This window comes from Papaver somniferum, unplaced genomic scaffold (assembly GCF_003573695.1).
Source record: "Papaver somniferum cultivar HN1 unplaced genomic scaffold, ASM357369v1 unplaced-scaffold_81, whole genome shotgun sequence".
Taxonomy (NCBI): Eukaryota; Viridiplantae; Streptophyta; class Magnoliopsida; order Ranunculales; family Papaveraceae; genus Papaver; species Papaver somniferum.
Genome location: NW_020651082.1, coordinates 3,405,629 through 3,476,322, shown reverse-complemented (window position 1 = coordinate 3,476,322; position 70,694 = coordinate 3,405,629). Strand labels below are relative to the sequence as shown.

The 70,694-nt window shown below is 37.8% G+C and overlaps 8 protein-coding genes and 1 long non-coding RNA gene across 13 annotated transcripts; 5 read left to right on the top strand and 4 right to left on the bottom strand.

Moving 5' to 3' along the window:
- The first annotated feature begins 14,137 nt into the window (after window positions 1–14,137).
- Window positions 14,138–19,135, top strand: LOC113345195 (indole-3-acetic acid-amido synthetase GH3.6-like). Its single transcript, XM_026589007.1, has 3 exons — window positions 14,138–14,175; window positions 17,282–18,495; window positions 18,573–19,135. The coding sequence occupies exons 1-3, from the start codon at window positions 14,138–14,140 to the stop codon at window positions 19,133–19,135; spliced, it is 1,815 nt and encodes a 604-aa protein (XP_026444792.1).
- Window positions 19,136–19,563: 428 nt separating this feature from the next.
- On the top strand, window positions 19,564–20,913 carry LOC113345321 (purine permease 3-like). The gene has a single exon (XM_026589110.1). It carries the CDS (start codon window positions 19,635–19,637, stop codon window positions 20,634–20,636), a length of 1,002 nt encoding a protein of 333 aa, XP_026444895.1. The 5' UTR covers window positions 19,564–19,634; the 3' UTR covers window positions 20,637–20,913.
- Window positions 20,914–22,409: 1,496 nt separating this feature from the next.
- On the top strand, window positions 22,410–26,552 carry LOC113345573 (ubiquitin-activating enzyme E1 1-like). 3 transcript variants are annotated; one of them, XM_026589338.1, is made up of 8 exons: window positions 22,410–22,806; window positions 23,244–23,459; window positions 24,064–24,278; window positions 24,749–24,966; window positions 25,583–25,634; window positions 25,746–25,831; window positions 26,017–26,125; window positions 26,265–26,552. In XM_026589338.1, exons 3-8 carry the CDS (start codon window positions 24,134–24,136, stop codon window positions 26,276–26,278), a joined length of 624 nt encoding a protein of 207 aa, XP_026445123.1. In that variant the 5' UTR covers window positions 22,410–22,806; window positions 23,244–23,459; window positions 24,064–24,133; the 3' UTR covers window positions 26,279–26,552. The 3 variants fall into 3 exon arrangements, with proteins under 3 accessions (XP_026445123.1, XP_026445122.1, XP_026445121.1); XM_026589337.1 differs by having other exon boundaries at window positions 24,039–24,278; XM_026589336.1 differs by having other exon boundaries at window positions 23,950–24,278.
- Window positions 26,553–34,005: 7,453 nt separating this feature from the next.
- Window positions 34,006–35,157, bottom strand: LOC113345194. Its single transcript, XM_026589006.1, has 2 exons — window positions 34,565–35,157; window positions 34,006–34,111 (listed from the first exon to the last, which is right to left on the bottom strand). The coding sequence occupies exons 1-2, from the start codon at window positions 35,092–35,094 to the stop codon at window positions 34,006–34,008; spliced, it is 636 nt and encodes a 211-aa protein (XP_026444791.1). The 5' UTR covers window positions 35,095–35,157.
- Window positions 35,158–39,159: 4,002 nt separating this feature from the next.
- Window positions 39,160–44,366, bottom strand: LOC113345485. 3 transcript variants are annotated; one of them, XR_003358180.1, is made up of 7 exons: window positions 44,045–44,366; window positions 43,020–43,100; window positions 41,974–42,070; window positions 40,539–41,187; window positions 40,358–40,462; window positions 39,900–40,209; window positions 39,160–39,820 (listed from the first exon to the last, which is right to left on the bottom strand). It is a non-coding gene; the product is annotated as an uncharacterized LOC113345485 (long non-coding RNA). The 3 variants fall into 3 exon arrangements; XR_003358179.1 differs by having other exon boundaries at window positions 40,539–42,070; XR_003358181.1 differs by having other exon boundaries at window positions 40,539–42,070; window positions 43,071–43,100.
- A 4,345-nt stretch (window positions 44,367–48,711) lies between these two features.
- On the bottom strand, window positions 48,712–50,419 carry LOC113345323 (ABC transporter F family member 4-like). Its single transcript, XM_026589113.1, has one exon. The coding sequence runs from the start codon at window positions 50,274–50,276 to the stop codon at window positions 49,509–49,511; it is 768 nt and encodes a 255-aa protein (XP_026444898.1). The 5' UTR covers window positions 50,277–50,419; the 3' UTR covers window positions 48,712–49,508.
- Window positions 50,420–52,881: 2,462 nt separating this feature from the next.
- On the top strand, window positions 52,882–57,046 carry LOC113345147 (isoamylase 2, chloroplastic-like). Its single transcript, XM_026588974.1, has 2 exons — window positions 52,882–53,201; window positions 54,003–57,046. The coding sequence occupies exon 2, from the start codon at window positions 54,099–54,101 to the stop codon at window positions 56,769–56,771; it is 2,673 nt and encodes an 890-aa protein (XP_026444759.1). The 5' UTR covers window positions 52,882–53,201; window positions 54,003–54,098; the 3' UTR covers window positions 56,772–57,046.
- On the top strand, window positions 56,932–59,066 carry LOC113345193 (serine incorporator 1-like). Its single transcript, XM_026589005.1, has 5 exons — window positions 56,932–56,962; window positions 57,222–57,471; window positions 57,905–58,079; window positions 58,184–58,424; window positions 58,771–59,066. Exons 1-5 carry the CDS (start codon window positions 56,932–56,934, stop codon window positions 59,064–59,066), a joined length of 993 nt encoding a protein of 330 aa, XP_026444790.1.
- Window positions 59,067–60,704: 1,638 nt separating this feature from the next.
- LOC113345349 (F-box protein CPR1-like) lies at window positions 60,705–62,882 on the bottom strand. Its single transcript, XM_026589131.1, has 2 exons — window positions 62,672–62,882; window positions 60,705–62,078 (listed from the first exon to the last, which is right to left on the bottom strand). The coding sequence occupies exon 2, from the start codon at window positions 62,039–62,041 to the stop codon at window positions 60,926–60,928; it is 1,116 nt and encodes a 371-aa protein (XP_026444916.1). The 5' UTR covers window positions 62,042–62,078; window positions 62,672–62,882; the 3' UTR covers window positions 60,705–60,925.
- Window positions 62,883–70,694: the final 7,812 nt, after the last annotated feature.

Genomic DNA, 70,694 nt, shown 5'->3' with positions numbered 1-70,694 from the left:
GGAGTGTACTACCGGAATCAGCTAACGACGACCGAATTCTCCAAGAACTCTCCAAATTGATGACAATGCAAACTAGAGTATTCGTTCTACATTTGACCACGCCTCTTGGAGTCCGAGTTTTTGAGAAAGCGAAGAGCATTGGAATGATGACTAAAGGGTACGTATGGATCGTCACCGATGGCTTAGGCGATTATTTGAGTTCATTCGATTCCTCAGTCCTTGCTACACTGCAAGGAGTAATAGGTATAAGGCGTTACGTTCCAAAATCCTTAAAACTAAGATCATTTAAGTCTAGATGGAAAAAGAAGTTCCGGAAGGATAACCCAGATATTAAAAAAAGTTCGGATATTTATGGTATACGATACAGGCTGATAACTTACATCGGATTATATGGCCCGGAAATACTACAGCCATTCCTAAAGGTTGGATCAATCCGACAGGTGAGAAAAAGTTGAGAATAGGAGTTCCGCTAAGATCCAGTTATACTGAATTTGTGAAGGTAACAAGAAATCCTAGTTCCAACGACTCAGTTGATGTCACTGGATATTGCATTGACGTTTTTATTGCTGCAATTGGGATGTTACCATATGCTGTCCCTTACGAATTTATTCCTTTTCAAAATGCCAACCATACTGCTGCTGGAACTTACAACGATCTTATATATCAAGTCTATCTCCGGGTAATTAGTTCATTTATAATTTCGTCTAGCATATATATACTTGTCAAGTTAATTTACACCTACGTACGTGCATGTTAAGCAGAATTTCGATGCTGTAGTTGGCGATGTCACAATCACAGCCAATCGGTTACAGTATGTAGATTTTACACTACCTTACGTAGAAGCCGGGGCATCAATGATTGTATTGACAAGGAAGGATTTAAACAAAGGACCGTTGATATTTTTCCTTCCATTAGAGTGGAGACTTTGGATGACAATTCTTGCTTTCTTTGTTTATGTTGGCTCTGTCATTTGGATTCTAGAACATAGAGGAAATCGTGAGTTCAGAGGAGGGCCTCATCCTTTATATCAAATGGGCACAATGCTTTCCTTCTCATTCTCTATGCTTGTCTTCGCACATAGTAACGGTTTCCCAACCTCATGTTTTATATTTACATTTTGGTTTGTAGACTAACTGATCCTTCTTTTTAACAAGCTTTATTAAACGTTTTTTTCACTTGTTTCGGCAGAGGAAAAGGTGTTGAGCAGTCCGGGTAGATTTGTAATGATTTTATGGATCTTGGTTGTATTCATTCTCACTGCAAGTTATTGGCTAATAGATTTCAACCAACCTTTTCTGATGTTAATCATCTCATCAAGAATGGGTACAACGTTGGATACAGGAACGGTTCATTCATTCAAGGAATGTTGACGCAAATGGGTTTCGATGAGTTTAATTTGAAGGGATATGGCACTCCTGAAGAATGTGATGAAGCTTTCTCAAAAAAGAGACAAGACGGAGGTATTGTTGCTGCAATTGACGAGCTGCCTTACATTGAGCTCCTCCTCGCTCAGTATTACGATAAGTACACCAAGGTTGGAGATATCTACTCCACCGGTGGATTTGGTTTTGTAAGTAATCCCGGAATCATCTTGAGCTTTTATTTTGTATTGAGTTGTAGTATAGTATTTATGTTTATCTACGTTATGACTTTGCAGGTTTTCCCAAAAGGTTCTCCTTTGGGACTTTGACATTTCAAGGACAATATTGAGTGTAAGATGTTGGTTTAACTTCAACATAGAAGTCACTAACAAGCTGGTTAGGACAAGATTAGGAAATTTCGGTAAACCTAAGAGAATTAGAAGTCAACTAGTTCTAAGAAAAGGGAATACATGTAATAAGGAAATATGATTAGAAAAGGAAGTTCTAGTTCTATATATATGATCACCAAAGTTGTGGTTTGATCATATGAGCAAGATTAGAGCTTGTGTTTAGTTTTGAGAGATTTTCTAAACATCAATAAAGAGAGTTGTCTTTATATAAGATAAGTTTCATCTTGCAGTTGCCATTAATTGGTACCAGAGCTTGTTTCTGAGCCATGGAAAATGAAACCACCATTGTGGGTGCAAAACAGTTCACGCCACCATCAATACAAGTTCCAATCCTCAACGCCAAAAACTACACAGTATGGGCCATGAGAATGAAGGTACTGATGAAAATCTACAAAGTTTGGGAAACAATTGATTACATTGGACCTAGACAAAAACAATGTTGCCATTGGATTACTCTTTCAAGTAATACCAGAATGTCTTGTTCTACAAGTTGGTGAACAGGAAACTTCAAAGAAAATTTGGGATGCAATAAAGGCACGTAATCTCGGAGCTGATCGAGTTAAAGAAGCCCGTCTGCAAACCTTAATGTCTGAATTTGAAAGAGTGAAGATGAAAGACAGTGATACTATTGATAGCTTTGCAGGAAAGCTATCAGAGATAGCCTCAAAAGCTGCGTCACTTGGACAATCCATTGATGAATATAAACTGGTAAAGAAGTTTCTCAATAGTTTACCAAGATCCAAGTATATTCATATCATAGCTTCTATCGAACAAGTCTTAGATTTAAAGAAGACTAGATATGAAGATATAATTGGAAGATTGAAAGCATATTAAGAGAGAATCCTTGATGATGAAAACAATGGAGAAACTCAAGGAAAACTCTTGTACACAAACTCTTACCAACAAAACTCTGCGACAAGAGGAAGAGGTCGTGGAAGAGGTGGTAGAGTAAACAGAGGCCGAGGAAGGGGAGGAAGGTTTAACTCACAAGATAGAACAACGAGTCAGAATGATCAAAACCAAGGGAAAGAAAAGAAGGATAGATCAAACATTATTTGTTACAGATGTGATAAACATTATTTGTTACAGATGTGATAAACCAGAACACAAAAGATGGAAGAAGCAAATAAAAATGAAACAAGGGAAGCAGATACAGCTCTTTTCATGCACGAAGTTGTATTCTTAAACGAAGGGAACTAATACCAAAGAACTACGAATCAAAGGATGGAGAAGAAGGAATCTGGTATTTAGATAATGGAGCCAGCAATCACATGACTGGTAAGAGACACTACTTTTCTGAACTCAATGAGAAAATCAAAGGACAAGTGAAGTTTGGGGATGGATCTTCTGTAGAAATTGAAGGGAAATGATCAATTTTATTTCAGAGCAAGACCGGAGAACAGAATCTTGTCACAAACATCTACTTCATCCCAAACTTATAAAACAACATTCTAAGTTTAGGACAAGCTACAGAAGTTGGATGTGATGTTAGAATGCGACAAGATTATCTAACAGTTCATGACCCAAGTGGAAGACTTTTAGTTAGAGTCTCACGCTCACAGAATAGACTCTACAAGATAAGTCTCATGATTGGAAGGTCATTGTGTCTGAATATGAGAATGGAAGATCAGACATGGAAGTGGCACACAAGGTTAGGACACATAAGCTTTAGAACTTTAAAGGCAATGTCTCAGAACAAGATGGTTCGAGGACTACCACAGATAAATGATGAAGCAAAAATTTGTGAATCATGTTTAGTTGGGAAACAAACTCGTCAAGGTTTCCCAAAAGCAACAACATTCAGAGCCTCAAAGCCATTAGAACTTCTTCATGCTGATTTATGTGGTCCTATTACACCACAAACCCTTGCAAATAACAAATACATATTTGTTATTATAGATGACTTCTCAAGATATATGTGGTCTATTCTTATGAAAGAAAAGAGTGAAGCATTTGACAGATTCAAAGCTTTCAGAAATCTGATAGAAAAGAGTTAAAAGAGGAGGTCAAAATGCTTAGAACTGATAGAGGAGGAGAGTTCACTTCCTTAGAGTTCAACAAGTTCTGTGAGTCAAATGGAATCAAAAGGCAACTCACAGCACCATATACACCACAACAAAACGGAGTGGTGGAGAGGAGAAACAAGACTCTAATGGAGATGACAAGAAGTTCTTTAAAGGCTATGCAGGTACCTAATTATCTATGGGGAGAAGCTGTACGACACTCCACATACCTAATAAACAGGATACCTATGAAAGCTCTGAAAGACATGACTTCATATGAAAGTTTGCGAAAGAGAAAACCAAACATAGATCATTTAAGAGTGTTTGGTTACAAAGCATACGCAAAAGTTGATTCCGCAACTCTTAAGAAACTGGATGATCGATCTCAGACTCTTGTGAATCTAGGAATTGAGCCTGGATCCAAAGCTTACAGATTATTCAATCCAACAACGAAAAGAGTGATAGTGAGTCGAGATGTGGTATTCGATGAAAAAACAAACTGGAACTGGAAAGAAACTAATGATGGACCGAGTAGGGATCCAGGAATGTTTCACATGAGATGGGGTCAAGTAATTGATGAAGGCGAAGGACCCATAATCATAAATACCAATGGAAATAATGATGTTAATCAAGAAGAAGAAGAGAATAATGAAAACACTGAGAATAACGAAGAAGTAGAAGAAAAAGAAGAAGAAGAAGAAGAAGAGATCGATGAAATAACTCAACCCATTCCACTGCGAAAATCAACAAGACATATACAAAAGCCACAGTATCTGGAGGATTATGTTCTTCAAGCTGCAGAAGAATGTGAGATTATACTACTTTCTGTTAATGATGAACCAAGGAATTTTCAGGAAGCAAAGGTCTCGACTAAATGGACACAAGCATGTAGAGAAGAAATTATTTCAATCAACAGAAACAAGGCTTGGTTTCTAGTTGATACGCCAGGTGGGGTAAAAGTGATTGTCTTAAGTGGATCTTCAAAATAAAACGGAATGCCGATGGTACAGTCAATAAATACAAAGCAAGGCTTGTAGCTAAAGGATATGTACACGAATCAGGCATAGATTTTGATGAAGTTTTTGCACCAGTTGCTAGAATTGAAACAATACGTTTATTAATTGCAGGGGCAGCATCAAACTCATGGGAAATTCACCACTTAGACGTTAAGACAACATTCTTACATGGTGAATTGCGAGAAGATGTGTATGTTGAACAACCAGAAGGTTTTGAAGTAAAAGGACAAGAGCATAAGGTTTATAAGTTATCAAAAGCTCTATATGGTCTAAGACAAGCTCCTCGAGCCTAGAATACAAAGTTAGATCAAATCTTAAGAGAAATCAGATTTGTTAAGTGCTCTAAAGAAACATCAGTATACAGAAGAGAAGAAAAGGGAACGCTTCTTGTGATTGCAGTCTATGTAGATGATTTATTTTTGACTGGCAACTCCCTTAAGGTGATCAATGAGTTCAAGAGAGAAATGTCATCAAAGTTTGAGATGTCAGACCTCGGAAAACTCACTTATTACCTTGGCATAGAATTCCATCAAGGAGTAGATGGGATTCAGATTAAACAAGAAGCTTATGCAAGGAGGATTCTAAAAGAAGCAGGACTTGAAACTTGTAATCCAACTAAGATACCAATGTAGTTTGGACTTAAAGTTTCAAAGGCACAAGAAGAAGCTGAGATTAATCCAACGAGTTATAGAAGAAATGTTGGATGCCTTAGATACTTGTTACACACAAGACCAGACTTGGATTTCTCTGTGGGAGTAACAAGCCGTTATATGCAGAATCCACGCAAGTCTCATGGTGATGTAATAAAGCAGATATTGAGATATCTAAGAGGAACAATCAGCTGTGGATTGAAGTATGGTCGAGGAGGATCAAAAGGAATTATTGGGTATAGTGACAACAGTCATGATATTGACCAAGATGATGGAAAAGGTACAACTGGTCATATATTTTATCTAGGAGAAGCACCTATTACATGGTGTTCACAGAAGCAAGACACTGTAACCCTCTCATCCTGTGAAGCTGAGTTCATGGATGCAACAGAAGCAGCTAAACAATCAATATGGCTTCAAGAACTGTTGGTTGAAATCAAAGGAAGAGAACCTGAAAAAGTTCTCATCAAGATTGATAATAAGTCTGCAATTGCACTCACTAAAAATCCAGTGTTTCATGGGAAGACGAAACACATTCACAAAAGGTATCATTTCATACGAGAATGCATCGAGAAGAAGGTCATTAACGTAGAACACATACCTGGAACTGAGCAGAAAGCAGATATATTGACAAAGGCATTAGCTCGGATCAAGTTTGAATAAATGAGACAACTGATTGGAGTACAAGATATGTCACAGGTAAGGTTGAAGCTTAACGGGAAGAATGTTGGTTACACTTCAACATAGAAGTCACTAACAAGCTGGTTAGGACAAGATTAGGAAATTGCTGTAAACCTAAGAGAATTAGAAGTCAACTAGTTCTAAGAAAAGGGAATACATGTAATAAGGAAATATGATTAGAAAAGCAAGTTCTAGTTCTATATATATGATCACCAAAGTTGTGGTTTGATCATATGAGCAAGATTAGAACTTGTGTTTAGTTTTGAGAGATTTTCTAAACATCAATAAAGAGAGTTGTCTTTATATAAGCTAAGTTTCATCTTGAAGTTGCCATTATAAGAGAGGATAAAGAGAAAATGAAGAGGATTCGAAATGCTTGGATTGAGAGTAAACGAAGTTGTTCGGACCATGATTCCTTAGGATCTTCATATGGTCTTACTCTTCATAGCTTTCAATACCTTTTCGTCTTTGTTGGAGTTCTTTCACTGATTCCCTTACTTGCAGACTTGTTAAATTTTCTGTATAAAAACCGAATAATCTTGACATGTCCGAATACTTCAATCAGTCGAAAGATTGTAAGGTTGGTGGAAAAATTCAACGAGGAGGATGAAAAGCGCTTGAGATACTATGAGTACCATGCCGGAATTAGGGGTAGTCAAACGGTCACAGGTGAAGATACGGACGAGGCGAAGTGACCAATGTATTTCAACATATAGAGATTAATGCCTAAGTCACTGACAAATAAAGAATAAAGCAGGTGCTTCCCACAATTAAGGAGTTGGTTTGTTCCTCCAAGCTTAGATACCTGCTGGAGGTCTAGCAAGTTACTTGTCTTGATGTCCTCACAAACTACTCTTTTAAAAACAAAATTAGCCACAAAGTAACCTAATCAACTTTGGACTTGGTATTCCTTTTTCACCTTGCAAAGTTCTGTTCAGGTTTTGATTTGTTCCAAGCAGGTTGAATTTTCCGCACTTTAGGTGAGAAGCCAACTACAAAGCATCTTGATCTCCTTCCTCTTTCTTATGGGATTTGACTACCCTAGTTCTTCTACCAATAGTTTGTCCTGAGGGTCGTATAATAGAAACACCAATCCCTACTAGACTTGGGCAATTGTTGTAGTAGGAAGATATTCGAAAAGGTTTCATAATTTTTTTGCCTCTGCCTCAACAAGAAGAGCACCTTCACCTGTGCAATCAACTGTAAAGTTGTCGCTTTCATTCATTCTGATACGTCCAACAATAGGGTAGTATTGAAAAAGTACTTTTGCTAGACTATCTTTAATGACCTCAGCTGCATCCAATCTGCCAACATCTAATATTTTGTTAAAACAGTAAAAAGTGTTAACCATAATCACCATCTTGTCTAATTTAGACAAGAAATAAAAACTGTTAGGTGTCTCCTCTGCTGGAGGAATCGTTGTTTCTCCTTTCATATTGAAATAAGTTCACCGTTGAAAGTTGTTTCATTCCTTACTTCCTCCATTGGAACAACAATGATAATGCTGAGTATCCTAACTGTAACTTATGATGATACTCTTAATGCAGAAACAACAACATATAGAGAGGAAACTGATGCAAATCATGACGGTAATAAGTAACCAAATTGCTAAAGGAAAATTTTGATAACTTCAAGATGGGAAAGGATGGCTCCATCTGTTTTTATAAAGTCAACTTATGCCAGATCAGAACTATTTTACAGTGCGTTATGCACGGAAAGAAGATACAGTACACTGGAGTTGGAGGGTTACTGGAGTTCAATAGGAGATAATTCAAATTTAAATATGAGTGTTTGATTAGTTCAGGATTACCTTCGAATTTGTGGGGGGAGGCTATCCTCTCATCCAATTACATCCTGAACAGAGTACCCTTTAAAGGATTAGATAAAACTCCATATGAGTTATGGAAAGGTAAACAACCATCTTATGATTACTTCAAAGTGTGGGGGTGCTTGGAAAAGGTGGTCATCCCTCCTCCTAAGACAAATAAGATAGGACCCAAAAACATTGATTGTGTTTTTATAGGGTATCCTGAGCATTCTAGTGCTCATAGGTTTATGGTTGTGAGTTCTGAAATTTCTGACATAGGGTTGAATACTATCATGGAGTCTAGGGATGCTGAGTTCTTTGAGAATGTTTTTCCTATGAAACGTGATTCTCGAAAGAGATGTTTAGATGATCCCTTAGAATTTTCATCATCCAGTCAGTCATTACCTTTAGAGGAAAATGAACCAGAAATAGAACCTAGAAGAGGTAAAAGGGTTAAAACTAAGAAAACCTATCCTGGTTGCATTACATACCTAGCCGAGTCTGATCCTCAGACTTATAAAGAAGACATGACTTGTCCTGAAGCTCCGTGGTGGAAAGAAGCTTCAATTAGTGAAATGGATTCCGTTCGAGAAAACTGTACTTTTGAACTTGTAGATTTACCTCCAGGGTCTAAGGCCATAGGTTGTAAATGGATTTTCAAGAGAAAACGTAATATAAATGGAACTATTGAAAATTACAAGGCTACGTTGGTAGCGAAAGGCTATAAACAGATAGAAGGTATAGACTTCTTTGATACATATTCACCAGTAAGTAGAATTAGCTCCATTAGGATGTTAATTGCTATAGCTTCTGTCCATAACCTACAGATACATCAAATGGACGTAAAGACAACGTTTTTGAATGGTGAATTAGATGAAGAAATTTATATGCAACAACCCGAAGGCTTTGTAGTTAAAGGTTGTGAGAAGAAGGTTTGTAAACTGAAGAAATATTTGTATGGATTGAAACAAGCACCTAACCAGTGGCATGAGAAGTTTGATCATGTGATGATTTCTAGTGGTTTTAGAATTAATGAATCTGATAAGTGTGTTTATACTAAACTTGTCAAGGATGCCTGTATGCTTGTATGTTGATGATATGCTTATACTAGGTACAAACATGGATGTTATTAATACCACTAAGAAAATGTTGAATGAGAACTTTGACATGAAAGACTTAGGCCCCGCTGATGTCATATTAGGGATGAAGATTAGAAAAACTTCTAATGGATATAGTATGAGTCAGTCTCATTATGTTGAATCCGTACTTAAGAAATATAATCAGTTTGACTGTAAACCTGTTTGCACTCCATATGATTCTTCTTGCAAACTCATGAAGAATAAGGGTGTAGGTGTTAGCCAACTTGAATACTCGAGAGTCATAAGAAGTTTGATGTATTTGATGAATTGTACGAGACCAGACATTGCTTATGCTGTGAGTAGGTTAAGCAGGTATATTTGTAATCCAGGGCAGAAACATTGGTATGCACTTAATAGAGTTTTAAAGTACTTGAAGTACACAATGACCTTTTGTTTGAATTACGAAGGGTATCCGGCCGTCCTTGAGGGATTTTTCGATGCGAACTGGATAGAGACTCAGAGGAGTCTAAGTCTACGAGTAGATATGTATTCACTCTAGCAGGTGCGTCTGTATCTTGGAAGAGTTCCAAACAGACATGTATAGCTCGCTCAACTATGGAGTCGGAGTTTATTGCGTAAGATAAAACAGGAGAGGAGGCCGAATGGCTAAGAAACTTTTTAGAAGATATTCCTCTCTGGCATAGGCCTGTGCCAGCTATATCTTTACATTGTGACAGCAAATCTGCAATAGGTAGATCTAAGAAAAGCTTCTACAATGGAAAGTATATACATATGCGTAGAAGACATGATTCTTTTAAATTACTAATCTCCACATGCGTTATTTCCATAGATTGGACAAGGTCCAAGGAGAATATTAGTAAAGCATCGAAGGGGATGGGGCTTAGGCTCAAATAATTAAACTTGCCATGAAGGATACTCAACCTTTGCTGACTGGAGATTCCAATAACAAGGTTTCGAATGAGACAACTAATTTATGGTGGGTAAAGGTAAACACTATCAGAGAATTTCATTCTCTGTCCCTTCCCTATGGTGTTGATGTGATAGTGTGACTGCATGTGGAGGATGACTTTTAATTAAGTCTTAATGAGTTATATAGTTACAATTTAAGATTGAAGTGGGGTGTAGTAGTAAACACTCTTGATGGAACTCACCTATCTGAATGAGGAAGTGGGTCGCTTCCAATGAGAATGGAGCCGATTCTCTAAAGCATTTTGAGAAACGGGATATGTCCAAGGCCAAAATGGACAAAACGGCACAACTTAGCAACACTTGGAATATCATGCATGGATGTTATTAGAATTACACCAAACGCTAGCAGTTCAAGACATATTCACTGTCTAGCTAGTAGTTCCGGTAACTTCTCTCTAAGCAAGGTTCAAGACCTCATGGACACCTTTGCCTAAATGGTATTTTCCGTACTCTGATTTTTCGTTTTTTACCGAGATTTCATTCATGTGGGGGATTGTTGGAGAAAATGAGTTTTAATAAAAATTTTGGTCTTGGTGGTTTGATCTCATGACCTAAGGGTCTAAGGATACTCACTCATTTTTGTGAATGAAATGGAACCTTTAGTCCCACATTGTGGAAAACTAAAGAGGCTCCACTATATTACCATGTTCTCATGGATATGTTGTAAAACAATGTGGGTGGAGCGGGTGGGAAAAATACATGTTTCGACCCATGCCCATGCGCGTGTACCAAGCACCAAGTCCGTGTCTACTTGAAATTATTTTTTGCAAGTTTTTAACTTGATAAATAATTTATTTAAGAGTTTTATTTATGGAAATTCCTTTTTTTGTTTAATTGTTTTACAAGAAACAAAACTCGTTTTATAAGAAAAAACCTAAACCTAACTTGATTTGCAAGTTAATTTCCTATAAATACAACTCGAAATCTCTTTTCAAAACACACAAGCAGCGACCATCTCTAGGTCTACTTTTCTTCTTCTTGCTTTTATTTTCGTGCGGCGTTTTACTTCCATCCCCGTTGCTGAGTTTAAGAGTGGGTAACTTGTATTGTGCTAATACAAGTTATATCGGGCAGTCTTATCCTGGACACATCTTCGCACGTTGGGGTTTAGCATTACTTTAGAGTATACCTGCGAACTAATGTGTTAAGGACAACTTGTTGAACCTGTGATTCTACCCTCATCAATTTGTTCGTGGTAGAGTTGTTTGATACGGTTCTTTATATTTGTTTGATACATCGGACGTTTCTTCTATTGTTGCAAGACTCTAACAATCTTAACACATTATTATTCCTTGTAACAATGGGAAAGAACGACGTTGAAAGACCACAGAAGTTTAATGGAAAGGATTTCAAGAGATGGCAATCCAAGATGTTGTTTTCTCTAAGCCATCATGAAATGGATTATGTACTTGTTCCACATGATGAATTGATGAATGCTGAAGCTTTAACTGAGGAGGTGATCGAGTATAACAAGCAGTTTAATTTTCTGGCGAAAAATCATATCATGAATGGTTTGGAAGATACGATGTATGATTTTTACAATAATAAAGAAAATTTCAGTGCTTATGATTTGTGGACTGCGTTAGAAGCAAAGTATCAAGCGGAGACTGCAGGGAGTAAGAAATTTCTGGTGGCGAAGTTTATGGACTTCAAGATGACGAATGATAAGCCTGTTGTTGATCAATTACTCGAATTTCAACAGATTATTAATGAGATTCTTGCTGAAGGTATGGTCATTGATGAGACGTTTCAAGTATCTGCGGTAATTGAGAAGTTACCAACTTCTGGTCTGAATACAAGAAAAAGCTAAGACATGAAACTGGCGAGATCAACATGGTTGAATTAGGAAGAAGATTCAAGTGGAAGAGTTGTGTGCACCAAATAAGAACGTGTCTTCTGCAAGGGACATGAGTAATAAAGCTCATATGACTGAACATAGATCTTCCAAAGCTGGAAAAGGTGAGAGTAACAATCGTAACTCTAAGCGTGGTCCTCCCAAGAAAGGTATGTTTCGAAAACCAGAGTCTAGCATTACTAAAATTAAGGGTGCTTGTTATGCGTGTGGAGTTACTGGCCATATGGCAGTTCACTGTAGACATCGTAAGGACAAAAGGATAATGCTAACTTGGTTGAAAAGAACAAGGATGAGTTTTCTGCTAGTGTCTGAAGTTAATTTGGTGACCAATGTGATGGACTGGTGGGTAGACTCTGGAGCTACCAAGCATGTTTGTGGGAACAGAGACCTGTTCACCTCCTACCAGAGGGTAGGGGAAGGCGAGAAACTCTATATGGGTAACTCATCTGCATCAGAGGTTGCAGGAAAAGGAAAGGTCGGTCTGAAGCTCACATCTGGCAAGACTCTCACATTGAATGAAGTTCTTCATGTTCCAGACATCTGCAAAAATCTTGTTTCTTGTTCTGTTTTAGATGATAAGGGTTTTAAAGTTTCAATTGAGTCTGGAAAACTTATAGTAACTAAGGGCAATGATTATGTGGGTAAGGGTTATAAGACTGGGGTCTTTACAAACTTAATGTAACCTGTCCTGAAGTGAAATTGAATGATTCTTCTGCTTACATGTGTGTGTCATCGAATGTTTGGCATGGTAGACTTGGTCATGTAAATTACAAATCAATGCATAAACTGGCTAGCGTAGGCTGCATACCCAAATTCACTTTAGATAAAAGTCATAAGTGTGAGATTTGCGTAGAATCTAAGCATGCTAAGAAATCATTCAGGAAGAATGTCCAGAGAAACACTAAACCCTTAGAATTGATTCATTCAGACGTAGTTGACATGAAGTCAGTTCAAACTAGAGGTGGTAAGAAATGGTTTGTCACTTTTATAGATGATTGTACGAGGTACTGTCAGGTTTATTTGCTTAGAGGGAAGGACGATGCCTTAGAAGCCTTTAAGATATATAAACGTGAAGTTGAAAACCAATTGAATGCTACCATTAAAACTTTTAGGTCTGACCGTGGTGGTGAGTATCTAATTCCTATTGGAGATTTCTGTGAAGAACATGGCATAATACATGAAACTACAGCCCCTTATTCACCTCAATCCAATGGTGTAGCTGAACGTAAGAACCGTACCCTTAAGGATATGATGAATGCCATGTTGATTAGTTCAGGATTACCTTCGAATTTGTGGGGGGAGGCTATCCTCTCAGCCAATTACATCCTGAACAGAGTACCCTTTAAAGGATCAGATAAAACTCCATATGAGTTATGGAAAGGTAAACAACCATCTTATGATTACTTCAAAGTGTGGGGGTGCTTGGCAAAGGTGGCCATCCCTCCTCCTAAGACAAATAAGATAGGACCCAAAACCGTTGATTGTGTTTTTATAGGGTATCCTGAGCATTCTAGTGCTCATAGGTTTATGGTTGTGAGTTCTGAAATTTCTGACATAGGGTTGAATACTATCATGGAGTCTAGGGATGCTGAGTTCTTTGAGAATGTTTTTCCTATGAAACGTGATTCTCGAAAGAGATGTTTAGATGATCCCCTAGAATTTCCATCATCCAGTCAGTCATTACCTTTAGAGGAAGATGAACCAGAAATAGAACCTAGAAGAGGTAAAAGGGTTAAAACTAAGAAAACCTATCCTGGTTGCATTACATACCTAGCCGAGTCTGATCCTCAGACTTATAAGAAGCCATGACTTGTCCTGAAGCTCCGTGGTGGAAAGAAGCTTCAATTAGTGAAATGGATTCCATTCGAGAAAACGGTACTTTTGAACTTGTAGATTTACCTCCAGGGTCTAAGGCCATAGGTTGTAAATGGATTTTCAAGAGAAAACGTAATATAAATGGAACTATTGAAAAATACAAGGCTAGGTTGGTAGCGAAAGGCTATAAACAGATAGAAGGTATAGACTTCTTTGATACATATTCACCAGTAAGTAGAATTAGCTCCATTAGGATGTTAATTGCTATAGCTTCTGTCCATAACCTACAGATACATCAAATGGATGTAAAGACAGCGTTTTTGAATGGTGAATTAGATGAAGAAATTTATATGGAACAACCCGAAGGCTTTGTAGTTAAAGGTTGTGAGAAGAAGGTTTGTAAACTGAAGAAATCTTTGTATGGATTGAAACAAGCACCTAAACAGTGGCATGAGAAGTTTGATCATGTGATGATTTCTAGTGGTTTTAGAATTAATGAATCTGATAAGTGTGTTTATACTAAACTTGTCAAGGATGCCTGTGTGTTGTATGCTTGTATGTTGATGATATGCTTATACTAGGTACAAACATGGATGTTATTAATACCACTAAGAAAATGTTGAATGAGAACTTTGACATGAAAGACTTAGGCCCCGCTGATGTCATATTAGGGATGAAGATTAGAAAAACTTCTAATGGCTATAGTCTGAGTCAGTCTCATTATGTTGAATCCATACTTAAGAAATATAATCAGTTTGACTGTAAACCTGTTTGCACTCCATATGATTCTTCTTGCAAACTCATGAAGAATAAGGGTGTAGGTGTTAACCAACTTGAATACTCGAGAGTCATAGGAAGTCTGATGTATTTGATGAATTGTACGAGACCAGACATTGCTTATGCTGTGAGTAGGTTAAGCAGGTATACTTGTAATCCAGGGCAGAAACATTGGGATGCACTTAATAGAGTGCTAAAGTACTTGAAGTACACAATGACCTTTTGTTTGAATTACGAAGGGTATCCGGCCGTCCTTGAGGGATTTTGCGATGCGAACTGGATAGCAGACTCAGAGGAGTCTAAGTCTACGAGTGGATATGTATTCACTCTAGCAGGTGCGTCTGTATCTTGGAAGAGTTCCAAACAGACATGTATAGCTCGCTCAACTATGGAGTCGGAGTTTATTGCGTTAGATAAAGCAGGAGAGGAGGCCGAATGGCTAAGAAACTTTTTAGAAGATATTCCTCTCTGGCATAGGCCTGTGCCAGCTATATCTATACATTGTGACAGCAAATCTGCAATAGGTAGAGCTAGAATAGCTTCTACAATGGAAAGTCTATACATATGCGTAGAAGACATGATTCTTTGAAATTACTAATCTCACAGGCGTTATTTCCATAGATTGGACAAGGTCCAAGGAGAATATCGCGGACCCTTTGACGAAAGGTTGTCCAAGGAGATAGTTAGTAAAGCATCGAAGGGGATGGGGCTTAGGCTCAAATAATTAAACTTGCCATGAAGGATACTCAACCTTGCTGACTGGAGATTCCAATAACAAGGTTTCGAATGAGACAACTAATTTATGGTGGGTAAAGGTAAACACTATCAGAGAATTTCATTCTGTCCCTTCCCTATGGTGTTGATGTGATAGTGTGACTATGTGGAGGATGACTTTTAATTAAGTCTTAATGAGTTCTATAGTTTCAATTTAAGATTGAAGTGGGGTGTAGCAGTAACACTCTTGATGGAACTCACCTATCTGAATGAGTGGGTCGCTTCCATGAGAATGGAGCCGATTCTAAAGCATTTGAGAAACAGGATATGTCCAGGGCCAAAATGGACAAAACGGCACAACTTAGCAACACTTGGAGATATCATGCATGGATGTTATTAGAATTACACCAAACGCTAGCAGTTCAAGACATAGTTCACTGTCTAGCTAGTAGTTCCGGTAACTTCTCACTAAGCAAGGTTCAAGACCTCATGGACACCTTTGCCTAAATGGTATTTTCCGTACTCTGATTTTTCGTTTTTTACCGAGATTTCATTCATGTGGGGATTGTTGGAGAAAATGAGTTATTTAATAAATGATTTTGTGGTCTTGGTGTGGTTTGATCTCATGACCTAAGGGTCTAAGGATACTCACTCATTTTTGAGTGAATGAAATGGAACCTTTAGTCCCACATTGTGGAAAACTAAAGAGGTGCTCCACTATATTACCATGTTCTCATGGATATGTTGTAAAACAATGTGGGTGAAGCGGGTGGGGCGAAAAAACATGTTTCGACCCATGCCCATGCGCGTGTACCAAGCACCAAGTCCGTGTCTACTTGAAATTATTTTTTGCAAGTTTTTAACTTGATAAATAATTTATTTAAGAGTTTTATTTATGGAAAAAATTCATTTTTTGTGTTTAATTGTTTTACAAGAAACAAAACTCGTTTTCTAAGAAAAAACCTAAGCTTAACTTGATTTACAAGTTAATTTTCCTATAAATACAACTCGAAAATCTTTTTTCAAAACACACAAGCAGCGACCATCTCTAGGTCTACTTTTCTTTATCTTCTTGCTTTTATTTTCGTGCGGCGTTTTATTTCTATCCCCATTGCTAAGTTTAAGAGTGGTTAACTTGTATTGTGTTAATACAAGTTATATCGGGCAGTCTTATCCTGGACACATCTTCGCATGTTGGGGTTTAGCATTATTTTAGAGTATACCCGCGAACTAATGTGTTAAGGACAGCTTGTTGAACCTGTGATTCTGCCCTCATCAATTTGTTCGTGGTAGAGTTGTTTGATACGGTTCTTTATATTTTTTTGATACATCTGACGTTTCTTCTATTATTGCAAGACTCCAACAGTATTTTGTTTACAGCGGAAGGGAAATACAGTTATTGCATGGGGTGATAAAGATATTTTCACCAACACGGGTAAAAACTTATAGATAGAAGAGAAAACCCCGGGTATACAAATCTCGTTATATTTAGATTGTAGAAACTTTCACTTTTGCTTAAAAATATTCATTTAGATTGTAAAAAGTTTCACTTTTGCTTAATGATATTCATACTTCGCGCTCCCGAAGATCTATATATCACTACATGTTTATTCTTAGTTTGTTCCAAAAGTATAAATTAATGAAGTTCCCAGAGTTTTAATGTTGGAAGGATGGCTAGCTTTGTAATCTACGGACTAATAGATGTGTTGCTCAAAAATTAAACACAAGGGAGTGTTGGCCTTCAACCTTGAATGACCCATTGTTTGTTGGATTGACAGGTGAGTTTCAGATATATTATATGACACTTCTGGCTTACTGTATTATATATCTTTAGATTCGTCTCCAGTATACTATATATTATTTTACAGAACAACAGGGGTGGTGAATTCGAGGTTGGGATACAGATCTCAGCTTTGATTAGAATATCAAACAAGTAAATTTTAATTGTTCTAGTTGGTATGTATTGGTAGTACTCTTTCAGGCCCCCACAGAAAAACCAGATCAGCGATAATGAACACATTAGATGCAACAGATGATTCCATTGTCGTTGTTTAAAACAGTAGTGCGATATGCAAAACCTGCAGTAATGCTACTGCTGGATGTCACCATGAAGAGCATAAAAGGAAATTACTTCAATTCATAGAAGAAATTACAATTAACGTGGATGAAGTTCAAACTCAAGTTCTCTCAGATATCTTATCTTGCAACGCACAAGTTGAGTACTTACAAAGACATGGTTTAAATGGGCATGCAGATCGCGAGACATTTAAGAGAGTCATCCCCATAGTTTGTTATGAAGATCTTATTCCTGACATCGGTCCTCTCATTGCCAAAGGTAATAGTATTACATCTCCGATTCTCTGCACCCGTCTTATCAAACAGTTTATACGTAGCTCAGGAACTTCAAGTGGGGTGAGGAAACTAATACCAATAACACAAGAACAAGAAGAAAAACTGTGGCATTTCCAAGACTTGGTAATGCCGGTCATCAGTCAACACGTTCCCGGGGTGGACAAAGGGAAAGCGAGGAATCTTCTGTTTGTAGCTCCAGATAGTACTACACCAGGAGGACTAGTAGCTAGTCCAATATCTTCATTCTTCCACAAAAGCTCATATTTCAAGAATCTGTTGAGAAATGTTGACCCATACCGCAACTTCACTAGTCCCATTGAAACCATTTTATGTGAGGATACTTATCAAAGTATGTATACTCAGTTACTTTGTGGGCTCTCTCAAAACAGTCACGTTGTTCGACTAGGATTCCTTTTTGCTTCTGCTGTTATCCAAGCCGTTAAGTTTTTGCAGGAACACTGGATCCTTCTCTGTGATGACATCCGAAATGAAAATATAGCAGTGGGAAACACCAAAATCACTGACCCAACAGTGAAAAAGGCGGTCATGAACATACTAGTTAAGCCTAACCCTGAACTTGCTGATTTCATTGAAAGTGAATGCAAGAGAGATGAATCATGGAAAGGGATCTTACATCGGTTATGGCCTAACACTAAATACATTGACGCCGTTATTACTGGTACCATTTCTCATCATATTTCTAGCATTAACTTTTACAGTAATGAGCTCCCCATTGTCAGTAATGCCTATGGGTTTTCAGAGGGTTTGTTTGGTCTAAACCTGAACCCTTTATGTAAACCCAATGAAGTTTCCTACACCTTGATCCCTACAATGGCGTATTGCGAGTTCTTGCCAATAGTTGATGAAGATGTTCAGCAACACAACAACTGCAACCTGGAAGTGGATCAACATCTTCAAGAACTAGTTGACCTTGCTGATGTTAAGCTTGGTCGAGAATATGAGGTTGTCATCACCAATTATGCAGGTAATTTATATAAGAGAGATCAAGTATGGATTGTGTAATAGATATCATTGATTACTAATTTTATGAAATGTGTGTAGGACTTTATCGCTATAGAGTTGGAGACGTGCTACGAGTGGCCGGGTTCAAGAACAATGCTCCTCAGTTCAATTTCGTTTGCCGGAATAATGCAGTTCTGAGCATTGAGCATGATAAGACAACTGAAGGCGAGCTCCAAAATGCAGTGAGAAATGCGTTTGACCAGCTCATGAGTAAGCTAAATGTATCTCTTGTTGAATACACTAGCTTTGCTGATACATCAACTAATCCAGGCCACTATGTACTCTACTGGGAACTTCAGTGCAGCAATAACAACAATGCCTCAATTACTCTGCCGGTGTTTGAAAATTGCTGTTTCATAATGGAAGAATCACTTGGTGCAGAGTACCGTTCTTTGCGTGTTAACAATAAACATATCGGACCGTTAGAGTTAAAGATAGTCGAGACAGGAACATTCGATAAGCTGATGGATTATGCTGTCAACCAAGGTGCTTCAGTCGGTCAATACAAGACACCTCGCAGCGTGAAGCTTGGTCCCTTATTGGAGCTTCTAAACTCTCAAGTTATTTCGAATTACTTGAGCCCAAAATGTCCAAACCCATGAAGTAGAATTACTTCAGTTACAGAGCTTCTGAACTCTCAAGCTTGGTCCCGTAATGGACATCTTGTTATCTTCAATTTTTCTTCGTCTTGCAAGAACGTTTTCCGCTAATTAATATTTTTGGTTCCTCAAAATATGTTATTCTAATATTCATTTGATTCGTCGCATACGAAGTGAGAATCATAGGCTTTCGCCCTCGGATGACCCACCGTTTGTCGGAAAGCCGGTGAGATTCCAGGCATATTATAATTGCATCATTACTCGTCTCAGTACCTGCTAACGCGTCTTCCGTTGTCTTTTTATGATCAATTTGTAGATTTCCAATTTTAATATGTGTACGACACTTGACTTGAGATCTACTCGGATACAGAAATATATAATTTGCTGTGGCAGGCGGCTAGGAAGAGAAGCGTATCCAGGAGAAGAGATGGGAATCAAAATCGACATCATAGAACAAGGAGATTTAACCAAGGCAAACAATTCTGAGGATTCTTCTAAAGTAATGAAATGGGGATTACTCATACTAAGCTGCATACTGAATTTTTCAGGAATGACAGGAGGACCGATACTTCTTCGGCTTTACTTCTTACATGGTGGTAATGGAAAATGGTTATCTAGCTGGTTGCAGATGGCCGGATTCCCTATACTAATCATTCCACTCGTGATACTCTACTGTCAACGCCATCCAAGTCTACCAAATATCAGCTTCTTTGCTTCTCGGAAGCTTTTGTTCTACGCTGCTTTCATAGGCGTAGCTCAAGGAGTAGACAATTTTCTGTATTGTTACGGTTTGTCGTTCCTTCCTGTTTCCACTTCATCTCTCCTTGTTGCAACCCAACTCATTTTCACTTCCTTGTTGTCATTCATCTGGGTGAAGCAGAAGTTTACAGCTTATACGGTTAACGCGGTTATAGTTATGACAATGGGATCTATTCTACTTGGGATTAGAAGGGCCGGGGATCGCCCCCCTGGTGTTACGGCTTCTCAGTACTTGCAGGGTTTCTTTATAACTATAGCTGCTGCTGCACTTCTAGGTTTCATTCTCGTAGGCACCCAGGTTGCTTATGCTAAAGCAAATCAAGCCATGACTTATCCCATCGTGTTGCAGTTTCAGCTTTGCTTGGCCTTCTTTGCTACTGTAACCTGCACGATCGGAAGCCTGATAAACAAGGAGTTCTCCGCAATTCAAAGCGAAGCAAGTGAATTTGATTTCGGAGAGAAAGCGTACTACCTCGTGTTGGTTTCGAATATGATAGTTTGGCAGCTGATGTTCATCGGAAGAGTGGGGATTATTTTTTGTGCGTCTTCTCTCTTTGCTTCTGTCACTTCCGCAACTTTCCTTCCTATCACGCAGACGGCTGCGGTGATAACGTTTCATGAAAATTTCCCAGCCGAGAAGGGTATGGCGTTGGCTCTAACACTCTGGGGATTCACTTCTTACATCTATGGTTCATACATGAAAGAACGAGGGATAAAGTCATTAACCCAACTCACTTCCAAATAAGTATCTACAGTTTTCCATCGTAAACACATTTTTGTTTTCCTCCATTAATAAACATTTAGTCCACTTGTTGAATCTGGTCATTTTGTCGAAACTGTACTCAACGTGAAAAACAAACTTCCCTCCATTGTCCCCAATCGGGATCGGGTAGAAGATCCGTCTGAACTTATAGTAAGCAATCTGGGTATACAACTTCGTTTAAAATGACCCTTGACACATGAGAAAGGTCTGTCTTTTTGAGCCTTTGAATATTAATTTATATATCATCATGTGAGATGATGACAAATTTTCGTTCCGGCCATGATTTATATAAAAGGGACACCAAACCTTGAGTGGCGGATTAATCTATATAAAATGAAATAATCCAGATTACTATATAAAAGTGGTCCGTTTGAATTTTCTAGTATGTCCAGTTTCTCACAAAGAGATACGACCAAATATCTTAAATACCCTTGTTAATCATGTGGGAAGAATTTTTTTTTGTGAGGATGGAGATAACCCTTGTGCCCACCGTAGTAGTAGTGTAGATTGTGCAAGGCGTGACAGGCCGGTGTAAAAACTATGTTATACGTTTTATGAGATAATCTCTAGTCTACCTGGTACTTGGTACTGGAAAAAAGACTTTGATTTGGTTTGGTTTGGAGATAGCTCTTGGGACCGGCCGTCAGTAAACCTAGCAGCACTCATTTCAAATTAAGAATTTGTCACTTCAACTTGACTGACCGTTAACTGATGTGGTTGTACAACTTGCGCTGTCCCCATTTTTAAATGCTCATTAGTCATTTCAAATGAGCCTACCAGTTACCGTAATTTGTGGCCTCAAAAAGCAAATTTGTTGCTTCGTAGGTATTAGAAAAGACAGAAAATGAGTTTGCATTTTTCTAAGAAATGAACTGAGTTGTGCAGAACATGTAGAGAACGGGTTTCCTCTTGTTAAATACTACTAGCTCTCTACTGCGAGTCTTTGCCAAACAAGAAAACAAGGATCATAACAGTTCTACTGGAGCATGGCACCTTTCTCTTCTCCCGTGTTCGCGGTACGAAGGCGAGAACCAGAACTAATCCTTCCAGCTAAACCTACACCATATGAATCCAAGTACTTGTCTGATATTGATGATCGAAAGGGTCTTCGTTTTCATTCACCTACTATTCGTTTTCAAGTATTTGTCTAATATTGGGTGGTGATTACCTAAGACCTCCATTTCCTTGTTTGGACCAACTAATTTCTGCCCCGTCTGATTCTGAAGATATGCTCTTCCGCCCTTCGTTGTTCATACAGGTGAGATAGGTTACCGAGATTTTTTTTAAAATGTGAGGTAACTTCGATACTTGAACTAACGAACATTCTGATTTTATTTTATAAGGTCACAGGTGACTCGACTTACCTGTGGAGGGCTCATCTTTGGAGTTAAACACAACCAAACCATTTGCGATGCTCAAGGTATACACCAGTTCAAGGCAGCTGTAGCAGAAATTTCTCGAGGTAGCACTACACCAAATTCCCCGATTAGTATCAGCAATTCGTAAGGCCTCCGAGGCCGTTACAAATTCCCGTTACAACTACCCGTTATGAAACGGTTGAAACAGGCAGTGGCCGTTTCGAAATTTCCAAACATTCGTAACAGGAACAAGCCGTTACGAATTGTTTTTATAGGCGTGCCAGCCACACGCTTGGTCACACCTGGGTTGTAACACCTGAGTTCTTTCTGGGGCCCACATTTCTAACAATCCATCTACACCGTATATACCTATACTAATATCTCTACCCTTCATATGTTTCTCGAGATGCACTTTCAAACATAGAACCCTAGATAATATTCCCTTAATCTTTTATTTCTTTTTTATCCTATCATTCTGCCGCATCGTCTCAAGACTCTCGACCTCTTCATCTCTGTTGCTTTCTCTCAATCTCTCTACCCAAAACCGCGAGGAACTTCCTTCAATTCTGATTTTCTATACACATCTTTCTCCTTTTTTTTCTACTTTAAGAACTTCATAACCAAATATGCTTTTGAGGGTGATTGTTGTTGTATAGATTTGTTAAGAATATTGATAGATGTTGGTAAGGGTGATTGATTACTGTAAGAAGCATGTCGAGAATCCTATGAGATGGTTGTTCTGCTGATAATGAATTTGTTAAAATCGATTAGCCTACCTTGTTCTATTTTATCCGGTAAGGTTTTTTTCCTTCGATTTTCTAGATCTCATTCTTTATTTTGGTTTCTTTATCAAAAGTATCATCTCTGCGTATGGTTCGGATTCGATTGTATCTATATCAGTGATTTATGGGTTTTTGAGATTATGTAGCGATTTAGGGTTTTCATTTAGGGGTTTTTGTTTCTTTGATTCCTGTCAATGAATCAATTCTAGCTTCAAAACCCTAATGATTTAACCATCACACATAATATGTGTGCTTTTTGGTTTTATAGATTTTGGGTTTTTCATGATGATTTTGTAGAAGAAGTGTTGGGGCTTTTGTTTATGATTTTGTTTTGAATTTCTGTCAAATTGTTTATTTTCTCGGTTTGGTTACTGCTTCATTTTCTGTCAATTGTACTTGATAATCTGTGATTATGTTTGATAAATGATTGAACTTCATTTTCCTATCAGATGAGGGCTCTAGAGTAAACAATGAGGTGAAGTCGTTGTTGGGTTCAACATTGATGAACTGAGAATTTAAGAATGTCATGGAGCTGAGAATGATACAAACTTGTGATGTTTTTGGCTGACTCTTGAGCTAAGAATTCAGAGAAGGAAGAGTCTGGTAAAACTAAGCCCACTATATTTTTTGGTACTCGGACTGGTATTGCTGAAGGATTTGCTAAGGTAAAGTACAGTTAGTTTCTTTTTTTAGGCAATTCGCTTCTTTTGGGGTTTAGCTGTATTTTGCCAAATTTGGGAATTTTTTTGTGTTCCATCTCATTGGTATGAATTTTTGAATATTCTTTGAATCTGTTGGATTAGCAGAACCAACACCTTAGTCTTAGAGAATGAAAATGATGAACTCAAGTACTTCGATCTTTCAGACAATAAAGTTAATTCACGGGAAACTGCATAAACTTTGTTAAAGTTGTGAACCTTTTGTGTCTGTAACTTAGTTTTTGAGAATAATAACACGTCTTCCACAGTAGGTTAGGAAAACCATGGAGAAATGTGTCCAATGTAGTTGAATCCGCACTTACTTTTCCTACTTTACTGTAAACTTTATAATGACTTAAAAGTCCATATTTCTTTCCCTTAGGTTTTAAGTTGCTTGATATGATCCTAGGTGCTTGAATTTTTTGTTGTATTCGGATCAAGGTTGCGTTTGTTGTAGGTATTGGCAGAAGAAATTAAGGGAAAGTACAAGAAAGCATTTGTTAAAGTAGTTGACCTGGTAAGTGTTGCATGAATTGTTGTCTGCAGCTTATGAAATGCCTGCTGATTACAGTTCAATTACAAGTCTTATTAAGAAATCTAGAAACGACGAGGAGAACCAAACTAGGGTTTCTTCTGCGACGATGTCTTTAGGTGATGGAAATTCACATGAAATTGATGGGGATTTGCATAGTAGACAGCTTGCTGTTTATGGAAGAGAAACTATGCGGAGACTTTTTTCTTCCAATATCCTTGTTTCTGGGATGCAAGGTCTCGGTGCAGATATTGGTGAGTCTACTACTCTATTACTCGGTCTTGTTGAGTTTGATTCTGAATTTTGTAGTTAGGGTTTCAGTCTGACATATGTAGCTATTGAATTCGTCTGATAGATCTTGTTACTGTTTTACCCTAGCTGGTTCTGAGATAATTCTGTGTAAATTTATACTTGGATCCTTAATTATGCTGTGTAAATTGCCCTAGGGATCTGATCTAGCTATTTAAAATTTTGATTGGTTGAGTGTTGTGGTTCTTATGGAAGTTTTTGATCATTGATACAGTGATACATCAGCTTTTAGGCGTTTTTCGTTGATGAATAGAAATAATACTTGTATTGTGTTTTAGATTTGGTCGTAAGCTAGTAGTGACATATACTTTTGATGTTAATAAGTGGTAAAAGCTTGTAGGCTGCTTTTTTCTGTGATGGTCCTGTTGTTTTTTTTTCTCTGTTGAAAGCTTATAGTGGTTCTTGCATCTTGTAGCAAAAAATCTTATCCTTGTTGGTGTAAAATCTGTGACATTGCACGATGAGGGAAATGTTGAACTATGGGACTTGTCCAGCAACTTTATTTTCTCAGAGGATGATGTTGGAAAGAATCGTGCAGTTGCTTCTGTAACGAAGCTTCAAGAACTGAATAATGTTGTTTTAATTTCTGCTCTATCAACCCCTTTGACTATGGATCAACTCTCTAATTTCCAGGTACTTGTTGTTCTCTTCTCTGGATTTCTAGCTTCCTATTAATATGTCCATGAATTTCCGTTGTTTTGCTAACTCCTGCAATTTTCTACTAAATGTTAAAAAATAAGTTAATGCTGGGGTAGATAACTAGCATACATGATACTTCCCATTGGAGTTGAACTAGTCATTCCATGTTTCATTATTTTCCTTTACGTTTTTCTTAATGTGAAGCTGAAGCTTGGCGCACTCGCAGGGGCGGAACTACCCTTGGACTAGGGCTTGCTTAAGCCAGCCCTAACAAGACACAAAGACATTTTTTTCATAGCCTTTTTTTAGTTGGGCCATAATGTGTGTATAAATTTTACCCTTAAGCCAGCCCAAGAAAAGAGTCAAGTCCTCCCCATAACCAAAGTCTAGTTCCGCCACTGCACACTCAGTATTTAAGTGACAGATTTTCTATCATTAGATTGCCAAATATATTACAAATTTTGGATAGGATACTTGACATCCTGATATGGTGCTAGTGGATTACTTCGATGCTTTTCTGTACTTATTCTGTTTTGTGTGTGTTGGGTGATGTTGTGCTTGCTTTTATCGGGTGGGGTGCTTTACTGAGTTTGTTGTTCGTGGTGTCCAGCAAAGTTGTGAAGGAAGAGCATGCTGTGACTTGTCGTACCGCGACTGCAAAGGTGTGTTTGTCCTGCATAGAATGTGATGAACTTTTTATTTACGACATCTTAGGATAGGAAGGAGTTGTCTTTATTTGGTTTCTGACATTTATTTCCTGGTTGTGTAGTCAGTGTATCAATGGATTGTCAAGCCACAGACTACTGTCAAGTTGAATGAGATGTTTCTTCCTGGTCGAATGTCATTTATCTTCAACATGGTAATTATCTTTTGCACATGCTCTTTAGATTTTTATAGAACTTCGGATGCCCGTTATTGAGATTTGATTTTTAGTATAATAGGTGGGTTGCAAAGTGTTTTGAACTGATTTGTATGGTAGATGTTTTCCTTGTGGTGTTTTTGTATATGATGAACTAGAGGCTAACTGGTGCTTTGTATTTTCAGGTTCCCGATAGTGGGTCATGGAATTACCACATCAATGGAGTGAAGCATAACACTAATCTGACGTGTGGGATAAAGCTGGGATCGATGGTGACACTGAGAACATCAGCTCGTAAGTCCTTTATGATTACATCATACTTTACTATATACTCTTGAGGGCGTGGATTGACACTACTGACATGTTCACTTTTCATTGAGGTTATCTGATAGCCTTTGCTTTGCCTCATCTAATTCACATATCTTGATTGCAGGTTTGGTGGGATAGCCTTGGCTTATGAACTATCTATGAACTGACTGGCATCTGATTGTTGCTTTTCAATGTAGTTTTGTAAGTTACAATGTAGGAAGTTTCTATGAACTCAGCAAGTTTTTTAACTTAGAATTTGATACTTACAAGAATTTTGGTACTTAGAAGAATTTATTTTCTTCTTTGATTGAAAGTTATATGAATTGAATGATCTTCTTTGATTGAAAGTTATATGAATTGAATGTTCTTATTTGATTGAAAGTTATTTGAATTGAATGAATGTGATGGAATGAAAAGGGTAGCCTGGTTATTGGAATTCCGGTGTAATTCCGGCTGAAAATGAACTGCCGGTTAATATTGACCTGGTCAAAATTGATCGTCTTGACTGATTTTGACCAGGTCAATATTGACTGGCAGTAATTTTTTTGCGGTTACAAAAACGTTCGTAACGGCTTACAGATGTTACGGATGTCATGTTACGAAACTTTCGTAACGGCTTCAGACTGTTACGACTCGCCACGTAGTAAGGGCTCGTGCTACTAACTCCGTTACAACCCAAATTTGTAACGGCCCCACTGCCGTTACAAAAATAATGTAACACCCCTTTTGAACAAGCAAAAGCCGTTACAACCCGTTTTAAGTAACGGCTCATTTCTGTTACTAATCCCAAAATTTGGTGTAGTGTAGGCCCTGTCCATCGGTTTGCTTCATCCAAAGCTTCAGTTGCATAGGGAAAAGAAAATTGGCCCTTGGCCAATGTGTTGGCAACGGATATCCAACATGGCTGGACATCGGGTTCGCAGTGAACAGCGAACATGGCTGGTCACCGAGCTGGTAATGTACAACCAACATGGCTGGACATCGGAGATGCCATTGACAGTGAGCAGCCATCTTGGCCGGTCATATAGAAATTCATGGCAACGGCCATGAATAGTGAAGAAAGCATGTCAATATGCTCCCCTTTCCATACTTATATAAATTACATTAAAACATATATAGGGAGGGGTACTTGGTTGAAGGTGCATATACGGACCATGCACCAAGTGAGATAGCCTTAGAGATGAACAGCCATCACGGATGGACATTGGAATGACCTATGGGCCAAAGATGAAAGTAAAGCCATCATGGCCCTTCACGCGACCTGGCTCCGGAAATGTTCAATCATTACGGCCGGACATTAGAACTGGCATGTGAGACAGAATTGAATATGCGGCCATCACGGCTGTACATCGTTGTTGGCTAGGGTGGTAAGGTGCAGCCATCATGGCTTGGGAGTTGATGAATGATATTTGCTCCCTCAATCTAAGTTGTAAACTATTTTCTAAACATATATAGGGAGGGATAATTGGTTGAAGGTACATATGCGGACGATGTACCAAGCAAGCTTCATAGCTTAGCCGGAATAGTATAAATGATGTCTAAGGCTCATTTATAATTGTGTAGCCTCGCGAAGAGGGCATTTGATGCTTAGGAATATTTATGTCGTATTGCGGACCAAACATGCATCACTTAGATGCATTTTGACGGAACGACCTACATGGGCCATTACCATTATTACTTGGCCACAACCATACAAACGAGTTGGCTTAATATTCTGTCCCTTCGGTGATGAACTACGGTCTGTGCTTGATCCCTTTAGAGTAGGGAAGGGTACGTAGATAGCCGCTATGAGTTGCAGCATTGCCGGTCCAGCACGTTGGCCCCTCATATCATCTAAGCTCGGTAGATCGATGCTAGAGATGATTGTGGCCAGACTTGATGAGGCAAGTTGCATGTCATCCAGTGGATGCTCATACTTCCTATCAAGCTACGTAGAGTTGGTATATGTTCCAGTTACGGAATTGGACATGGCCAATAGTGTGAGCTACGTTGGTAATCGAAGTAAGGGAATGGATATAGGCTCGAAGCGGCCTATGCCTAAGTCCCAGGCATTTTCCTTATGCTTGGACAATACTCGGAAGCCAGTGCTTCATGCAAGATGCATCGGTCATAGCCTATATGGCTTTGAACCCTTCACAGAACAAGGGTAAGTTGGAACAGTGTGGAAGCTAAAATATTGCATCATGATCCACGAGCATGCTTGCAAGGTCAAATGAACGTGCATTTACCTAGTTTTAAGGGCCGGATCGTAGCTTCATCATAGCGCATCGGTAAAGTTACGGCCTGCGGGGAAACACGCCAAAGGCGTAATTTTCCGGTCCGTCACAACTTATTTTGTAATCTTTTCATAATTTTAAATAGTTGTTGGACTAATAATAACTTTAAAATCACCTGGAACTTAAAAGATATAATAAAAGAAAAGTGGGTTTATTCTTATTTCCCCTAAAAAAAGTAATCCAAGGATCACATGAAAAGCCTGAAATTTAAATGTCGTCTCATGGTAATAAATATTATATAAGTTCAGATGATCTAGATTCAAATCAGAGCGACTAGACCCACATTTCCTCCCAACATTCTAAACGCTAGAATCCAAGACACTAGAAATTTTGTTAACGAGGGAAACTGCACTTACTGAAAAACCCATAGACCTCGTCCAGCTTTAAACACCACATTGTATTAAGCCGCTACAAACACTATTATACTATCAGACTGGAATACGGTCGAGACCAAATTAACCCTCCAAGCAATTCAGTTGCAGTCGTGTTCCTTATGCCTCTTGAACCTCGCAAAATTCTGCGCACTTGATTCCCGTAGCTCATGTCCTTTACATCCTAAGAGTTGTTTCAACTTCCTTGAATACCAATCTTCTTCTAACAAACAAGCCTATTTGATTTCCATTTTGATATATTTCAATCAAGGTTTGGAAATTTGTTCACAATAGACAAAGTCCAGCAAACCTCACAAATCCGTAACACTTACACACAGATAGCTGAGAAACCTGGATTACTAACTACCTCTCAAGAATAATCCAAACAAACCAAAGAAGACTTGAGATTTCTATCTTTAGGAATCACAAATTTCGAGACAAATAGAACTTTGTGATTTCTATGTATCTTGTTCTTGATCCAATATTTCTACTAATTACAAGCAGTTTTTATGCTTGATTGTATATATAACTTTTTATGTCACACTTGAGATTATTTGGCAATGAATTTGTCTGCCAAACTTAATTAGCACTATTATGGAGGCATTGCTCCAAAGATATTATGTATGTTGATTTTTGTGTTACCTCTAGCAGTTAATATTTATTTTAATGATTTATCCAGAGTTTCGTAAATAATGAACTATAGATAAAAATTTCCATTTTCCAACTTGTTAGACGATACAATATCCTTTTTGCAGCAACAAAAATGATCATCTATTATTGATTGAAAGAAATTTACGAAGAATAAAAGATATATCAGATCCAACAAATCAACGTAACCGCCAAGAGTTGGACAAATATAATTGAACTTGAGATTTTCAATTAAGTTATGGAAACATAAAGGTATCCATTACCAACAACAATTTTCTTGAGTCGAAGATGGTTGCTGATTAGCTACTTGTGGAACCATATCATCAAACCAATCGACTGGGATATCTTATTTCTGCAAGAGAATATTGGATATCTTGGACTTTACATATTGTACTTTTTTTCCCTTAGTCATCAAAGTTTTTGTCTCATTGGGTTTCCTTCTCAAGATTATAACGATGCAACATTTGTGTGTCTAACCGTTTTTCTTATTCTACCAACATCGTATTTTTTTCCATAGTCAGAGTTTCCATATGGGTTTTCTTGACAAGGCTTTGATGAGGCAACCGATTTGAAGAGAATTATTTAAAAAGATATTCGAAGACGTTATTTGAAGGACAACATATATCTCATTTTCCAAAAAGATGGCCAGTATATAGGTTTTATTCGAAGACCAACATTAAGTAACTATTCTTACCATATATCATGGAGATCATATCATCAGGGGGAGAACCATATTCTGTAATGGATATTGGACGCTACACTTTTATGTGTTGTACTCTTTTTCCTTCTGTTGGTTTTGTCCTAATGGGTTTTCCTAGCAGGACTTTAATGAGGCAATATTCAACGCGTCCAACACTTGGTATGATTTATACTTTTTTTCCTTCATCTAGGTTAATTTTGTACCTTTTGGGTTTTCCTGGAAAGGTTTTAATGAGGCAATATCGTAGTGGTATGGTGTCATCCAAGGGTGGGTGTTGTAAATAAATCCATAATATAAATCCACCACACTTATACCTCACTTACACCCCAACCTTTGCGTATCCCTTGCAACATTTACACCTTCTTGTAGCTTCCATACTAATGGTGCATGTACGAAATTCACTCCAAAATGCTACATTTAACACATATTTTCTTGTCAAGAATACAAAACAAAGCTTGGCTAAGTTAGACTAGATAAAGAGTGGACAAAATTGTCTATGAAGAAGATAAATCTACGGCCGTGATTTACTTAACTAACCATTTAATTTTTTTATTAATTAGTCATATTAATTGCTCATGGTGAATGATTAATTAATTTTTCATTATAAATGTTCCTTTAATTAATCTAATAAATACATATTTTTATTAATTAATAATTTGACTAAAAATTACTATATTAATAAATATTAACGGTGGTAGTGAAAGAAGCAAAGGGAGGTGGAAACAATGGCAGGTGTTTGTGAGTGTTGAAGGTACATTATTGGTGGTGGAAGAAATGGTGGGTGTGGTTGGTTTTTACCGTGGTGAATGTTGGCGAATAGTAGTGGACAATAATAATTTTGTGTCTTCAAAAAACGGGTAACATTATATTGTGATAGATGTAATTGGTTGTTTTTAGCACGACTGTTATGCAAAAAAGCCAATATTTCAAGAAGGATACTAAATCATATAAGATAATATAATCATGACTGCTGGATCTCCAAATGGGATCCCTGCTATTTTTGATACCCAATCGAATAAAACATGGTTTTTAGTATTAAAATAAATTGATTACATTACAATAGAAAAAAGAATATATAAAAAAAATACAGAAAAAACTAATTGACGACTTAAGTTTGCTCAATTGAAACTTTATACATGACATTCGTAATAATAAAAAAAACGCCCAGTTGTGTTGGGTGGCAGTGATGGTGGTGGTGGGATGGTGAGTAGTAATATATTCTGTTAATTTTATGTCTCCACAAATTGCTTAACATTATAAAGCAAAGAAGATATGGTTGATCGTCTTAATGATAAAATAAACTTGTGAAAATACATGAGAATTAAAAAAATACACAAATGTCACGTTATATAAATAACTGCAAACGGAGGGTACGAGTCAAAATCAGTACACAGTAAAAAAACTTATTCGTAGAGTTACAGCACGAGTTATATCCTAGCTAGGTGATTTATTTTTCTTGTTTCTTTGTTTTGTATCATAAAATAAAGTTTGGCTAAGTTAGTCAACTTAAAGAGCGTTCTTTATTTGCTCTTCCAATTGATACATCCAAGGTTGTGGTCGATCCCATGAATACATATTTTAATTGAGAAATAATGCATTACATATTTTATTTTTCCCATCTCAAAAGTCAATAGCAAAGCGGAAAAATTTGACCTACTGAAAATAATAAACCTACCTTTCATAAAATTAAACAATTGATTCTCTCACTCACATCCAGTAGGAGAAGTGGGTTAAAAAACTTAAGTTCCCAACTTTTGAGCGAACTAACTCAGAAATAATTTGATAATGAGAGATAGACTATATATATAAAAGAAAAAAAAAATTATCCAAAAATATACTTTCGCTCAACTTTCTTTCCTTGATGATTTGGTATCATCCTCGAAATATTGGATATTTACGTTAACTTATTATTATTTTTTTGGTATCGTCCTCAAGATTTATTTAGGGAGAAGATAAACAAATGGTTGTGTACGTAAGTGTCTGTAAATGATGTTTATCACTGAAAGTTTGAAATTCCTCTGACTATCTTAATCCGTGTATATCATTATTGTATCATTAAATTCTCATGATAATTAATTTATTAATCCCTCATAATAAATATCATTTTATTATCTTAATAAATATATATTCTCATTAAATAGACAACAATTTTGTTAATAATTACATCAATAAATATTAGGGATGGCCAGGATGGTGTCTGTGAGTGATGGTGCATGGAGCCGGTGGGGGTAGTGATGCTGGTGGAAAAAGTAGTGGAAACAAGTGGTGGTACTTCAGTTGGTCAATGTATTAATGTGCAATGTTTGTTCAGTATCGTTATCACACAAATAACATTATATTACGGAAATTGTGCTTTATTTTTTAGTGTTTAAATAAGCTTTGTTATAATAAAAAAGAAAAAACAATCAAGAAATATGGATAACAATTGTCACTTTATACAGTAACAACAAATAATGTCATTTCGGCACGAGTCAAGCTCTAGTAATCCTATAAATAGGTGTTCTCCTCCTTATTATAGACAGAGCTCATGTATGTGGATAAAACCGGTCACTTATCTTTTCTCTATATAATTGTTTATGTTTATCATCTTTTGTTCTTTAGTTTATAACAATGGCATATTTAACTAAATCCTTTTGTCTCCTTAATTCTTAACCAAACTTATAGTTTAACAGTCCATTACACTCATACTTCACGGTTTTTGAGCATATGACTCGTTTTCCTTAAACACATATAAATTTCATGAATATCTATCTTTATCCTGTTTTGCCCTCTATTTTTAATGTAAACTAAAAATATTAAATTAGTTTTAGTTTATTTTCATATTATAAATAGGGACATACATATATGGACAAAAACATCGAGAAACTTATATTATACTCCCTCCGTCCTAATTTAGATGCCTAAATTGAAAATTTTCTTTGTCTTAAAATACTTGCTATATTTCATATTTTTCCACCTTTTATCCTTATTCGATCTTATCTTGGAATTATGCCATAACATGGAAAGTTGTGTATTTCAATTTTCTAGACACTCTTTCCATACTACTCTCTGTATACTTCCTTTAATTTGAAAATTTTCCAAGTAAACAACAAAAACCTAAACATCTAAAAACTAGAACCTTAAATACTAATCTAGAGTAAATGTGGAAAAAAACTATTCTCTTTGTGTTTCTTAATCTTTGTGCAAAATCGTATTTAGACATGTAAACTAGGACGGAGGGAGTAGGTATATAAATGGACAACCAAAAACTAATACTCCATCAATATAACATGGTCGAAAGTGTATTTAACTTAAATTCGTCTTTCATGGCCCTTATGAAAAATAACTTAGTTAAAAAAAAATAATGTACTTATACAAAGATGTGTTAGTTAAGTTTAGGGAGTAATTATAACAGGGTGTGCATGGGTGCACAACATACCAAACCCCTTATAAGATTATAGGCATGGCCGTAGAATTCAGAACCAAAAGACCATAGAATAATATGTTTACTCACCAATCCATAATCTCCTTTTCTCTTTTCAATGCTTCTAAACAGATCGAGGAGGACAACAAAATTAAAACAACACACTCACATTAAATATGGGTCCCGTCCCATGGAGATTAGCAGGGGGGCCATTTTTAGACCCATTGTAGAGAGAAGGTGGTTGTTTTAATGGGCACGGTACATTAAGAATTTATGTTCTCTTTTCGGGATCAAGACCATAAAGGTTGTAATCAGCATTTATTTGTATTTTCTTCTTTAGAGGAAGGAATGTGTGAACAAAGTACAACGGAGTTAGTTTGGCCAAACTAAAAATATTGGGTGAATGTATTGTTTTTTTAACCCCGGTCGACACGGACAGTGTTCTGGTAGTGGTTTTTTTTTACTCTTCACTCTATATCTATTTCCAAAGAAAAATCTACTTCACAATTCACATTGTGATGGGCACCCATCACATAGTCCTTTTGCTGCTTATTAACTCCTTGAGTAAATGCCCTTTCAATCAATCAATATACCATGTTGTGTATACTGCAGAATTCGCTTCCACATCCCTAGCGACATAAGACAAGTCAAAACCATGTCCTGCAGAATTGATTGGTGACCCTGAAAAGAAAACCTTAATTCGGTACATCGTTACATCCGATATATAAAAAAAAAAAAAAAAATCTAAGACTGTTTCTAAATTGATTTAAAACATTATTTCATTAGTTATAAATTTTTTCCTACTACTCTCAATTTAAATTAACATAAGCTTAATCAGAAAAAATTAATACAAACTCATTTTTTAATTAATTATATCATGCTTTGACTTCTTCGATCTTCTTCTTCTTCTCTTCGTCTTCTACATTTTCCTTCTCTTCTTCCATTATCTTCTTCTTCTTCTCTTGGTCTTCTGCATTTTCCTTCTCTTCGGCTTCTTCATTCTTCTTCTTCTCCTCCTCTTCTTCTACTTCTTCTTGCTTCTTCTCCTCTTCTTCTTCTTCTACTTCTTCTTGCTTCTTCTTCTCTTCTACTTCTGCTCGTTCCTTCTTCCTTTTCTTCTCTTCTTCAGTTTCTTCGTTTACAAATGCTGAAACAGGAAAAGTTCGAGAAAGTCCAAAAGGTGTTTTACAAACAATCTTACCACTACTAGGATTATCAATATAAATATCAGAAAGAGTAACCCATAACATTGTATCTTTACTCTTAACACCAGTTATTTTCTTCATCCTGTGTTTCTCAACAAATGCTGTTACTTCCGCAGCATAAGATACAGGCTTACCGATACTCTTGAAGTAATGTTCTTTCTTCTTTTTCTGTCTCAGCCAAACAAATCCAGTTGCTCGGTTACATCCGACTTCGATTATATCTTCTAACGGTAACAAACCATTTGGTAATGATATCTCATCTAGCAACTCTAAAGTCTTCGCCTTACATATTTCATCTCCGGTGTATGTTTCTGCATTCTCTCTGTTTGTCTCGATCAGCTGAGACGCCATGGTTTCTATAAAACACAATGGAGATTAAGAAAGGGTTTGGGGCTTTGTGTGATTTTGAAGGAAGAATGGTTTTTTTTTTTTTGATAAGTCAAATTGAACTATTGAAGGAAGAATGGAGATGAATATATAGACGTGTGAATGTGATCTATCGAAGTTACAACAATACCCTGTGCGGAAAAATTTTGATGATTTAGGACGTCCCGTCTAAGAGCGTCCACAGTGGGAGAGTAAACCCAAATATTTGGTCTTTTGAACAGACGTAGTGGAACATACTATGGATCAAATTTTGATCAACGACTAAAACCCAGAGTATATTTGGTCTGGGACCAAGACTAAACCAAAATATAGTCGAGCGTTGGTATACTTCATGCCCCACTACCAGGCGGACATATAGTACACGTCCCACATCAGGCGGACGTATATTCCACGCCCCACATCAGGCGTTGGTATAGTTTACGCTCCACATGGGGCGTACATAAAGTCTACGCCCCATTTTTATTTTATTTTATTATTTTGTATGGGGCGGGCATTATACCCCGCCCCATTCTTTGTTTTCAAAACCATTTTAGTGGGCGGGCTTTATACCTCCGCCCCACTTCTTTCATTTTTTTTTGTTTTTTTTTAGGATCTACCCAATCAGGCGTTGGTATAGTCTACGCCCCACACCAGGCGAACGTATAATGTACGTCTGACCAAATTTAGTCTTTCCACCGTAGTGTCACATACGATACTAAACCCAAAATTTGATCTTTTTTTCCTTCTTTGGTCTTTGGTTATACTCGCACCACTGCAGTTGCTCTAAAAACTTCCCAACCAGAAACCTAATAAATGAGGGTCTGGTGTTAGATATTAGTGATTTCTTGTACCGTTAAAGATTTCATTTATTTGACTCTACTAAATGGAGGGGTGGTTCATGGTTGCGGGATAGGATATTCAAGGTGGTGCAGAATAATGTCTCAATATGCATGGCATGGCAGCGGGTAATCGGGATCGGAAGAATCATTACACCGGAATTAAATAAATATATATTAAATGATTTTGGTCCCTGGCTCTCTGACGCTCTGCAGTACTAATTAAATTAACTAGAGGAATCTCCAGAGAGATCAAAACCTAGCATAAATGATGTACAACTCATTTGATGAAGAACGGGCAGGGGGTAACGTATCAGCTGGACATGGTCGTGTAGGTGTCGCGGGAAGTAAAAACTACCAGCTAGCAACTGCACATAAGTTGAGAGTCGGGAGAATCCCGTAAAAAACTATAAGAAAACATGGAAGCGGTTAACCCTCTGAATCAATTCAGTGTTCACATATGGAGGAAAAACAAGAAAGGAGGGTTTGTGGTGGAACTATGATTTTGGGCATACTGAAATCTTATTAGGAATACTGAATAAAGACAAAAACGGATGTGAAATAACAAAATCAGAAATTCCCTTAACAAATTTTTTTTAATGGCAAATCTACCCTTTACGTATTAGTGTTAGTAATCTGGATTAGTGATTAAAACTTTTGTTTATTGATTAAGATAATTTTCAGAATTATAAAAGTTTGTTTAGATGAAAAAATTTGGGGAAAAAAAATCAAAGTTTTTATTGAGAAGGAGAAAGTGAGAAAATTTTTCTTCTTGATTCAATGGATGAGGAGGGTCATTCTTCATCTAACAAACCTAGGAAAATACATATCAACTACAACAATGATCCAGAAATGGCTTAGATTATGAGAATGATTTTACACAAACTCAAACTCAAGATGATGATTTTTATGAGCCAAATCCAGATGATGAATACATAGATGAGGAACCCAATACTTCTAACACACATGTACACTTCTATTTTATGTTTAATCTCACTTTTGTAGCTTGAAATCATCAAGAAATTGTATTTTTCATCATGGTTCGGCAAACCAGGACTATGTTCGGCTTAAAAATATAAGCCGAACCTACTAAATTGATGAACAGTTCGGCTAGCTGAATTTGTTAACGTTATACGCCGAACCTTTATTTTCCAACTTCCAACCTATTTGCAAGATCCTAGTTCGGCTTATATTAAAGTCTAATAACAAGCCGAACTTATTCCTGAGAGTTAGGTTCGGTTCTCACTCTAAATATCGTATCAGCCGAACTATATATTTTTCCAAGTTCGGCTCATATTCAAAAAATCACATCAGCCGAACATGATACTGATTTTCCATGAAACACTTAAGTTCATACACATTTAGGGGTTGTTCTAGGATTTTTATTACATATGTTTTCTATTGTGGAGCCTTTTCATAGGATGAACCAAACAAAAAAGGTGGAAATTACTAAAAGTGTTAAGAAAGTGAAGTCTAATGATGGAGAATACCAAAGTCCATATTGAACTCATTAAAATTAATTAGATCTTATCTTCAACTTCAAGAGAATGAAAAGACAAACACAACGCAAAAAGAATGAGGTCATTCCTACATCGGACGAAAAAGTTATGGCCAAAACAAGATCGAAAAACTTGAGTGTGCAAAGAGAAGGTTCCGCTGATAACTCAACAACACGAGCTAGCCGAACCTAGAGCTTGCAAATCAATATTTTCGAAGTGTTTACAGAGAGAGGTTCGGCTTGAAAGTGAACTAATCGAGTCAGCCGAACCTGACAACCACCTGGGGTAAATTTCACTTCTCAAGTTCGGACGGGAAGGTTTGCAAGGTATTAGCCGAACCTGACATTGTTCTGGGACGTATTCAATACACATTTTGGGGTTCGGCTAAAAATTGACATTTACGGTTTAGCCGAACTGTTCATAAACACTTTCAGGGTGAAATTTCAAGAACAGTTCGGCTCAAAACTCAACTCAATTATCAGCCGAACCCGCTACTGTAACTGTCAAAAACCCTAAGTTTTTAGTAATTTAACCCATTCAACCCATGAAAAACAACAAATAAAAGATTGGGTTTATAAGGAATACCTTCTTATCCTCATTTCAGTAGTTGGAGCTTCAAATGGTTGAATTTTCGATTCAATTTCTGGTTCAATTATAGTTTTTACACCTTCATCTTCAATTGGTTCTTCTTTAATTCATGGATTGGAAGAGGATTTAGAACACCTGACGTTCGCTTTTTTCTTTGTACGATTCATTATATAGTTCAATTTAACCGATGATCGAATTTTCACGAATCGATAATTAATTACAGTGATGAAAAAAAATTCTGAGAGAAAAGGAAGGTGGTTTGGATGGAGGAAGAAGAAGAGATGTTTAGGATGGTTTATTTTTTGATTTTAGGTTCAAGGGTATATAGGTAATTGAACTACCCAATAGACACCCCTTATAAGGTCATCTAAGATGGGAAAACTATTTTGTATGCCTTAAAGTTTTTGGTATGCCTAAAATCATAGTTCTTGTGGTTGATAAGAATACATCATAGATAAATGTTTCAAGCTTAATGGAATGTAAACCGATCCTTCTCCCTTCTCCTTTATCTGGGCTTGGAACCAGCAATTCGAGCATTTTGGTGAACAAAAACTAAACAAAAAATGTTATACCCAAAGTAGGGCTGTGCAAAAAAATCGGAACCGCGGATTTAACCTGTATCCATCCGCAAAATTACGGATTTCATCCAAACCGTAAGACGTATGGGACGGACATGGATGGGATTCTCAAATCCGCACGCGTTGCGGTTATCCTTTGAAAACCGCGGATTACCCGCACCGTAGGTTAGTAAAGTAAAACCTTATAACATAAGACAGGCCCAGACCCCAATTCAATAGCATTGGCTTCCACTAGGCTTAAATGGGCTTCCACTAGGCTTCCAATTCAATTCAATAGTAAAGTAAAACCTTAAATGAGCTTCCACTAGGCTTTACGCAACGGTAGTAACGACTACCAACTAAAAACACGATTCCAAAGACAGGCCCAGATCTCTTTTTTTTTTTTTTTTAAATCCCTAATCCGCAACCGGACCGCACAATCCGCGAGTGATTGGGCCGGTTACGGTTTGATTTTTCAAATCCGCAGCTTTGACGGTTTGGTTGCGGGTGACCCCTAATCCGCAACCGTCCGTCCGTTGCACACCCCTAACCCAAAGGAATCTATCCTTATTGCGCAAACGAATACAACTACGGCTGAAATAACAAAAAAGGACAGAACACTGATGTTTTCCCCATGCTTGTGTCCAACCAGCAATAACAAGTTATACTTTTCCCATGCTTGTGTCCAACCTGTACATGCTGTGCAACAAGAACACAACTACGACTGAAATAACAAAACACTGATGTTCGACGCCAACTGGTTTGTCTATCTTCGCTGTGAAAAAAGAACCCCAAAAAGATCACAAGCAAGATATCATTCCTGGCGGCTACCCACAGGTTGCAACCTATCTGCGGACCAGATCAACCAAGTAGGCAGTAACAACTGTCTTAAATAGTGAAAACCATTTCCCTGTGGACCATCCCAGACTACCGCTGATTGATCATACACTTCCTTGATAAAGATCTTCTTCTCGGTTGGCTTCACTTTTCTAAAATGACAAAATTCACCATTAACACCGCTCTCGACAACTCCTGAGGCGACAACCTTTCCTCTATTATCTAGTAGTTCAACTCGGTCTGATGAAAACAGATTAGTTGTACTACTGTCGGCGCTATTCATGACATGTTCATTTGGAGGAACTGCATTAGAAGTTGACCTTTTTTCTGGGCTGGGGGTGCCTAAGCGAGATGCTGATGTCGGCGCCTTGCGTTTCAGGCAGGTTATAATCTCCTATGAACAAGAATAATAACCATCATTAATCAAGTATTAAAACTGGAACATGCATGACAAGTCATAATTCAACACTTACATTCACTTTGTCTAATATGGAGTCTAAATCTCTTCAGATGCCGGTCAGTGTACCGCCAATACACCTTATGTGGGCATCAATTTTGTTTAGTTTTTGCGCATAATCACTATCTTTTTGTTGAAGGGCACAAATTTCCAATTACTGCCATTTGAACCTGCGCCTTTGACATATGGGATGAGTAGCCACGAATCCCGCCATTTTTGTTTCTTCCAAACACCTCATCAAGTTCATCAGAAATCAAGTTACTCGGATTTGGCTGAACTCCTTTTCCTTTATTCCTCTCTAGAGCCTCTGTTACTGTTACCTTCTTCTGCATATTCAGATATCAAAACTAATGGTTAGGATCATGCTGTGTTGAGGCAATAAGTACTATCTACCCGTGGAAATGATTATGACCAAAATAGGAGGAGTTGGTAAATATTGATATACGTTTCTTGTAAGCAAAAGGAAAAGCTTACATGTGCCTCAGCTGCGCTAGGATGCGCAGTACCATCACTTCTTAAGTGTCCATACAACCACTTCTCTTTAGTTGATGGTGGTACAGTTTTTCCGGTCGGTTGATCCTACAAATACAAAATTATTCGGTTATAAGCCGATAAGGGTAATCGAAGATTGAAGGTCGCGAAGGTGAATACTTACTACTTTATACTTCTTGTTGTTGTAGGATGTGCACCTCCCAAGTGTATGCTGATTGCTGGACAATGCTACACTTTTTGCTTTGTGAATTCACCAAATTCTTTGGCATCTTTTCAGGGTTCTTCTCACTATCACCCTCGCATGTCGAATAGATTTTTCCCTTAGCTAAGTCCTTGTACTCCATAGGTCAGGCTGTTGAGCAAAGGAATATTGAGGATTATCTTCATCTAAATCATTCTCTAACCCTTCAAATACTCCATAGGCATTGTCTACAAAATCCCCTAACTCACACTGTTCCTCTCTAAAATTATCTTCTACTTGTTCCTCCACTAAAGTTTCTTTAAGCACATTTTCATCATCTGCATTTTCTTCTACATGCTCCTTCACTACATGTAATGTTCTTGTGGTTTTCACTCCATGTATAGACCAAACTAGATATGTCTGATCTATTGAGTTTACCAGTAAATCATGCTTCACTAGCGCAAAACTCAGAGATTTCTTATTTTTACAAACACGACACGGGCAGGGACAGAATCGTGAATTTCTTATTCTGTTCCTATATGCAAATCTAATAAAAGTATCCACCCCTTTCCTATAGACATCACTAAACCTATCTTCACTCATCCAACCTTTATCACATTTTTGAGACATTCTACATTAAGAAAAAGATCAATAAGTCGATCAATTCACCACGTAGAGAGTAGAAACCCAACATAAGCTCAAAGAAATGCCATTGTATAAAACTACAATGCAATACATACAATTCTTTCTCACAGCCCAACAAAGTACAACCAAAATGAAACAACATGACATACTTTGAGTAAACAGAAATTTAAGCTAACAGCTACAGAATGTCAACAAACTACAATGCAAACAGCTACAGAATTTAAGCAATCGAATTTTCTGACAAACCAACAGCTATAAAGCAATCCATATAACAAATTCCCTAGCATTTTTTAACAAAAACAGAGTGACCCATCGAACCAAAAACTTAATACTGACAATGAGTAAGCAAACAAACCAGAATATGCAGCATAGAGTGATAAACTAGTGTGTAGTTGAACAATTGATCAGAAATTTTGTATATCCTATTACATGCATAACTTATTAAACTTACGTTCTTTCCACAAGTACATCATAAAATGGTCCACAAGAAAGCCCCACATTCTTATATTCAATTTTCTAAAGTTGCACCACCGAATACAAAATGAAGATACCATGGCAAGCAATGACAATGGTTAAGAAAAACACTTCATACAATCTCTCCACAGGAACTTGGGTGAATGGAAATCGATCTACCGAAGTACTGCACAGCCACATATATTTCAAATCATTTTAGAAGTATAACTACAGTTGCACAACATCTGACACATGCTTAGCAAGCCATCACAATCTAAAAGTTAACAGCAAATTGCACAAAGCGGAAAAACAAGTTAACCATAGCTGGCTTGCATAGATACTGGTAAGCGTATCCGATACTGATACATGTCCGAGAGTCCGACATGACGCTTCCAAAAATGGACTGTATGGAATACCTGCAAGTATCGGCCCAACCCGGACCATGAGCAACAGAGTAACTAATTTCACCAAGTTGAAGTTTCCTCCTCTCACAATCATCACAAATTTGAATGTCAAATTAGTTAAATCCCTTTCTCACTAGCGGAGCCAAGATTTCTAAGAAGGGAGTGCAAGTGTTTGCTTTAGGGAGATAAATAAAATTTTAGGGGGTGTAAAAAGCAAAATCAGGCTTATGGATAGTTAAAAAAATTTGCTTTGGGCCCAAATTAGGCTTTGGAGCAAGCTGGGCTGGGGGTGCAGGTGCACACCCCTGCACTAGGCTGGCTCCGCCCCTGTTTCTCGGATTAAGGTTATTATTTAACTGTTCTACTAAGCAGTTGACATAGGACTCGCAACTTATTATGGTCTGATGATAACGCTGTCGTTGTCAGTTGCAGTGGTAGTAGTAGTTCCATTTAGCTACAACCAAGACATGTTATTACTACAACTAATCTATTATTTATTACCTGTTTGTGAGCTAACTGAATTAATATGGACTCGTCTACTCAGAGGAAAATAATATGAACAAGTGAACAATTCAATATCCAACTTACTGAAGAAAAAAAAATAGAAGTAACTCAGTACTGAACGGATACATGATACGTTGAGTTTGTATTTTTTAATGGATTCCAAAAACAATGTATCATGTAGGTAATTTAACTGTAACAAGTTTTACATGTGCGGAGCCAGCCCATTGCAAGGGTGTGCACTTGCACCCCCTGCCCAGCCGGCTCCAAAGCCTAATTTAGGCCCAATTTAAGGTTTTTTGCTATTTATAAGCCTAATTTTGCTTCTTTGCACCCCCTAAAAATATTTTTGCAACCCCAAAAGAAAATTTTGCAGCCCCATTTTGGAAATCTTGGCTCTGCCCCTGCATGTGTATCAACTGCAGAACACACCAACGGTGAAAAAGGAAAATAAGCCTACCTTGCTACCTATATAGAGATGTACTACCACAGAAGTAGGTTAAGCGGAAACCTGTCTATGGCCTTCATTATGCCACCAGAACTGAATTACAGGGTAATAAAAAATAAGTGAGAATCAGATTTGCAAACACCTATAAGCCTATAACAGACACTAAATCCAGAACACGACACATTCAAGATCATCTAATAATTTTTTATTATGAATCTAAATACATTCAAGTTATATTAAATAAAAGTAAAAATTTATTACCGCTCAAAATACACAAGGAAGGCTATTACATATTATGAAAAATTGAAATATGCAGAATATCAAATACAAGTACTATACACAAGCTCCTAGAGGGAATCTTCCAAACCAAAACACCATATAAGCTACCCTGTTTGTGCAGTGAAAACTAAGAATATAAGATTTTCACACAAACATGTTCTGCGAGTATCTTGCATATCTAACGAGACTGTTCACACACTAACAATTTAACTAGCTGTGACCATGTCGAGTTCTGGTAGGCTATTCTCTCCAAGTACAATACGATATCTGTGAATTTCATCTCAGACCATAGGAGACTACTAGATGAATCTTAAGATATCAATCATCAATGACACCTGACAGTGACAAACAATAGATTATGGTAACACTTCATAATATAACTGAACTGAGACAATCATACCTGAACCTTAAATAACATACCACACAAATTTAAACACAAACACACAAACCATGAACCCAAGACTCATAATCATAAGACCCTTCTCAACCTAGAGCATAAGACCCATTAACACCAACTTTTAACCTTTTGCTACAGCAAAGGTTTAACAAAAGACTGAAAAAATAAAACACCAAAATACAGTACACTAAGAGTGAGAGTGAGGAAAAAATAAAGTGAAAATCCCGAAGCATACAAAGAATTACAGAAAAAACAAAGCTAGAAAATCAAACATAAAAGGTGAATAAAACCCGACATGAACTCATAAAATCTGATAAAATTGATGTATCTAAAATTGAAAGAAACAAAGGTATGGATCTACCTGATTCTGATTCTTCTTAGAGCCTCAGACGTGTAGCATATAAGATTTGTTTGCTAGGGTTTACCAAACAAAGAACACGCAAAATAGGTTAGATTTTTGAAACTAGAGTTTTCTAGGTTTTCAAGTTTCTGGTTTGTGAAATTAGTTGAAGGAAACGAACGTACGGATATCTGGTAATCTGGGGTTTAATGATTATCTCTGTTGAAGTAAGCAGACAGGTAAGAAAATAGAAAATCGAGAAGAAATGAGACCTACAGAAAGCAAAAAAAAAATGCAGACAACAAAATAAACCTGAAGTGTATCTGTTGTGAGAGAAGAACATGTTGGGGGAAATAAACCTGGGGGGTGGGGGGAGATTTGCAACCTGGGGATAGGGATGGCCACACCCGAAGGCATCCCCGTGGGTGTCCGTCCCGTTTAGGTAGGGCTTTACCCACACAAATAGAGATGGGATCGGGTATGGGTAACACCCGAAACTTAAGCTCCGGAGATGGGTTGTGGACGGGATTTAAGTTCCCCGCCCCATACCCGCCCCGTAACTTTCATATTATAAGGGATTAGACTCTTATGCAAGAATTTGTATCGAATTTTTATACTTTTACTACTTAGTCGAGTTTTCTTTCATTTATTATATTCTTGATTGTTCTTGTATATTCATCACTTTCGCTTCTTTGTTGTGATCAGATATATTCTTTAAAAGTTAAAATAGTAAAAATAATACAAATAATGAAATGGTTTTTTTTTTTGATGGAAAATAGGAATGAGAAAGGAAAAACTAGAAAAACTAACAGGTCATTTAAAGATTCGTTTGTTCACTTTAAGATGAATTTCTGAATTTTAAATTTTAAAATGCATTATTCTTATGTTATTATTTCTGTTTGATTTATATTTAAGTTTTGATTATAAATAAATTTGTTAACACCGTGTTACGGGTAACCCGTGGGAACTTCCCCATACGGGTACTCCTCATACCCTCCCCGCCCCGATTCATATAGGTAACAGGGCGGATATGGTTTTTTTATGAACGGGACAGTGACTGGGATTGATATACCTGCCCCATGGCCATCCCTACCCGTGAACATATGTCCAATTCTGTGAAGCACCGACACGTCGATATGTATGTCGAATGTCGTGTTCGTGTCAGGTATGGGTCGAACAATGGACACGTGTTAGATATCGATACGACACACGTCTAACATACGAATTAATTTCTTGATTTTACACATTTATGATGTGTTTAATGTTGATATTTCCTGGTAATCACATAATTATGCATAAAATATTATATAAATTAATATATATATAAACATCTTCGTATCCAATTTTTTTTAAAAATTGTCGATCCTCTTGTCCACGTCGTGTCCGTGTCGGTGTTTCCCAGGTACAAAATTTAGACCATGTAAGTCAGGCTAGCCAAAAAGGCCATCCAACCTCACAAGAACTATTTGAAACGGAAATAACTTTTTCGGACCATTCCACATACGGAATCTGACATACCCTCAAAAAATTCATAAATATCCCCAGCCAACAAACACGCTCATTTGGCCAAGTTATCTGCAACAAAATTAACCTTTCTATAAATATGCACATAACGTACATCTAGAATACATGGCACAGTTTGGATAACTTGGCCTATGTTAAGAGTGGTCAGGATCTATCCTCACAAGAGATAAGTCTACGGTTGGTTGATCACATCGAACATAATTTTACACGCCATTTATTGATAGGCCACCCATGGTTCGTTTTAATTACTGAAACGTCTTAGTTATTGGAACGTTTCAATTTCTAATATCCGAAGAGCATAATCCTTCTTCGGTTGAAACCCCGAAATCATCCAAATGTTTTTGGTATTTTATCAAAAAAGGGAACCAGTAATATACACACATACATAACTATGACATCAAGGTTTTACCTTTAAGCTCTTAACTTCCTCGATTGATACTCCAAGTTCAACTAAAAATTCTAAAACCCTAATCAAATTTTTATTTTTCATCAAGGGAAGAAGAAAACCTTTCGCAAGTTCCTAATTGAGTTCATGATTTTGTAATTGATTTGGTGTTATAGGGCGTGTTATCTAAGACTGAAGTTGGATATATGACAAGGATTTGAGTTATGGTGATCAATGTTGATGTCGAAATATGAAGATTGAAGCGAAATATGAGAAGTCTGCCTTCCTAACACAACAGATCGAAAGGTACCACCAAATCTGGGATCGGTTGAAAATGAATCTCAAAAGTTATACTAGATTACCGTGTGCGGTGGGGGGACGACCGAAGATTGAATCAATATTCTTTTGGATTTATTTTTTTACTGAGTTATTTTACTTTGCAACAGAAAATCTAATTAAGAACACATATATGCGTTACTAATTTTTTTTTGTTTTACATCACATTTTTTTGACACCACACTTTTCCAACTTTTTGGTTTAATTTGAAGCAATTGAAGTTAAAATTGATCAGATTCATTCGATTTAATGGAGTTGAAATATTAATGGGGACCCCAAATCATTGATTATCAAACCAATTTTGGAAAAGGACGATCAAATTCAATCCAATTTGGTCAAATTAAATGAAATTGTATAAATCTGTGGCAAATTAGATTAGGCCACGGTTTTTTCAAAGATTTTAGGTCGAAATAATTAACAACCAACTCGCATTTTGATCGATTAGATGGTGCTTATTAGTAGTTGGGTATTATAACTCTTCCATTAGCAAATCAATTTTGGAAAAAAAAAGATCAACTCATGTTCAATTGAATCAATCAAAAATGAAAAAACAACGATGCATCCAATATCATTTTTGGCCTCCATTGTGATCACATAGAAGGACTCCCTTCGGTCGTCCAATTAATTGTGGATTACGGATTGGAACTTTTAAGCATACTTATGAACTTTCATTGTAGCATACTATGACTACCGATAAGCTTTTGAGCAGCCAGGATTGTATGAAACACATATTCCTATGCAACTTTTGGCGAATGAAAATGGCAATAAAATATTAACGACATTTAAGATGAGATAATTAAGATCTATCGTGTATAAATTTGTATTTCATTCTTAGTCATCACATCTAAAGTGAGATAATTAGAATTTTGCTCAATCTGTTAAGAAAATCTACAGAGGTTGAAATTTTGCACATGTAAGTGATTATGAATCTTTTAAGTTCGAAAATTACTCATCTCATATATTAATTGTTTGTTGAATTATTCATTCTTTCAGTGGGCGGGGGAGTAGGTCGATATACCGTAAAGGAGTAAGTTTTTGTTTTCTTTGCATTGCTATTTGCATATGCTGTGTGGAGTTATAGTTTGTTTCCTTTAAGGACTGGTGGTGGTGGATGTAAACGTGAAACTGAATTAATTAGTTATTTTCAGGTATGTACAACCACTCCTCGACTCTGGATAAAATTCGGATAAAACATGTTCTTTGTAACGCATCATAATACAAAAAACAGTCAAAGAAACTTTGGTTAGGCGCCATTGTACTGTGCTCAGTGTTTCTATGATAGCAACAGTTAAGTATGTTGAGCTGTTCGTTTTAACAGCAAACTTTGAGGTCCTAAGTGTGCATTTTATAGAGTAGTTAAAAGACTTCCCATTGTGGTGCACTGAGTTATATTATCATGAATCTTTTCCAGAGTTAATACAACTGAATGGTGTATTAGGAGTCCTACTTGCAATTTTATATATTTTTTTCCCTTTCTACAAGTATAAATGGCATTCTTTAACATTGTATCTACATCAGTTTGGTGTTTATCCGGCACCCAAAAGTTGTTTAAATTGTAAAATTGGATCATTAAAAATGCATTCTTTTAAATCCCTTAAGCTTTGATGACTATTTTATCATTTTAATGTATGCAACACTTTTCCAAGGGTGTGATGAGTTGGATATGACAGTTGAAAGCTGAAACAAAAACTGCATGAATCAAGACAGTTTTACTTTGTTGACATCTAACACATACACCAAAAAAAAATAAAAATGCTTGTGCCGTAACAGCACGGATTAAGCCCTAGTTACCATAGAAAGCACAAGTCATCCTCCACTTATGAGTTAATTCCCAAAATAACTTACCATGTTGTAAAGCTTGTATGCAACTCATAAAGTCTTACCTAACACAAATCTTCTTCACATTCCATCTCTTTGTAATCATCAGATCGTAAATAACAACACTTACTTCAGCGCAATAATTAGTCTTTCAACCAAGGCCAACACATAAAGAAGCAAGTGCAATTGAGCTGGCATCCCCGAAACTTACAATGGTAGATAAAAGAATTCAAATATTAAAAATTGGGTTACATTTTGTTTATATTAATTATTTAACTGTCTGCTAGTAACACCACCAATAAAAAAGAAGATGGACAACACTTATGTGAGAATATTAATATAATGAATTTCCTTACACTGTGTTTACACCAAATACTTAACTGTACGTTAGTAACACCGTCTAAGGTGGACAATACTTCCGTCAAACCACTAAAATTTTTCCCGTACAATTTTTTTTTCACATACAAATTTTGGTTGAAAAAAACTCTTAACTAAATTTTTATTGAAAAGGAAAACTTAACTTACGTTATTTAGAATTTTATGGAAGTCAAAACTCAATTTGGAAGCCAGGTACATAATATATTAATACATAAACATTAAAAAAAACACACACACACACATATTCTTCTGCAAAAATAAAAGGAAAAAATAAATATTTTTCTCCACCCATTTAATGCATTAGCAGCTATAAAAGGGCGTTACCACAAGGTTGGGCGAAACACCGCGCACACCAAATTGAAAATACATTGTTTACAGGGCGGAGCGAAACCACGCGTACACCAAATCAAAAATATAATTAAAAGAAGAAAAAATGCTCAGGCATAAATCTAGTTAGCCTTAATCCACTTGCACAAAGATTACTAGTTAAGTTTAGGAAGCAATTATAGACCGGGCCGTAGAATTTAGAGACCATTCCATAATAGAACCCAGGACCGCAAAGAGAGTGTCGTCCGAACCAATGTCTTTTTATTTTCAACCCCGGACGACACGGACAGTGTACCGGTAGTGGCTTTTTTTACTCCTTCAACAGTCAACACTATATCTATTTCCAAAACAAAACAAAAATCTACTTCACAGTTCACATTGCGATGGACACTATCAGATAGTCCTTTTGCTGCTTATTAACTCCTCTAGTAAATGCCCTTTCAATCAATCAATATACCATGTTGTGTATAATGCAGAATTCGCTTCCACATCCCTAGCGACATAAGACAAGTCAAAACAATGTCCTGCAGAATTGATTGGCGACCCTGAAAAGATACCATTGATTGGTACCCACACCTGCCCCACGTCCCCTCCGGATGATAAGCACGCTCATCTGTGGCCGTTCATTCCAATCGGTGTAAATTCCACGGTGGCTTTATTCGGTACGTCTATCATTACTCAAAAAATTAATACAAACTCATTTTTTAATTAATAATATCATGCTTTGACTTCTTCAATCTTCTTCTTCTCTTCATCCACTTCTACTTTTTCCATCTTCTTCTTCTCTTGGTCTTCTACATTTTCCACCTTCTTCTCTTCTTCGTTTTCTTCCATCATCTTCTTCTTCTCTTCGTCTTCTACTTCATCCATCTTCTTCTTCTCTTGGTCTTCTGCATTTTCCTTCTTCTTCTCTTCGGCTTCTACTTCTTCCATCATTTTCTTCTCTTCGTCTGTTTGCTTCCTAGTTTTCTCTTTTTCCTCTTCTGCTTCTTCTTCCATCTTCTTCTTCTTCTCTTCTTCTTCTGCTCGTTCCTTCTTCCTTTTCTTCTCTTCTTCAGTTTCTTCGTTTACAAAAGCCGAAACAGGAAAAGTTCGAGAAAGACCAAAAGGTGTTTTAAAAGTAATCTTGCCACTACTAGGATCACTAATAAAAATATCAGAAATATTAACCCACAACATAGTATCTTTACTTTTAACACCAGTTATTTTCTTCATCCTATGTTTCTCCACAAATGCTGTTACTTCCGTAGCGTACGATACAGGCTTACCGATACTCTTGAAGTAATGTTCTTTCTTCTTTTTCTGTCTCAACCAAACAAATCCAGATGTTCGGTTATATCCAACCTCTATTATGTCTTCTAACGGTAACAGACCGTCTGGCAATGATATCTCGTGTAACAATTCTAATGACTTCGCCTTGCATATTTCATCTCCGGTGTAAGTTTCTGCATTCTCTCTGTGGTTCGCGATCATCTGAGCCGCCATTTTTATGTAAACCAGAAAGAGAGAAATTTGAAGAAAGGGTTGGGGTTTTTGTGTGATTGACAAGGAAGAAAGGAGATGAATTTATACACATGTGATGATGATGATCTGTTAAAGTTACAATAATACCCTGTGAACAATTTTGATGATTCAGGACGTCCTGTCAAAAACTTCCCAACCAGAAATCTATTAAATGAGGGTTTGGTATTAGATATTAGTCAGTTTTATTTATTGCTGAAATGTGAACACCTAATGCTCGGAAAGGCTAAGACCTAAGAAGGAACTTTCTCTCTTTCATCCAGTTTTTGCACGGTTTAAGTTTTCATTTATTTCATTCTACTAAATGGAGTGGTGGTTCATGGTTGCGGGATAGGATATTCAAGTTGGTGCAGAATAATGTCTCAATATGCATGGCAGCGATCAGGACAATCATTACACCAGAAGTAAATATATTAAATGAGTTTGGTCCTTGGCTCCCTGCCGGCTGCCGCTGCACACTAATTAAATTTACCAGAGAGAATCTCCAGAAAGATTAAATCCTAGCATCAATGACGTACAACTGGAACAGGTCACGTATCAGCTGGACAGAAGTTCCTGGAGGACGTGGTATAGCAACAGATAGGCATCACCACCTGGTTATTTCGGTAAGGTTGGCACGAGGCATTTTCATAAACTAGTTGACTCAAGAATAAGACTATAATTTGTAGCTCAAAATGTGAAGCAAAAGTTGTAAAAGCACTGACGGTCAAGTTAATTTATTTTTTTGGTGTTTTAGTATTTACTTTTCATGAATTATGGTGTTGCTTCAGACACAAAAAGAAGAAAAGAAACATGATGTTGTTGGATTAGTGAAGGGCTATTAGTTTTTTAAGTACTGTTTAAGAGCAAGTCTTATGGTGGAAGAGTTCCATCTTCCATCTTTCATGCCACCTCAGTATTTGGAATTGTGGATGGAAGCGCAAGTGTATTGGTTGAACAACAAAAACGCTTTTCTTAATAGCATTGAACGCTAATCAGAATAGCGTTAAAAAAACGCTATTAAGATTAGCGCTTTTTTCTCAGCCATTAGATTTCCAATGACTCGTTTTAAATCTATGGATAAAAAAAAAGCGTTATTCTGAATAGCGCTTTGTGCTATTCTGATTAGCGTTGAGCTCTATTCTGATTAGCGTTGACGGCTATTCTGATTAGCGATTTTCGTCTTCTAGTGAGCTATTCTAAATAGTGTTTTACGCTAATCTGATTAGCACTACCATGGATTCCACGGACCATTAAACGAAACCATGGAACACTGCTTGGATTTTTCATGAAAAACACCAATTTGGAAGCCACTAGACTTGACATTCCATGATTTTTCCATACTTGGAATAAGATGGATTCCACCATAAGACTTGCTCTAAACAGTTTTGTTATAGGAAATTACCCGAGTTTCTAGTACCAAAAACTTCAATATTGAATGTGATAAAACTTAAATCACCTTTTTTGCTTTTTTTTTCCATCAGATAAGAAAGCCTTAAAATGAATCCAGATAAAATATCTGTAGTTGGGGGATGTTGTTGTCATTTTTAAAATTTATCAAGTGTGTATAGTACAACAGTGTACAATGTACTGGACAAATTAATTAGATTCAAGCATCAAATGCTCATATTTATTTATTTTACAAAAGAAAATTAGATACAATACAGAGACGAAAGGTTATAAGGCTAAGTCCTATTGGTGTTAATCTATCAACTAGATTAGCAATCCACGTCAGTTAGGATAACCTTCCAACTCCTATGTGAGTGCTAAATCTCGTAGCTAGATTAGCGGCCCACATCCGCTAGGACCACCGCCCAACACAGTTTGGTTCAGCACAATCAATTTCAGCCGTCAGATCAAGTTTTGTGATTTTTGCGATCCTTGTGATTTTTGTGAGCGCTGAACCGTTCATTTTTTAAGCGTTGAACGCTCCTAATTCAACTGCGAGCACATGTTAGGATGGAAAACTATTGTTAACTTTTACGCAACACCTTTTTTCGAATTGCAACACTTAACTGTTAATCTAGCATCTCAATCTAGCCCATAGGACTTAATCCAATGCCAAAGCAGTACTAGTAGGACACGCCAACAACAAAAACTTAATCGTTCAGTAGCCCTTCTAAACATACCGTCCTTTTGGACAACGTTAAAACCGCTACGACTCATTTTTTTTGATTAGTCCCGATGGACCCCATGGAAAACAACATGGGAAGCTGGTATTTGTGAGAGAATTTGGGGGCGGTTTTTTTGGGTACGTTTTTTCTCACGGTTCATTAAGACTTTCCGATCGTCAGTGAACTTTAGGTAGACAGCACCGACTCCTAAAGGAATAGAAATATGTTGTCATTCTAAAAAATCGTATTGAAAGACTTCATGGACAGATTCTGCTTTGTAGTAGTATCATTTAAATTTTTGTAGCTAAGAAATAATTTAAAAAAAAAAAAAAACTCCGGTTAGTCTGGTGACCACCTTAGGTCCAAAAGGCTAAATTTGATACATGGCGAGCGTTTTATCGGACCAAAAGTACGTGACGAGAAGGGGTTTCGGTTTAAAATCTAACTCAGAGCTCTTCTTGAGGCGAGTCAGAAGTCAAAACGGAAATGACGTTCTGTTGATATTCTCAGGCCCAAATACTGAAATTACCAGACATTATTTCTTTTCTTTTCCCCAAAAATCTTGTTTCTTTGTGTGTTGGATAATTTCTGAGGTCTATCTATCTATACAGAGTCAGAGAGAGAGAGAGAGATGTCTTGTTTGTTATCTTGCTGTGCATCGTTGAGTTGTGGATTGTGTACATCAGTAGCATCAGGGATATCAGGAAGATCAGTTACTGTGGTTTATTTGGTCTTTCTCTTATCACTTCATGGATTCTTAGAGAAGTCGGTGCTCCTCTCCTTGAGTATCTCCCATGTAAGTCCCCCATCTCTCTATATCTCTGTACACTCTTTAATTATTATTCAAATTAGGTTTTGTTTGGTTTAATTTTGAGTTGTTTGTTACTTGATTCAATCAATTGATCTCTAAAACTGTATGATGGATCTGATGTTTGATGAGTGTGGTTAGGTTAGTATTTCTGGAAGAAATTAATTAGTCTTGCTCATGACCAATACTACGATCCTGTTTTTGAGTTTGATTGTCATGCCTTTATGGAAAAAAATTGTATGAATTTGTTTACTTTCTGCCAAGTTCTGTATGTTCTTTTGTTTTGCTTAATTGTGTTTGAGTTAAAGCTTCAAATAGGTTGATGCTGTAGGTTCTGTATGTTAGAAACTTAAAATGTTATTCATACATCGCTAGGATTGCTTAGATTTAGGGGAGTGTGGGATAATCCTTGGGCAAAACTAACCTTGCAAGCTGGTAAATTGCATATATATTTGTGGATACAAAATGGGAGGTAGAAACTTTCATTCATCGTGTAAATCGATTTTAAATCGATTTTAGTCATTGGCAGTTCAGTTTGTTTTTAGTTGGTTTTGTGTGTTCAAAATTTAGACGTTCCTGATCATAATGTAGACAGACATCTGTATTAGTTATTCCTTCTTTGAGGTTCACTTTAGTTAGTTTAGCAAACGGTACTAAGATCTGCCCCAGCAAAGTTAGTTACGTCTTCTAGCATCAGTGAATGGTTTATGAAGCTGGTAATAGCAATTTCCTTTGTAGAGATAGAGATGTCAACTCTCAGCTAACTGATTCTCATTATCCCCAACACAGAGAAAGGCACAAAAAGCTCAATAGTCTTAATTTCGGGGGTTTTATTTGCTTAGAGTTCAGACCTAATTTCTGGGGTTTTATCTTCTCCGAAGATCGATGGCAAGTGTTTCACCAATGCTCAGAATAAACACTCATCATCTGTCAGATGGAGCTGTAAAACTGACAAATCTGAAAGTGCCAGTGTGTTTTTATCATCAAAGAAAAGGATCGTATTGCTTAAAGAGAATGGACAGTTTAGGAGGTGGAAATTTGTTTTCTGAAGCACGTGGAATAAATGTAGCAAGGAGTTTTAACCGTTATACGGGTTTGAATGTTGCTGCTGCTGCAGCACAAAGCTCTGGTTATCAAACTGGAACAGAACTGTATACAAGAACTATTGAAGAACTAGAGAATGTGTCAAGTTATTTGTTTAGGACAGAAGTGGGTGGAGAGGTTAAGGTGATTGTTGGCGAAAGAAACATGAAGCATGTAGTGTATGTTGAAGTTTCATCATTGCCGGGCAACAAGGATGAGTTGGTGTTAAATTGGGGCATGTATAGATCTGATTCATCATTTTTCTTACCCTTAGACCCTTCACTTTTAGCTTCTGAAACTAAACCAAATACCACTCACACTCCTTTGGTACAAAACTCTGCTGGCAGGTGTTCATCCGAGTTGGAATTCGAATTGAATCATGACCCATTCTATCTGTCATTTTTACTGTTATCCATGGGCAATGCTGCTTCAAGTAACTACTCAGAGATAAGAAGTCATAGAAAGACAGACTTTTGTGTGCCGGTGGGTATCAGTTCAGGGTACCCTGCTCCTTTAGGTATCTCATTTTCCGATGATAACTCAGTTAATTTTGCCCTCATTTCAAGAAATAAAGAGAACATTGTATTGTGCTTGTATGATGAAATGCCAGAGAAGCCCTCCTTAGAGATTGAGTTAGACCCATATGTTAATCGAACCGGTGATGTTTGGCATATTTCAATGAAAAATGTTGATCCTTACAAGAGCTATGGTTATCGATACAAGGTAGATATCATTGAGGGTAACGGAAACGTATCTCGAGCAAGCCATGTTTTTCTGGACCCATACGCAAAAGTCCTTAAAAGTTTCTTCAGCAACCCACACGAACCTGTTTCACTTATCAAGTCTCTTGGGTGCTTATGCAGAGAACCTACTTTCGATTGGAGTGGTGATACTCACATATGCTTACCTATGGAAAGTTTAGTAGTTTACCGGTTAAATGTGGCTCGATTTACTGAGGATAAGTCCAGTCAACTACCTCCTGATATTGCAGGCACATTTACTGGTTTGGTACAGAAGTTAGACCATTTTAAAGCCATTGGCGTAAATGCGATTTTGTTAGAGCCAATATTCCATTTCGATGAGCAAAAAGGACCTTATCTTCCGTATCACTTCTTTTCACCTACTAGCTTGTATGGACCTACTAGTGATGCTGTATCTGCTATTAATTCTATGAAAGAGATGGTTAAAAGATTGCACGCCAACAACATGGAAGTTCTATTGGAAGTCATTTTTACCATTAATGCAGAGGGTGGAGTTTCTCTCTCTCAAACAATTGGGTATGATGATGTTATAGTGACAGGAGGAACTGCTTTGAACTGCAATGATTCCATTGTGCAGCGTTTCATCTTGGATAGTCTACGACATTGGGTAACCGAGTTTCATATTGATGGGTTCTGTTTTCTTAATGCTTCAGCAATATGTAGAGGTTCAAATGGTGAGTACTTAAGTCGGCCGCCTTTGATTGAGGCCATTGCATTTGATCCTCTACTGTCGAAGATTAAGATTGTTGCTGATTATTGGGACCCACATGAGCTTGTCTTTAAGGAAATCCGTTTTCCCCACTGGAAAAGATGGGCTGAAATGAATAACAAGTTTAGTCACGATGTTAGGAACTTTATCAGAGGGGAAGGTCTTCTCAGTAATCTTGCAACTCGGTTGTGTGGGAGTGGGGACATTTTCTTGGATGGTAGGGGACCCCCCTTCTCTTTTAACTATATTACAAGGAACTTCGGGTTACCTCTTGTGGACTTGGTCAGCTTCAGTTCCGATGAACTCTCATCTGAATTAAGTTGGAATTGTGGGGTGGAGGGTCCCACAAACAAGGCTGTTGTTCTTGATAGACGACTTAAACAAATCCGCAATTTCCTTTTCATCCTGTACATCTCACTAGGTGTTCCAGTTCTGAATATGGGAGATGAATGTGGGCGTTCTTCCAATGGATCCCTATCATACAGTGAGAGAAACTCATTTGATTGGGAGGATCTGAAAACTGGATATGGTCTTCAAATGACACAATATATCGCGTTTCTAAGTTCTCTTAGGTTGAGGAGAAGTGACATATTTCAGAAGAGAAGCTTCATGTTGGAAAAGAATCTTGACTGGATAGGAAGCAAGCAGACTCAACCAAGATGGGAGGATCCATCAAGCAAATTCTTGGGGTTGACGGTAAAAGCTAATGAAGATATTACTAATTCAAGTGCTGAATCTTCTCACAAAGCCAGCGATTTATTTATTGCCTTCAATGCCAGTGACCATTCGGAGAGTGTTAATTTACCTCCAAATTCAGAAGGAACGGCATGGGTTCGTTTAATCGACACAGCTCTCCCATTTCCTGGATTTTTCTTAACTGACGGTGCTTGTGTTATTGAGAAGATGAACGGAGTGGTAGTTTATGAAACGAAGTCTCTTAGTTGTGCTCTCTTCGAAGCTAGGAATTCAAATCTGGAGGAAGTTATAATCAAAAGCACTGTTTGAAGCATTATGAAATAGCATTTTCTTCCGAAGGCATATGTTATTGCCTGTTAACATATCCCTTTTCATTGTACCAGCCTCATGTAGTTTCTTGGATCCCTGTCTATAATGACAAATAGTACAAAAATAAAATAAGGAAACAAGCCAAAAGGCCCAATAATTTATGCAAGCTCCTGCATCACTGAAGTTCACATGTTTGTGCTTTTGGTTATTTTCACCATCATCTTTGTTCCTGAACTTTACCATATTTCATCATTGTCATGACATCTGTTTTTCTATCTTTTCGTTATATGCTTCCTTTTCTAATTTCCATTTTTTTCTTTTTAATTTGTTGCTTTGTTTCTTATTTGTTCACTTTTTTGCCTTTAGGTTGAGTATTGTTGCGCACTTGCGCTTAATCACTGGTGACGATCTTGATTTGAGTCCCATTTTTTTCTTATTTGGTACATACAGGGATAAATACTGCCGGGAATCCTCACTCGAAGGAGTGGTTGCAGATCAACGCAGTTTTTCGTGTCAGTTTGGGGAATTTCTTGTTTTTTGCATCACTGGCTCTCATAATGATTGGTGTGAAGGACCAGAACGACAAACGGCATGTGATTCACCATGGTGGATGGACTGTGAAGTTTGTGGTGTGGGCTTTGCTCATAGTCCTCATGTTTTTTGTTCCTGATGTAATCATCTCATTCTACGTCAGTTGCATGTACTGAATTATTTGGGATTTGTGACAGTTGTTCTTATTTGATATTTAACTACTTTACTTCCTCGTTTTAGGATGATGAAACTTGAGTTGATATTCCATCCACTGTTTCATGTGCATATGTTTTAGTTTCCCACTTGAGTTACGAAGAGATTAAGTATTTCCCTCTCATTTTCGGAACTCGCACACCTAATTTGCAGAAACATTATCAAAATTCGGATCTGGGTTGTTTCTACTGGTTCAAGTTGTTATACTACTGGATGCCACACACACATGGAATGATGCATGGGTGGAGAAAGATGAACGCAAATGGTATGTGAAGCATTCTTTTATTCCTTTTCTTCTCTTCTTTATTTCTATGGTTTTTCCATTAAGTATGTTTCTTCAGTGTCCTGGCATTGAGATTTCTTTTCTTAAATATGAATGGGCATTGCAGGTACCTTGCATTACTTGCAGTATCAGTTGGATGCTATATTGCAGCATTTACAATAGCAGGACTTATGTTCATTTGGTTCAATCCCTCAGGCCACGACTGCGGCCTTAATGTCTTCTTTATTGTCATGACTATGATTCTTGCGTTTGGGTTTGCTATTATTGCACTGCACCCTCAGGTAAAGAATATCTGACAAAAGCTAGTGGCATAATATAAGTTTATCGTGCGATTCCCTTTGTTTTCTTTCAGCGATATGACCAGTGGATTTTGGGGTTGAAACAGGTGAATGGCAGTCTTCTGCCAGCTTCTGTGATTTCTGTGTACTGTGCATATGTGCTCTATAGCGCTCTTTCAAGTGAGCCCCGAGATTATGTATGCAATGGTCTCCACAATAGTTCAAAAGGTGTATCCACGGGTAACCTAATTCTTGGTATGCTCACAACGGTTCTCTCTGTCCTGTACTCTGCCCGTCGAGCTGGATCATCCACAACCTTCCTGTCCCCACCTTCCTCACCAAGATCAGGTACTTTGAACTACTAAGCCGTTATTTTTTTTCTCACTCACCACCTATTAAGACTTCAGTGGTTTCAAACTTTTGCCCAACTTATCTACAATTGAATGTTTGAGTTGCGGAAGATTTTTACTCTCACTTTTCCATTAAATCTCCCACATTCATAAACCAGAAGGAGCAATACGTGGGCTAATACCTCGTTTTTGTTGGAGACTCCAACCGTCAATAGGACAGTAGAGTCCATTTACTGGTGATTAACACTGGTCATGAAAATGGAAGTCTTTGGCATCCTCTCAAAATAGCACTAATTCACCAAGTTCTTTCCAAGGTTGTAATTACATTTAATCCTCTGTTGTAGGTGGAGGAAAGCCTCTTTTGGATGATAAGTTAGAGGAAGGGAAAAAAGGCAAAGAAACCGAAGCAGTACCAGTTACTTATTCCTATATGTTTTTCCATTTGATTTTCGCACTAGCTACTATGTATTCGGGCATGCTTCTTACAGGATGGACCGGCTCATCGTCATCTGATTCCGCTTTTATTGATGTTGGTTGGACATCAACTTGGGTTCGAATATGCACTCAATGGGCAACTGCTGCTCTTTATGTTTGGTCTCTTGTGGCTCCTCTAGTACTTACAGACCGCGAATTCTATTAGCCCGCCGTATGCAGTACTTTCTCCCTCTATAAATATATATATATATATATATATATATATATATATATATATATATATATGAATATCTAGTTTCTGATGTATGTAAATATTAGAACTTGAAGTACTGAGTGTTTAGAATGGTGATATTTGATGTATTTTGATATGGTTGTAAGTTTGTATGAACAGTGCAGACCTCTCTATAAATAAACATGGATTATGGTTGGAATACATAAGCAGAGAAAAGTATACCAAATGGGCTGATGCATGACTAATACAGAATCTTCTGTTAAAAAAAAATCTCTGTACACTGGTTCTTGGGTTGTTTTACACTATTAGCTTGGATCTCTTGATAAGCAAAAACTTTTAAGATCTTCCACCCTTCAAAGAGAGACTACAAGCTCAATAGTCAAATCTCTTGGTTCCAGGGATTTATCTGCTTTGACATTGGATCAATATCAAGTCAGCAAAAATCTGACTACATCCAGATTGTGTATTCTACTCATGGTTCACAGTATCAGCTAATACTCTGACTGATACCCGATCATATTGATGTGGATCCTAAATTTATAAAAACAGTGCAGACATGTAATTCTTTAAGAACAGTGAGGCAAAACATACAACACATGCAGTGAAGTCTAAATGGGAACATTTCTTTTATCCTTGAGTAAAGTGAACAAAATGGACCAATTCATGGTGATTGATGAGTACATTTAGTCTTGTTCTTTCAAAATCTCCGAATTCCTGTGCCACCGATTAGGATCTCTGACAATCATTGTTGATAAAGCAAATTTCCAATTACCATGAGATGTGGCCTTTCTTATCTTCTCAGGTCCATCGAGGCACTGTTTAAAATCAGGCAAGCAGTTTATTCCAGATCGGTATAATGTTGGCAAGTGGTGACATCTCAAATCCACACAGCTCCCTGACCTCTGTCAGTGATCAAACTACGGTCCTTGGGGTCACTGAACTACTACCATTTCAAAGATGCTGCTAGATCTAGTAGGGCTGCTATTTGTTTATAGTCCTTTGTTTCTCATTCAGATAGCATTTCATTTTCCATCTGTAAGAATTTCCATCAAACCTCAACCACTAGATCCCAAAAGGAATTTTATTAAGAAGCAGCCACAAGCTAGCGAGCAGCCGTCACTAAAATTTCAGGAACTAGACCCACATATTGTTCACTATAGCAGTAGCATCGTCAAATAAACTATGTTTCAACTGATTTAATGCTTCCTTGACTCCATGACCAGTGTTTAAGTAAGACTAAGGTCTATAGGAGCTCTCTGCTCAAGCTACGCTAATCACCACACCAATATGATGTGAACCATCAAGGATGTAAGAAAGAAGAAAGATTCCAAAATCAATCTCATATCCAATCATTGAGGTTATCACCTTATAAAGCAATGGAAATTTTAATTATGGATAACTTTGTCCCACTAAATAACAAAATTTTAATCTAGTAACCAAATACCATCCTAAACCACAAATTTAAATGACTGCAGACATGGAGAAAACAGCATTGCATCGATAACCATGGCTCTGAGTTTTAACACTTTTAAAGAATTTTAAAAGATTGCATGAATTAAGAATGAACTACAATACAGTCTACATAGGAAGATACATTACTCTAGATTGGGATTCAGAGTTCAGGGCTCCAACGCAAAATTTTCATCCCAATATATTAAGGTTCAAGGATTTAAAAGTATGAGAAGCAAAATGCAACACAGTAACCTTATAATCTCAAACTTGACACTTCAAGCTACTAAAAAACTGCATTAATATATATCAATACCAAGAACTAAATAACATATTCACCTGTTTTTCTTCTCAAGCTGCCTCTTCAAGTCTCCATTGATTCTTTAGATGTCGTCTTCCCAAACATGAGTACCGGAGTTGAGAGAAACTAAGCTTTCAATATAATTCTCGGCTTCTAAGAATGGAACATTGTCAATTTCTTCTTCTCTAGCACTTCCATATTTCGGGTCATACGATACTAGCATACCGCAACTCAAGAACAGAATCTCACCATTCTTGAAAGACCCCATGAGCCTCAAAAATAACTGATTCGCTATAATACTCTCATGGGAAATGATATAATACCTAGCCCAAGATTCTCCAACCCCATAATCCAGCATCTTCCAGACTTCAACATGAAGCTTAACGCCATTGGCATATGAGCTGACAAGGATACAAAGGCACCCTTCCAACTCTCCCAGAATCATATGCGGATGCTTATTCTTGTCCATCGGCAGTTGCATTTCTTTGAAACTCTCGTCACCCATATCCAAAGAGAGTAAGATAATGTTACCTTGGGCTTTTGCTAACCAATGAAGGTATTCATTAACAAGCACCCCAGATTTTTGCATATAAGGAAACTTGTAAGGTACAATTTGCCCGTTTTTCCATGAATTTGTTGTTAACGTATAGACTTGGACCAGAGAACTATCCTTGGTTCCATAAGCTTCTATACCCATTGCCAACTTATAATCACCAGTCTTGCAATCATACCCAAAAGCAAATAAACAAACTTCACATCTATCAAATACATCTGGTGATTTTGGTATTTCTTTATATTCTGTTGTAGCTGGGTTCCAAAGACAAAGAAAATCTCTACGACCTTCATAATCATACAACCACATGCAAACCAGACCATTACAAGTACCCAGCAGTCGAACATCATAATCTAAATGTTTGAATGGGTAATCAATTTCAATAGTATCATCATTAATTTCACAAAATGGTGATGCTAATGAATCATAACCGATGGAGTAAAGTGAATGATTGCTGCTAGACCTAGATGAACCTTCAAGCATGAGAATAGGGTTGTTTTTCTGCATAGTAATATGGGTATTAACAAAATCAGAGGAAGAGATTAGGGCATACCAACTCTTGCAAACAGACTTACATACAAGTAATGATTCCACTGGCAACCTAAAAAGGATTTCATGGTACATCTCTTCTGGAATGCTTGACATCGTTGCTCCTTTTTCTCTCGATTCAGCTACTAATTTTCTTACAAGAGAAAAGAATTAGGGTTTATGTTAGTTTTTACAATGAAAGTCGAAAAAATGATTTTACTACGAAGCTGAAGAGTGGGGATTTCCAGCCTTAGAGCACTGGGAGTAGGCAAGGCTATGCCGAAACCCTAAATGTGTTTCAGCCTTGGCTAACCAAAAAACCAAGCCTTAGTTAACCGGCCTTTCATTTTTTGTCCATATGTGATGTGGTTTTGATGGTTTGGTCTTTTGATTACTGTTTTTTGTTAACAAGAGGTAAAACTCCTAAAACAGGCATAATCACTAACCCTAATTTGAAAGATCATTTGGAATATTGAACTTAAACATTACAAAAAACCCAAATCTAACAAAAATTTATCTCCATCTTACAGTATTCTTCATTTATTGATTCATATTCATCAAAATATTTGAAATCATATCTATTCATAAAACAAATTGTACGGACAAAAAAGAATCTAATTAAAAAAATTAAGCAACAAAACTTTAAACATGCGACAAATCATTTTAGGGTTTAGAAAATAAAATCCATTTTTCAATCGAACTAAAGTAACAAAAACTGTAAATCTCGTGTTGTAAAAATTTGTTTACCAATATATATAATTAACAGCTGAGCTAGATGAGATTTTTGAGTTCCATATCTAAAAGTTATTCGTTTGGTTCGTCTTGTTCCGCATTAGGAACATCAAATCTATTTTGAAGTGAATCTGAAGTTAGGGGTTACATATTGGTTTCAATTGAAAAGATGCAGGACGGTGATGACATTTGAACTATTTAAAAACTTTCTTCGAACGATTTTTCTTTTTTTGAAAGAGGTAGGGATCTAGATCCAAGTGGAATGTGTAATACCCTGTATTTTTTTATTCCGGATTATAAATACCCAAATGGAGATAAAAGGTATAAAATTCATAGAAGCCAATATATATATATATATATATATATATATATATTCAAGTAGTTAGTTGGCCCATGTAATCTTATTAATTGTATCATTTTAAAAATAATGCTTATGCTTTTTGAACTTGGAAAATATAAGAAACTTAAAAGAAAAATAAAATAAATAAAATTTATTAAAATTAACCCCTTGTATGATTTATGAAGTTGTGCATGTTAGAAAGAGTATTAAATATATGAAACTTTATTAGTATATCATTTTAGAATGGAAAGTTTAAACTCAATTAGAGAGCCTAAAACGTTTCACTCTTATATACAATTTGGTAATGAAATTTAACGCTAATTGAAGGATGATAAATAATATAAGTTTTATACTTTTAATATTAATGCATACACTTATGGACTAGAGGAATAAAAATCGTTAAACATGCATGGAGTCTAATAAGATTATTTTGGTACATTTAATAATCGAAAATGATATATGACGCCCAAGTTTCTGCACTCAGTGTTACGTGGCGTTCCAACCCGTTTTTTGCCCGACTAAATCTTGTTTATGAATTGTTTTTTGTTCTTCTTCTATCTGCTATTTTACTATTTTTGCTCAGTTATTTAGGATAATAGATTAAATAACTTTTGATACATATGTGTATAAATACACCTTATTGAGGATAATAGATTCTAGACTCTTATTTCCTATATATTGCTCTTAGGATTTAGATAAATCTATATCATGCAAGAAGACTAAGAAGAAAGATAGTTTTTGTGGAAAGAATTCATTGGAGTTTAATTATGAAATGATAAACAATTATCGAGATATGTTTACTAACTCATCTTCTCCTAGTATTAATTTGTGATTTATTTGGTTGAAAATGATATATATTTCTTTTATTGTATTTTGGATTGTATAATTTTTGCTTTGATAATTTACATGACCTTAAAACTGAAATTTGAAGTGTTGATACATGAAAAATATTACCTCTTTAGCCGGGGTAGTACGCCCTCCAAGGGGAGGCAAGCCCAACATGTGACATGGGGATTTAGGAACTAAAGCCCAAGTCCACCAAGAAAGTGTCTATTAGATGGAAAGGACAAGGGAGGAATTAATATGAAAAAAAGAGGTTTTATTAGAGAAGGAATGACATTAGTAGTAATTAAAGAAGTTTAGGACACATGGAATGATGTCATAAAAGGAAGGGGTTTTTGAAAAGTTTACATAAAGAAGGACAAGTTACAATAGAATGACAACTCTCTCTCTCTCTTACTATTCTTAGAAAAGTGAAGTCATTTGGCTAGCTAGGACGGGTAGAACCTCAAACCTAAATTCACCCCTCAATATTTGGCGACCACACTCGGAGGCTCGTGCCTAGATCACCATGAAACACACAGAAGGCGCTAACTCGGGCGCGACAGAGAGCCCAAACACCCCCCATTCTACGAGAATTTTTATGAAAGCGTTTCATTTGCTTCTCTTCAATGGAAATTTTATTTTCCCAGAATGTATCCTAATTTTTGCTCAATCAAGAAAGCGAGAGGGTGGGGATGGTGACAGACCCGATCACACAAGTGAGAAAACCAGGTACTACGTGTGAAGAAGACGAACAACAGGAAACTGAGGAAGCGTCGCCCACCCAGCCTTCCCTCAAGGAGCTGCAGAAGGAACTAGAAGACCACATACGCAGGAAAAAAGAACTGAGAAAACTCATGGTGACAGCCAATGCCGAGAAGACCGCCAAAGAAACAACGGAAAACGCGGAAGAAAAGGAGGAAGAACCCATAGCTATGACGCACGAGGCGATGTCAAGATACTTAGAGACGAATTATAGAGTCGTAAAACAAGACAATTACAACTTCATGGCGAGTCCTTACTCCTCTGAAATAACAGAATATCAGTACCCGGAGGACTACAATTCACCCAAATTCAAGGTCTATAATGGTCAAGGTAACGCGAGAGAAAACCTCAGTCGGTTCCTATCTGCTATGAATGATCGCGCAACTGATGGGAAACTATGCCTGAGAGATTTCCCAAAGTCACTAACTGATACAACGTTCACTTGATACGATAACTTAAAATCAAGAAGCGTCAGCTCGTGGTCGACCACGTCCACACTCTTCCTCAGAAAATTCTATTCAGCAAAGAGGAAAGTCACAACAATAGACTTGAGTAAGTGCAACCAATACCCAGGCGAGGAGATAGGAAAATACATCGCCAGGTTTCGCCTGCTCACCTTCGATCGCCACGAGGATGTCAGGGAAGAAGCGCTAGTGGAAATTTGCATACGAGGGATGACCCCATCCTTTAAGAAAAACTTAGTCAACTTCCCCTTCCCCACATTTGTAGAGTTAGAAGAAGCAGCCGCAAAAATCGCTGACTGCATCGAGGAACCATGCTCATACTACATCTGGCGAAACTCGGTGAACACCGCAACAACCTCGCCCAGAAACATCCGTGCAAATAACAGCCGAGAGAGTTGGGGAACACATGCGCTTCCACCACCCCTACCCTGTAGCAAAAAACAAATTGTAGGATTGTTGGAATAGTGGATAACAAACAAGGAAATCCAACTGCCTCCAACAAAGACAAACCCCAGCGCTGTTGACACGGATAACGCCAGGTACTGTACCGCCGCAGGGTGCAGCATCATACGATCGACTGCTTCAACCTTCGGAGGATATTCCAGAAAAAGTTGGACATATGCGATATTGAGATGAACAATCCAGAAGGTGGCAAAACGACCCAACACCAAATCATGATGCTCTCACACGATCCAAGCGGGGATGTTTGGAAGCCGTGGGATGACGAGAAGGAAGAAGTATGTGAAGTCGAGATGGAAAACCCAACATTTTCAAACACATATAGTGTGGCTGGCCAGTTCGCTAATTACGGTCTTAGCTCAACAATTCTTCGACTCCCTCGGCTTCAGCGAAGACTAAAACAAAGAAGCATCCAAGGATATAGCCGCCATAGCGGCAGGGAGGCCCTGTGGTCTCCTCCCCAAAGAATCGATCGTATTCACAAATAAATATATCTGATATCCGGGAGAACACCTCAGACCTCTGTATCTCACAGTACACATCAATAGGCAACCGCTAAAGAGGGCTTTCATCGACGGGGGCGAGTCTTTGAACTTAATCTAAATGCACACACTAGAAGTTCTAGGCATGCAACGGTCTGCCACGCTCAGACATCCATTGGAATCGTCAGCTTGGTCATGAGGGTTGTCTCATCCGAGGGCCAACACCGTTTTACGTACTAGAAGACGACACTACATTATATGTGTTACTAGGGCGATGGTGGTTACTTAATCATAAGGTGGTCGCATCAACGTACCATCAGTGTGTAAAGACTAACGTAGGAGGTAAACAATACTGAATCCCCGCTACGAGTAACCCCTTCTACCCAGAGGAAGCATACATGGCGGACGCAATTTTCTATGACGAGCCAAAAAAGGAAGACGAGGTGTCAGAAGTACAACTCATCCCGTTACCAAAATGGGGAGAAGAAGAAAAATCAGAGCCAGCCAAGTCCGTATTCAGCTCGTCAAGACTGGTGTTTCCAACAGAGAAGAAAAGGAAGCAAGAGGAATAACCCAGTTTTCAACGTTCTCCAAGCCAAATTGGGGACATGTGTACCGCTTGTAGCAATTAACCTAGGGAGCGTCCGTAAGCACACAAGATTACGCCGACATACCAATGAACGAAGCGGAGGCTCCCGATGACAGCACCGAAAGAAGTTTCTCCGAGCTCCCTTGTAGCACGATCGACGATGAGGAGTTACGAGACCAATCGATAGATACTACCAACAAAGTCGACGAATAACGAACACCAGGAGATCTCACTATGGATGTAATGGAAGAAGTCGACATAGAGACGCAAGGAGACAAGCGCCATATCACGATAAGCAAGAGTCTAGACAGAGAGGAAAGGGAAACCTTGATCACGCTGCTTAAATATTACAAGGACGTCTTCGCCTACGATTATGACGAGATGCCAGGTCTGGACAGCGAACTTGTGGTACAAGATCTCGGGGTATCACCTGAATTCAAACCTGTGAAACAAAGGAGCGGGGAATTCCCCAGGGCCACCGCTCTCGCGATAAAGGAAGAAGTGAAACGACTACTTAAATCCAAGTTCATCAAGCCTATCCAGCACCCCACCTGGCTAGCCAACATTGTGCCAGTGACCAAGAAGAATGGGAAAGTCATGTGTTGTATGGATTATAGAGACCTGAATCGAGCTTGCCCGAAGGACGACTTCCCGCTGCCAAACATCGATATGACGCTGTACGCGACAGGAAAAAAAGGGAGGTATTTTTTTTATGGACGGCTTCAGAGGATACAACCAAGTAAAGATGGATTCCTCAGACGCCAAAAATACCGCCTTCCAAACTCCGTACGACAACTTCTATTATGTGGTAATGTTGTTTGGTTTAAAGAATGTTGGCGCCACGTACCAACGTACCATGACGTCCATATTCCATGACTTGCTGCGCCAAATGGTGGAAGTGTATGTCGACGACATCGTGGATAAAACGCAAGAAGCTGAGGTTCACATTTCTCACCTAAAAACAACTTTCAAAAGGTGCAAAAAATTCAAACTCAAGATGAGCCCTCTCAAGTGTGCCTTTGGGGTGACATCGGGGAAGTTCCTAGGCTTCGTAGTAACTAACGAAGGAATCCAAGTGGATCCGAGCAAAGTAGAGGCGATCACAACGATGGAACCACCATGTAGCACCAAAGAGCTGCAAGCTTTCATAGGGCGGATATCATACATACGGCGTTTTGTTCCTGGTTTGGCGCAGCTAATGACTGTGTTCCTTTCCCTTCTAAATAAAGACACACCCTTTGTGTGGGGAGAAATACAGTGCGCTGTGTACGAGAAGCTAAAGAAATGCATCGTTAGCCCCAGAATCCTTAGGCCCCAATACGAGGAGTCCCTCTCTATCTCTACACGGCATTTACTAATTCGATAATAGGCGCGGTCCTCGCGCAAGACATGGGAGAAAATGAGTTGTCACCTATCTATTAAGTTAGCCGAGTTCTACGAGATGCAGAACTGAGGTACCCGCGCGTAAAACAGGCGTGTTTATCTTTCATATACGCAACATAGAAATCGAGGCCATATATTTTGACACACGAGACTATCGTGGTGGTGGCGGCGAACCCCATAGCCTACCTAACTTCGAAACCTTTCCTAACATGAAGGACCGCCCGATGGATGCAACAACTATCGGAGTTCGAGCTCAAATATCAATGCCCGAACATGGTGAGTGGAGAAGTAATAGCCGATCTCATAGCAATGTTTCCGGGAGAAGGCGATGATGAGGTACACGAATATATACCTGGAGAAGTGGCAGTCGCAGAAATTGACAAGCCTTGGACCATGTTCTTTGATTGGTCAATGGTATTGTCGGGGGAGCCGGGGTAGTATTGGAAGCGCCAAAAGGAGAGCTGCTTTCGTATTCGTTTAAATTGGACTTCTCATGCAGTAACAACGTCGCGGAATATGAAGCCTTGATTTTGGGACTCCGAATGGCAAAGGAGCTCAATATGGGAAGCGTGGAAGTCAAAGGTGATTCAAGGCTCGTGACAAACAAAGTGAACGGCGACTTTCATGTCAAAGAGACGCACTTAGCACCTTACAGGGCAGAGGCCCGAAGATTGATGAACCAAACGAGGTCGACCTTGGATCATACCGGCAGAGGTGGAAACAATCACGCATACGCACTGACAACCCTGGCAAGCAAAGTACAATTGAATAGAGAGGAAGAGGGTACCGTCATAATAAAAATAAAGGAGTTGCCCAACACTTGGAAAGAAGACTTGTCCTTTGAAGAAGCAGATGACTGGAGACGGGTGTATATCGAAGACTTGACCCGGATGGACGAAGGACGAGCAATACCCACGCAAGCCCTGAAGAAATTCGTTGTGATCCAAGGAGCCTTATATTACAGGGTGGCCGGAGGATCACTCGCGAGGTGTGTGAATAAGAGAGAAGCTGAGAAGTTGCTCCAGGAACTGCACGCGGAAACATGCGGACAAACCGGCGCCGTTCACCTCTACATAAAACTTCAGAGGAAGGGCGTGTATTGGCCGAGTATGTCAGCTCAAGCATCAGCACTCCAATACAGCTGCGCCGATTGTCAAGCACCACCACAACCGGCGGAAGTATGCACCATTGAAGAAGTGGATTGGAGGCAACCCTACTTCGATTTCATCCAACACATGAGATTACCGAGCGATAGACAGGCGTCCCTTAAAGTCCAAAGGAAAGCGATGTGTTTCTTCATACACGAGGGTGACTTTTAGCGCAGACGCTATGGTAACACCGCGCTACGGTGTCTGCCAGATCAGGAAGCGGTAGAAGTCATGACCCGGTCCCAAGATGCGGAACATCAAGGAATGAGGAAACTGTTCCTACAACTTTATGAAAGAGGCTTCTACTGGCCAACCATGGAAGGTGATACCGCGGAACACGACCGAAAATGCTTACACTGGCAGACATATGGAAATTTGATCCAAGCACCTCATACCCTACTACATAGCATAGTAACACCCTAGCCGTTCCATAGTTGGGGACTTGATATCATAGGACCGATCAACCCAATGTCCTCAAAGCGTCATAAATACATAATAACAGCCACGGAGTACGCGTCCAAGTGGGTTGAAGCAATACCCATCAAAGATTACGCAGGTGCTACGATAGCCGTGTTCATCAAAGAGCACATCATTTGCAGGTTTGGCGCGCCTATGATAATCAGAGCAGACAACGCAAAGTCGTTCGTGAACAAGGACGTGATCGACTTTCTTCGCCAATACAACACAAGGCTTCACACGTCAACTCCTTATTATCCCAAAGGGAATGGGAAGGAGGAAGCAACAAATAAGACGCTCATCCGCATCCTTAGTAAAATAGTGCATGATTATCATAGATAATGGCACGAGCAGTTGCCATTGGCACTATGGGCATATAGGATTTCAAAGAGCAGCTCCACGGGAGCATCGCCTTATTCACTAGTCTATGGAGAAGATGCAATCCTACCTGCAAAAATAGCGATCCCGTATGCAAGAGTAGCAATGGATAGCCACACCACACCCGATGAAATAAGCCGCTTGCTCATTTAGACACATTAGAGGAAAGAAGAACACGAGTAGAGAGATTCTTAGAAGCCTATACAAAGCGCGCAGATAATTACTACAACCAGAGCGTAAAGAAAAGAACATTCAAAGTGGATGATTTGGTCTTAAAAATCGCCCCACACGTACAAAGAAACGCCAGCGCCGGGAAGTTCGCTGCGAATTGGGAGGGCCCGTTCATGATAAGGAAAGTGGCAGAAAGCGGATACTATAAGCTTAGACGTATGAATGGAACCAAAGTCAATACACATATCAATGGCAAGTGGTTGAAATTTTTTTACGCATAAGTCACACCATGTAAACATCCGTCCAGAGCAATAAAAGTAAGTTAGTGAAAATGGTGTATCTGCAAAAGGTCTCAGGGAAGCCAAAGGCGCCTGATTGACTGACAAATTCACAAAAGGTCTCAGGGTAGCCAAAGACGCCTGATTGACTGACAAATTCACAAAACGTCCCAGGGAAGCCAAAGGCGCCTGATTGACTGACAAATTGACAAAATGTCTCAGGGAAGCCAAAGGCGCCTGATTGATTGACAAATTCACAAAAGGTCTCGGGCAGCCAAAGGCGCCTGATCGACTGACAAGTTC

Excerpts from the sequence above, each read along its gene's own strand:
- LOC113345323 (XM_026589113.1), bottom strand. The coding sequence starts at position 50,276 with ATGGCGGCTCAGATGATCGCGAACCACAGAGAGAATGCAGAAACTTAC.
- LOC113345349 (XM_026589131.1), bottom strand. The coding sequence starts at position 62,041 with ATGTCAAGCATTCCAGAAGAGATGTACCATGAAATCCTTTTTAGGTTG.
- LOC113345195 (XM_026589007.1), top strand. The coding sequence starts at position 14,138 with ATGATTTCTAGTGGTTTTAGAATTAATGAATCTGATAA. Across the intron at positions 14,176-17,281 it reads AGAATTAATGAATCTGATAA|GAAATTACTTCAATTCATAG; the intron begins GTGTGTTTATAC and ends AGAGCATAAAAG. Across the intron at positions 18,496-18,572 it reads TGTCATCACCAATTATGCAG|GACTTTATCGCTATAGAGTT; the intron begins GTAATTTATATA and ends AAATGTGTGTAG.
- LOC113345573 (XM_026589337.1), top strand. The coding sequence starts at position 24,047 with ATGCCTGCTGATTACAGTTCAATTACAAGTCTTATTAAGAAATCTAGA. Across the intron at positions 25,635-25,745 it reads GTCGTACCGCGACTGCAAAG|TGTATCAATGGATTGTCAAG; the intron begins GTGTGTTTGTCC and ends TTGTGTAGTCAG. Across the intron at positions 25,832-26,016 it reads TGTCATTTATCTTCAACATG|GTTCCCGATAGTGGGTCATG; the intron begins GTAATTATCTTT and ends TTGTATTTTCAG.
- LOC113345194 (XM_026589006.1), bottom strand. The coding sequence starts at position 35,094 with ATGGCGTCTCAGCTGATCGAGACAAACAGAGAGAATGCAGAAACATAC. Across the intron at positions 34,112-34,564 it reads GAGAAGAAGCAAGAAGAAGT|GGCATTTACTCAAGGAGTTA; the intron begins AGAAGAAGAGGA and ends ATTGATTGAAAG.
- LOC113345147 (XM_026588974.1), top strand. The coding sequence starts at position 54,099 with ATGGCAAGTGTTTCACCAATGCTCAGAATAAACACTCATCATCTGTCA.
- LOC113345321 (XM_026589110.1), top strand. The coding sequence starts at position 19,635 with ATGAAATGGGGATTACTCATACTAAGCTGCATACTGAATTTTTCAGGA.
- LOC113345193 (XM_026589005.1), top strand. The coding sequence starts at position 56,932 with ATGCAAGCTCCTGCATCACTGAAGTTCACAT. Across the intron at positions 58,080-58,183 it reads TTATTGCACTGCACCCTCAG|GTGAATGGCAGTCTTCTGCC; the intron begins GTAAAGAATATC and ends GGGTTGAAACAG. Across the intron at positions 58,425-58,770 it reads ACCTTCCTCACCAAGATCAG|GTGGAGGAAAGCCTCTTTTG; the intron begins GTACTTTGAACT and ends CCTCTGTTGTAG.